Source organism: Terrapene carolina, unplaced genomic scaffold (assembly GCF_002925995.2).
Source record: "Terrapene carolina triunguis isolate 2854851 unplaced genomic scaffold, T_m_triunguis-2.0 Scaffold613, whole genome shotgun sequence".
NCBI classification, from domain to species: Eukaryota; Metazoa; Chordata; order Testudines; family Emydidae; genus Terrapene; species Terrapene triunguis.
The window spans coordinates 6,128,865-6,200,953 of NW_020664964.1; the positions used below are offsets into that span (position 1 = coordinate 6,128,865).

At 42.4% G+C, this 72,089-nt stretch overlaps 1 protein-coding gene across 1 annotated transcript; it reads right to left on the reverse strand.

The window, feature by feature from the left end:
* Positions 1-9,947: 9,947 nt before the first annotated feature.
* NDUFS6 (NADH:ubiquinone oxidoreductase subunit S6) lies at positions 9,948-45,950 on the reverse strand. Its single transcript, XM_024195101.1, has 4 exons — positions 45,762-45,950; positions 28,086-28,139; positions 12,691-12,813; positions 9,948-10,098 (listed from the first exon to the last, which is right to left on the reverse strand). The coding sequence occupies exons 1-4, from the start codon at positions 45,900-45,902 to the stop codon at positions 10,030-10,032; spliced, it is 387 nt and encodes a 128-aa protein (XP_024050869.1). The 5' UTR covers positions 45,903-45,950; the 3' UTR covers positions 9,948-10,029.
* Between the last annotated feature and the right edge of the window lie 26,139 nt (positions 45,951-72,089).

Consider the following 72,089-nt stretch of genomic DNA (forward strand, 5'->3'; position numbering starts at 1 on the left):
CTGTTCTTATCAACAATAAGATGAGACACAATATGGAAATCAGATACAAAGGAAGATGTAAGAACAAAAATGAAAAGCAAGACAAACTTAAAGGAAAAACAAGCTTAATCGAAAATGGAATATTTGAAAATCAAAATGTTTGTACAAAACTAGAACAATTGCAGCTACTCTTACAAGTTGAGTAATAGGCAAATATAAGTATATAATGTTTACTTCTGTTGTACACCAGGATCAAATCATTGTTTAGGTCTGGGATTTTTCAGTTGTAGAGGGCAGTTGGTTGCAGAGTTAGCTGTCCTGTCCCCTCAGAGGAAGCAGCCAGTATCATGATATACCATGCCCAGGAAGGATATTTCCGAAGAGTACTGCTCATCACCTCTTGTTCATATGCCTAACTTGACACTCAAGCTTGAAAACTGTAATTTTATCAATACTAAATGCAATAGGGTTCTCTATCTGCTAACTGTGAATAAAAATACTTTTTGTAAAGAGTTTGAGAGGCTCAGACAAAAGAAGCTGTAAGTGCAGAGTAATATAGTATTCTGACCTTTTATGAGATTATCAGATTCCATGAGATGGTATATAAGCTTTTCAGAATATGCTGGGGGGAACTTGTGTGGCCTGGGGTATGACTGACAAAGAAATGCAGGAGTCCTGGTAGCTAGATTTAGTATCCTAAGTCAAAGGTTAAAGTGTGAGGTATCTGGGTTAGTTTTCTCATACCTAGTACCCATTATCCCTTCCTCAATGGTGGGAGGGAAGTTTCCTAATACTTCCTTTAGGAAAAGCACATAGAGGCAAGCACCACTACAGCCATAGAAAATATTCAAGAAATAAGGTACTAATCAACATGAGGAAGGGTGGCAGAAATAGGCCTATCATTAGAGTACAGCATTCACACACAATTCTCTCTTGCCATATTCTCTGCATGGGTGTGTAGAGCCCTAATTGTGAAGGGTGAGGTTAGAACCCTGCCCAGCTTGCTTGCTTCTTTGTCAGGCTCTAGAGTGGGGTTTTGTCCCAAGCAGTATCCAACACCATGAGAATATATCACTTTTGTGAATACTGCACATGCGAAATTAAAATTAGTAATCTGAGTAGCTCAGCATCAGTATTTGACATTTGCTTTCTGTGAACCAAATTTGATCACTAAATAGTCACTGAAAGTGAACATAAATGGGGTACAATCATTACTGAAGCAAATTGATCCAGTGTTCATGAAAGTTGTGATCTACACCCAATTTTAGATCTACCCTCGGATAAGCATCTGGACAAGTTATTTAGGGTAAAAATTTCAAACGGGAGTGGCGTTTAAAGCTAGATATCTCAATCCCTATTTAGCTGCCTAAATATGCATTTACAAGTAAAGTAAACCAAAGCCAACAGGAGAGTAAGTAGGGGAAGATGACCACTTAATCTTGACAAGAGTTGGAGACTGCACACTTGAGGAAGCCTTCCTACTGCTTGAAACAGTGTGAGTGAACTTTGAGAAGATATATTCAGAGGCAAAAAGCCATTTTGTCATCCATCACTGGATGGACACAAGGGGACAGAACTCTCATAAGCTGAGGTCACTATTCTTCAAGCAAAGGGAGCTGAAGTCTCTGGAAGCTAATTATAGGGAAGAAATATGCCTAGACAAAGTAGCTTGCTGAAGTTAGGTTTTAGTCAATAGAAATCATGTTAGGTCTTGTTTTACTTAAAACCGTACATTTTCTATTCTCTCACCTGTTCTTTGTTGTTAAACTTATTTTTGTTTTATTATGAAACCATCTCAGTGCTGTGTATTAAACTGAAGAGTAAAATCCTCACCCAGTCTAACAGGCTCTGTCTCTTTGGAGGAAGCAAACTTGATAATTTCTGTGAGGGTAATATGAGGAGTGGACACAGCAAGGAACATTGTTTTGGGGAGACTCAGGGATGGAAAGGCTATTGGTGTCCTGCTGCAAGGAGTAACCAAGCTGGGGGAGGCCAGGGGGAGGCCATTGTGCTGTGAGCAGGTGGCTAGTATCAGAGCTCTAAGCCAAAGCAGCACAGTCCAAAAACCCCAGGATTATAGGGCGGGTGCTGAAAACCCCTTACTGGTCTGGGTGAACCACTCCCCTACCCCAAGTGTTAAATATCCACTGCTTCAAGCTCTTCCATGGCACCCAGAGCATAGTGAGAGATGTCCTGGTACAGGAGTAAGAATGGTTATGAGGTGATTAAGTACTTCTGAAAACTCAAGTCTTATTTTCAGGACCTCTTCTAATGTCCCTGAGCGACTGACATAAAACTGCTTTATTCTAGGTTTTTTTTTTTTTAAACCTGCAGATTCTGGTCACCCGAAGAAATAAGACAATGAAGTGACAGGCTAGCTGACTGCACATGCCTGAAGGAACACTGCCAGCAGGCCTGTCCCCTACTGATACTTCCCTCTCTTCCATCACAAGGCATCTAAATGAGCCATGCAGGCTCTGCCAGAATCCACAAATAAAGGCACAGACAAATGCACGTGAAGTCACTCATCCTACTGCTGAAAAGTGTCCCATGGGTCAAGCTCTCAGGAAGCTGAACCACAATTGATCCAGTTTCAAGTAGCCATGTTTCTCCTCACATTCCCTCTGCATTTAGGTAAGCCAGTACTAACTGCTGCAGGGAGGCATTTATAGTCACTTAAACTTGGTTATATTGGTTTAGCTTCCTCCATAACACTGGACTTTTTTCCTAAAGAATATGCCTTAGAAATTATTTCACGGAAGTTCTGTGACCTGTTATTCAGGTCGTCAGACTAGATGATCACAATGGTCCCCTCTGGCCTGGGAATCTATGAATCAAGCCAAAGAGCTACAGACCAGGTTTAAACCAATTAAAAAGTATCTAAACACACAGTTGCACCAATTTAACTAAACCAGTATAAAGCTGTGTTTTTTTAATAGACTCACCCCCACTAAGTTTCAGCTAATCAGTAGTCACTGTCAGTGCCAGACCAATACAGAGCAATGTCAATTAAATCAGAAATGTGAATAACTTAAATAATGTAAAGAACACTTTACTATATGACCAAAAAGCCACAATAGAGGAAAAAGGCTGTATTAATTTTTTAAAAAGTGACCTGGTTTAGAGGGGAAGTGAAGAAAGCTATAGGAAGTTATTAGGGCTGTCGATTAATCACAGTTAACTCATGCGATTAACTCAAAAAATATTAATCCCGATTAAAAAAATTAATTACAATTAATCAGTTTTAATTGCACTGTTAAACAATAGAATACCAATTGAAATTTATTAAATATTTTGGATGTTTTTCTACAGTTTCATATACATTGTATTCTGTGTTGTAATTGAAATCAAAGTGCATATTTCTATAACATATTTGCACTGTAAAAAGGATAAAAGAAATAGTATTTTTCAATTCAGCTCATACAAGTACTGTAGTGCAATCTCTTTGTTGTGAAAGTGCAACTTACAAATGTATATTTTTTTGTTTGTTACATAACTGCATTCAAAAACAAAACAATGTAAAACTTCAGAGCTTACAAGTCCACTCAGTCCTACTTCTTGTTCAGCCAATCACTAAGACAAACAAATTTGTTAACATTTACAGGAGATAATGCTGCCCTCTTCTTATTTACAACATCACCAGAAAGTGAGAACAGGCATTTGCATGGCACTTTTGTAGCTGGCGTTGCAAGGTATTTATGTGCCAGATATGCTAAATAATCATATGGCGCTTCATGCTTCGGCCACCATTCCAAAGGACATGCTTCCATGCTGATGACGCTCATTAAAAAAATAATGTGTTAATTAAATTTGTGACTGAACTCCTGGGGGGGAAATTGTATGTCCCCTGCTCTGTTTTACCTGCATTCTGCCATACATTTCATGTTATAGAAGTCTTGGATGATGACCCAGCACATGTTCATTTTAAGAACACTTTCACTGTAGATTTGACAAAACGCAAAGAAGGTACCAATGTGAGATTTAAACCAAGGTTTAAGAATCTGAAGTGCCTTCCAAAATCTGAGAGGAACGAGGTGTGGAGCGTGTTTTCAGAAGTCTTAAATGAGCAACACTCCAATGTGGAAACTACAGAACCCGAACCACCAAAAAAGAAAATCAACCTTCTGCTCGTGGGATCTGACTCAGATCATGAAAATGAATATGCATCGGTCTATACTGCTTGGATTGTTATTGAGTAGAACCCGTCATCAGCATGGACGCATGTCCACTGGAATGGTGGTTGACGCATGAAGGGACCTATGAATCTTTAGCGTATCTAGCACTTAAATACCTTGTGACACCAGCTACAACAGTGCCATGCGAACACCTGTTCTCACTTTCAGGTGACATTGTAAACAAGAAGTGGGCAGCATTATCTCCTGCAAACATAAACAAACTTCTTTGTTTTGGCAACTGGCTGAATAAGAAGTAGGACTGAGTGGACGTGCAGGCTCTAAAATTTTATATTATTTTATTTTTGAATGCAGTTTTTTGTACATAATTCTACATTTGTAAGTTCAACTTTCATGATAAAGAGATTGCACTACAGTACTTGTATTAGGTGAATTGAAAAATACTATTTTTTTACAGTGCAAATACTTGTAATCAAAAATAATTATAAAGTGATCACTGTACACTTTTTATTCTGTGTTGTAATTGAAATCAATAGATTAGAAAATGTAGAAAACATCAAAAAATAATTAAATGGTATTCTATTATCGTGTAACAGTGCTATTAATTGCAATTAATTTTTTAATCGCTTGACAGCCCTAGAAGTTACATATATGAAAGGGGAAGCTGATAGCTGCTGATTTATATTTATTATTAGAAATTGTAGAAAGTTGATAAGCGAGGTAAAAGGACAAGGAGAAGCCTATAACCAACACTAAGGAGTTTAAATACATTAGGAATGAAAATAATCCTGACAATGGTACTGGTCCATATTATTTCCATCTAGTAGAATTACCAATAATGATGCATAAAGGCAAGAAGTATTTAATAAATACACCTCTACCCCGCTATAATGCTGTCCTCGAGAGCCAAAAAATCTTACCACGTTAGAGGTGAAACTGCGTTATATTGAACTTGCTTTGATTCGTTAGAGTGCGCAGCCCCGCCCCCCCGGAGTGCTGCTTTACCACGTTATATCCAAATTCGTGTTATATCGGGTCGCATTATATCGGGGTAGACGTGTATTTCTATTCTGTATTTGGGAGGAAAATAGGTCATATTAGATAACACTCTTTCTATTCCAAGAGTTTTAAGAGGGGTGGCAGAGGAGCTTGTTAGACCATTATGTTCATTTTTCAGTAAGACTTGGAACACTGTTCTACTGTGGGGAAGTTCTGGAACACTGGGGAAGTTCTAGAAGACTGGAAAGAAGCTAATGTTCCAATTTTTTAAAAAGCTAAATAGGATGACCCAGGTAACTATAGGCCTGTCAGTCTGACATTGATTCCAGGCAAAATAATAGAGAGGCTGATTTAATTCTTTACTAAAAGAAGTCCTATAATATAATTAATGCAAGCCTACATAGGTTTATGGAAAATAGATCCTGTCTAACTTTTTACCAACCAAACTTGTAATTTCATTAAAAAAAAGAAGAGTGATGTAATTACTTTGATTTCTGGAAGGCATCTGACTTGGTAGCACATGGCATTTTGATTAAAAACTAGAAAGATAAAATTAATATGGCACACATTCAATGGATTAAAAACTGGCTAAATGATAGGTCTCAAAATGTAACTGTAAACAGGGACTCATCAAATGTGTGCATTTCTAATGGGGTCCTGTAGGGATCTGTTTTTAGCCCTATGCTATTTAACATTTTTATTAAGGAAATGGAAGAAAACAGAATCAGTGAAAGTTTGCAGATGACACAAATTAGGGGAGTGGTAAATAAAGAAGAGGACAGATCACTGATACAGAACAATATGGATTGCTTGGTAAACTGGGTGCAAGCAAACAATATGGCTACATATAGATGTCTATATCTAGGAACAAAACACTTACAGAATGGATGACTATCCAGGTTTGGTGGCCATGGTGAATAATCAGTTGACCATGAGCTCTGAATGCAATGCTGTGGCCTAGAGAGCTAATGCTTGGATGCACAAAGGAATCTCAAAGCAGGCAGGTTATTTTATCTCTATTTGGTACTGCTGCAACCACTGCTGGAATGCTCAGTTCTGTTACCTACAATTCAAGAAGGATGTTGATAAATTAGAGAGGTTTCAGAGAAGAGCCACAAGAATGATTACAGTATTAGAAAAGATGCCTTATAGTGATAGACACAAGGAACTCCATCTAATTAGCTTAACAAAGAGAAGGTTAGGGGATGATGATTACAGTCTGCAAATACCTACCTGGGATACAAACATTTACTAAGGGGATCTGCAATCTAGCAAAGGTACAACATAATCCCTTGGCTGAAAGCTGAAGCTAAACAAATTCAGACTGAAAAAGGTAGAAATATTTAACAATCAGAGTAATTAACCATTGGGACAATTTAACAAGGCTTGTGGGGGATTCTCCATCACTGACAACTTTTAAATCAAGATGGGATATTTTTCTAAAAGATATGCTCTAGGAATTGTTTTGGGAAAGTTCTATATCCTGTGTTAGACAGATCAGACTAGATCAGCGGTTCTCAAACTGTGGGTTGGGACCCCAAAGTGGGTCACCAATCCATTTTAATGGGGTCACCAGGGCTGGTGTTAGACTTGCTGGGGCCCAGGGCTGAAGCCCGAGCCCAAGTCCCACCTCCCAGAGCCGAAGCCCAAGCCCTTGGGCTTCAGCCCTGGATGGTGGGGCTCAGGTTACAGGCCCCCTCGCCTGGGGCTGAAGCCCTGGGACTTCAGCTTTGAATCCCCCCCCCTCGGGTCGTGTAGCTATTTTTGTTGTCAGAAAGGGGTCACAGTGCAATGAAGTTTGAGAAACCTTGGACTAGATGATCAAAATGGTCCCTTCTTGCCTCAGAATCTATCAATGTAACATTTCTCAATACACTTCCTATAAAAATCAATGATCCAGAAGAATATATAAACTCAGTGCTATTGGTGAGGGGGTAAACAAGGAGGACAGGTCACTGAGACAGCACTCCAGAGCATGTGGTAAACTGGGTGCAATTAAACATATTTTAATAAAGCCAAAGGCAAGATCACATTTAGGAACAAATGTAGGGCTTACGTAAAGGACAGGGAGAGTGGTGGCAAGAGACTACCCAGGAAAGCAGTGACTGAAAAGGATTGAGAGATTATATTTTAACCAACTAAACACAATCATCCACTGCAATACTGTAGCAAAAAGGCATATATTTTTTCTTATGCCTCTGTCTCTGCCTATGTTATTTTGAAATGCTGATATTGGTTTGTAAAAAAGATTACAAATAGCTGCTGTTGCCTGATATTAAAAAAAGTGTACAGAAAGTTAAGAATGCTTCTAAGGAGCAGTTTTAGCTAGACCCCAGATTGGGAATCAGATTAATAAATTATTTCCTGAAGAGCAATACAGGAACCAATTAAAGAGAAATGCTGTTTTACACAGTATGTCATCAAAATATAGGGTCTGGTGTCACTGACACTGGATTTAACACGAGAATATTAAAATTAGTATGTGTAGTTATATATTCTAACAGACTAATAAAGGTAATCTAATCTCATGCTTCAAGGTATAATCCAATGCCTTTCACTGGTCAGGGCCAAAAAATTGCCATATACAGTACATATACAATAAAAATCAATTTGGCATCACTTAGTCCCATTTTTCATTGACTGCCAAATGTTTGTCACAAGTCCTTAAAGAATTATTTTTAGTATACTTCTGCATAGCTACTGTGCATATAATACAATAAATGATTTGTATGTGCAGTTTATACACACCTTGTGTATGCCACAATTCTGTGGACACAGAAGTTACTGTAAAGATACTGCTTGCTGCAGAATTGTGCTTCAGAATCAAAGCTCATTTAAAATAAAGTCGAAAGCCTGAAGATAGCACTTGACATTTAAATTATTTCACATCAAGCCAGTATGCTTATCCCACAATACAGAACTGCGTCCTATGCCTTTCCATGTGCCAAAAGCCCCAGCTGCCAAATCCTACAACTTCTACAATGCAGGTGTGTAGGAGTTCAGAAATATTTACATCAAAAACAAAGTATAGGAACAGCAAGTTGAATTGAATATAAAAATAAACAGGGTTAAAGTATCAATTGTATTATTCAGTTTGTATTCAATTCAGTAAAAGTTTCCAATTTTTTAAACTTAATTTCCAGTCTGCTGCTACAGAGTGCAACAGAATTCAAGTTTACCTTTCCACTAAATATATGGGGGTTCTCTTTGATAGCTAATCTACATCTAATTTCTCCTCTGCTGTTGATGAATCTTGAAAGGTTATTCTGAGGTACTGCAATACTGTTCAGCATTACAGAAATGCTTAATAAAATAAGTTATATCTGCAAACTATTCTAAGTGTACAGGTGGAGGAAAAAAAGTTTTGAAGATTGACTCCTTCCACTCAATCTGATGAAGAAAAAGACAAAAAAATTATTGTACATATATGAATGGATAAAGTGGTGGAGTTCAATGTTCTACTTTTTGAACTTAGTCCACATAGAAACTAGAATGTAGATGGTCTGGTTCTCCATTATCCTGCACCAAATATAGTAATTTGCACCAGTGCTAAGTGGTTATAAAATCCCACTAATTTGATCTGATAGCATTTTGTACCTACTTCACAATCCTGTAAATGACTACACATGGTGCAGGATAATGGACAATCAGATCCTAAATGTCTTTTCAGCAGTTAAGATAGAAAGTGACCAAGATTTACTGGTTATCAGCATCATTAACTTTTTGAAAAAACTTTGAAAGTTTGTTTTTCATATTTATGAAGAGAATGTAAGTGTGGTCAAGCCTTTTCATTGTACTTTAGACATTTTGTGAGGTTTTCAAGATGGCTGAGAAATATAGACAATTACTATATCCTGTTCTAGTCAGCCATAACTTCTAGCTTTGAAAATGAGAAATCTCTATCCCACACAACAAAAGAGCAAATGGATTTCAATTTAGTTAGTTATTTACATCAGCAGAGAAATGGCACACAATGACCAATCTATGAACAGGAGTAATAATGAAGCCAAGAGACAAATACCTAGAATTATCAAACCTCATATCCTCTAATCTGAAACCCAGGTCTAATTCAGTCTAGAAAAGAAATTATATATATTTAACCTATCAGAAGGAAAAGGGTATCAGATTTCCATTTCTATTTGATTTCAGCATCAGTTTCGAGTCCAAGACATTTTACTAAGAGGCATCCCAGATAGCAAAAGCATAACATGGCACCAGGTCTATTCTATGAACAAATTGATATTAGAATTTCTACCTCAAAACTTCTTTACATTCATCTCTCAAAACACTCTTAGGGCTGTCTACACAGTAGGATAATGTGCACTACGGGGCTGTGATTTCTAAAGCACACTAATGTGTTGTGCATTAATTGGTCCACGTAGACCAGGGGTAGTCTATTATTTTTGTCAAGGTCCAAATTTCTTGCTCAAGGTATAGTCAAGATCCAGATTCCAGAGAAAATAATGAAAAAACCACAACAATAATATTAATATGTAAATAAAAAGATTTTGGGGTCTGTTCAAAAGCATCTGGTGATTTAGCTTTGGCCCACGGTCTTCCCATGATGTAGACCCTACTGGTGCACACTAAAAGTTCTCAAGAAAGCCTCAACATAGTACTATACACTACATTAAAGAGCACTAGGGAAACTTTACTGTGCATCAGTAGAGTCTACATGGACCAATTAACATGCAACATGTTAATGCTCTATAAAAATCACCCCCCTAACCTGCAGGGTGCATTACCTCACCATGTAGACAAGCCCTTAGTTTTTCAAGTTTTAATCTATGGAAACGCCATTTGTGCAAGATATTTTTTTAAAACAAATATAAAGGCTTTGAGTTTTTAAATTTCATTTATTGTTAATATTTTAACACAAATTCTGACAGAATTCTGCAGGGCATGAAGGTATGATCTTTCAATGGTGATGTTTCTGTTTAAACTGAAGTCCACAGTAACCACATGTTCCAGTTTTTGTATCTTTGTCCTGCAAAAAGAAAACATCTCAATAAAAAATATGACTTGCCAAGTATAATTTTAATTTACTATTGTAGATTTTAAAAATTGCACTTCATTAAATTACCTGTATATTTACCTATCTTCTTCCTAAAATGACTAACATCCTGATTCAAATATAGTTAACTTTACATTTCAATTGTGATATCTATACTGAAATTTGACTAGAAGTGGCATTGAGGGGGTCACGTTTGACTTCCATATCATGCCCAGTTTCCAAGTTATTTCTCTCCTCCTTTTAAAAATGCCAGCTCTATAAGCTCAAAGTGGGATCTGAAAATCAAGCTGTTATTTCTATCAGTATATCAACAGTAAAAGGTTTCTCAAGCCAAATTGGACCCTCTGACACCTGTGCAACTCCACAAGTTGCAAAGTTACCTCAAAAAGTAACTTCACTGGGTTTTCACAGATGTCACTGATTGGAATTTAACAAACATTGTATGTTGATTATTCAAAATAGTAGAGAGTAATTCTCTTAAGACATGTCTACACTGGGAGTTCGGACAATTGCACAGTCCTATAGTGTAGCTGACAAAGAGAAGGAAAGTTCAGAGGCTGAGTTCTGAGGGACATCCTAAAGGGGAACTTTGGAAGAAGAATAAGATTACTGTGAAAAGTCCAGGCAAATATAGCCAAGAGTTGTTAAGTAACAATATAAAAAGCATTTATAGAATCATAGGACTGGAAAGGACCTTGAGAGCTCATCTCAAAGTGCAGAAAATTGATTTGTTTGTTTGTTTTAGAGCCAAGGTACCATAGGATTAGTTTGTTTACTCAACTCAGACCACAGAACACGAGTTTGACTGATTCTGCCAGCAAGACATTTTCCTGCCATTCTCATCCTCAAAACATAAGCTACCATAAGAGCTAAGCACTTGTCACTGGCTTTCCAGCTGCTCTTCAACATCAAGTTCATTCAGGAGCAGTCTCCATTCATCTTTAGCATCTCCCACAAATGGCAAAAATCAACATCAGTGATTGTGCCACAAAAATAAGTGACAAGCAAAGACTTCAACTTGAGAAAAACATGTCAATATTCTTTTATGCAAACTAGCAATTAAATAAAAGGGACTGAAGCACTTTGCCTTGGATATTTCCTCCAGATGGATTTAACTCTCAGATCCACTATCAGATATTTCAAGTGAAGAAAAAGAGGAAAAATACAGAAACTAAAAGAATCATTAGAACCGAAGATCCAGATTACTACCCAAATATATATTTATAAAGGTGATTTGTTGCACTGAACTGAAAAGAACAGTGAGAAATTGTGAAAGTTAAGTCACAGAAGAAAAGACAACTTAATTCAGAACTGTGAATTAAAATATCTACACTTCTGTCCATTCAGCTCCACATCCATTGAGAAAGTTTTCTGTATACTCACATTAGTTTGTCCAAAGCTACACAATGGGCTGGGAATGAAAATAGCAATTTAGTTGGTAAAAGCATCTCAATCTTTCACATCATATCTAAGAGCCTTATAGACTGTGGATTCCATTATTTTGTTTCATTTATAGAATCAAACTTTTCAATTTTAAATATAATTGAGCCTTTCCATGTCTGAGTAATAAATATACTTATAAAATGAATCATACGTTTTCTTCATAAAACGTATGGAGTTTTTCCATGTTGGGAAAAATCACAACGATGCTGACATCAAATAAAATCACCAATTAAATTTAAAAAAAAGAAAAGAAAAGGGTTCTTGATGGTCATCTTAGCCAGAGACCAAGTGGACAAAGAGAATGAAGATTTTAAACTCAGATTGTGAACTCTTAATCAGGGACCATGTCTTGTGTGTGTGGTGAGCACCCAGCATGCTACCAGGCCACCAATAATCACATCCTACTTACACTTAGAAATGGTTCCTCTAAAATGACATGCATTGGCAGGGCAGCATCCCGGAAACTGTCAGTACTTATGAACAGCAAGATAGTGAGGGGAAGTTCATACTGCACACACTCTCTTAGGATATATAAAGGACTTTTGTCTTCAAAACTGTTAAACCAGCATTTTATACAAGTACTAAACTGATATGCTTTAATTTAAAAAAAAAAATTATCTAAGAAAAAACTTACTTTGAAAAATAGAGAGACTATCATGAATCTGCATAGATATTCAGGACAGAAAAGTCCCAATGAAAGTTCCTACTTTTTGTTTATAAGGCATTATTTGTTCCTAGCTGATCTTTCCCTAGCTCACTTTCCACTATGCCTTTGTTTGATCATGCCATTCCTTCCACTTCCTCTTCCCGGGATCTAATCTAAAACCTATTGATGTTAACAGAAAGATCCTGTTAATTTCAATGGATTAGAGATGAGGGTCATGTTTAGTCATTTAAGACTGTAAACTCTTCTGAGCAGAAAACCTTACCCCTATATGTTTAGCCATGCACACCTATGTTATTATAGAAATAATAAAGGTGAGAGTCACTCCCTCCTTTGAAACTCACTAAGCCAAAACATCAAAAGAGTGAGTGATTTTACCTACCATAAATAAATTAGTAAATAAAATATACTATATGTGATACAGGGGATAGCACAAAAGGAGATTAAAGTTCTGTTACCAAATTTATGTATACTTTAGGATGTCCCAGAGCTCCACCACCACCATCACATGATATCACTCGGCTTTCAACTTTATTCACAGGCTGCTCTGCTATTAAGTCAATAGCAAAGGTTTCATTTACCTGCAATAACAGAACAAGAGAAAAGATTTTTCCTGAGGTTCACTGCACTAAGGCACAAATCAGAAGATCACCATCTGAGACCCTCAGAAACCAAATTCTGCATAGTAATTTTTAAAAGAAGCATTATTAAATATTGAACAGATAACCATAGGTGATTGTTTAAGGGAACAAACTAAATACTAAATATATACTAAATATCAAGCAAAGCTTATCTAATTTCTACCAAACTATGGGTAAATTTCCTTGCTTTAATAGAACAACAGCAGTTTAAACTCCTTCATGTTAGGAAAAAGATTGGGATTTTTTAATATAGTGAACTTTGAAGTGCACAGAAACTCCTTTAACAGCATATATGTGAAACAGAAACTTTGTATTTTATAAATAGCTTATAGACATTTAAAATAATAATTACCTCAACTTGAAGCAAACAGAGTTCAAAAATAACTTTAGATCTATTCAACTGCATTAAAATATGGTCTTGTCACAACCCTATCTGTCCAGGCGTTCCCAAATCCACTGTGTATACTCTTCAAAGACTCAGCCCATTTACCTTTGATTACACACATTTCTAATTAGAGTGTGAACTCTGCTTTTATACCAAGGAACAAATTCTGCCCTCAAATCTGAACACAACATTCACTGACTTTAATAAGTTCAAATGAGCAAATATAGAATTCAACACAATTAATTCATATTTTTATACACACAGTATCTCCTGAACAGCAAACAGGATTTAACTTTGATCTCACAGACCAAATGGGAGAAAGTCTAGAAAAAATATTTGGAGAATATCTGTAAGTACTGAACACTAACTTTAACAGCTATTAAAGTACAGCTTATTGTATTAAATTAAAATAGGAACATATGGTGAAACACAAAGTTATTCTAGAAGTTTTAATTGACCCGTATTTGTCAATGAAGAATATACACATTGTTTTCCCTTTAGGGCTTGGACACAGACTAACATACCACTTTTCCCAAAAGAATAACTTTTGTTAATACATGCCTGTATGATGCTGGCCTCTACTTTACTAGAAAAGCTGGGTATTTTTAAAAAATCTGTTTTATATACACAAGAGTATAAAATATTCTGCAATGTCAATCAAAGGAAGCAGTATCTGCTATGTGCATATCTTCACAAGTATTATACAAAACATGCAATTTGATTGGTTTTGAAAAATGCAGATACTCATGGGGAATACAAGCATAAGGTAGGTAGGTTTATATCAGGTGAATCCTGAAGAGCTAAAAGTAGTTACTTTACAGTTCTGGCATAGGGCAACATGTAACAGATTCCCTGCTCCCAAATTATGTCTTCCACCCAGGATTTAAATTCTTTAATACAAGATCGGAAAATTCATGTAGCTAATCAAATCAATTATCCAGACTGAATGTTTTGGTAGCTAAAGAAGTTAATCAATAATTTCCATTTTGAACCAAGTTTTAGCATGGCCTCAAACCAAGATTTAGCTATTTACCCACAAATACACACGTGCAAAAATTAGAGATTGCATTTTAAAGTATGAAACTTTAAAACGATCAAATAATCATAAATACAGAAACTTTGCTGAGCCAGTGTCTCAGAATCTCATTGGCATTATGCATGTGTGCACAAGTTGGGTGGAACTTCAGTTAACGTGGGAGGGCTTGGGTAATTGTGAAAGTGGGCATGGAGGAAGTCCTTCCTCCTTCCATATAACAGGAGATAGGGAGCACAGAAGGAGATATGGCTCTGAAGTATAGCTGATGCAAAGGCAGGAATAGAACCCATCTCTCTGACATAGTCAATGTCCAACAATTTCCTTTGCCAAAGGAACCTCTGCCTCATGCACTACACAACTGTGCCTCATGTACTGTTCAACTTGCATGGAGCATATGGAAAAACAATAAGTGATCAAGTAATTAAGGACAGTAACATAATGCACATGCACGGGGTGGGGAGAATTAAGGTTACAAGGCTACCTTGTTTGCTGTATAAGAGTATAGCTGGAAAGATTAACAATATTGCTGGGTGGGTTAAGGGAACTACTGTTGTGGCTCCTTGTGGCATGTAGCAGTTTAGATAGTTTAGTGTCCTTTTTCCTTTGTAGAGAGGCAAAGTTTGTCTTGTAAATGGCTTGTCTAGTTTTTGTAAAGTCTATCCATGAGGAAGTTTGTGTGGAAGGTTGGTTTCTTATGAGAGTATCCAATTTTGAGAGCTCATTCCTGCTCAGCATCCTATAAGGCTACCTTGATTTCAGATTTACTACCAGTAAAGTTCCCCACTTTGCAATTTTAATATTCTTTGGCTTGGACTATGTGACGGGTTTTCCCGGGGTGCAACCTGAAACTGGGAGCCCTCTGTCCCACCAAACTGGATTCCCTCTCACCTTGTGTAGCTGTGACAAACTGCAAACCTCTGATAGGTACTGCATTTAACAAAGACATCCACAGGCAGGGACACACCCAGTTGAGTTACATGAATGCTTCTCCAAGCCACTCATGAATTAACAATAGAGAGGCTCCAGCCAATTCCCCCCAGCTCCCCAACTTTATTCCCTTGAGCTGTACCAGCCTGACCAGAATACATTTATAACTCAGTCCGTCCCTCCTCAATGTGGAAAGGACATGCAGCACCAGTTTTTGTTCCTGAGCTGAGGTTTCCCAAGCACTTCACACAAAATACACTGTTTTAGGTAAAACATAAAACAGGTTTATTAGCTACAGATAGATTTTGGGTGATTATAGATGGTAGGCATAAAGGACAGAGATGGTTACCAAAGAAAATAAAAATAAGCACACCATCTAAGTTTTATAAACTAAACAGGATTTGAATCAAGCAGTATCTCATCTCAATAGATAATACAAGCCAGTTAACAGAGCTACAATACACAGGCTGGAATTCCCCTCCAGTTCGGGAACACCTTCCCCCTTTCAGTCTTTGTCCTCTAGATGTGTTTCTAGGTGTTGAGTTGTGGGGGGAGTGAGGCCAAGTGATGATGTCACTTCCCCTCTGTTACAGTTTCCTCCAGCTTGCTGGAAAGATCTTTGCTCCTGACATGGAGGTCCGCCTCCATTGGTCAAGCATTCTCCATTGTCTACGTGCTCTCTCTGAGAAGTCTCCATTGTATACAGTTCCTAAGATAGTCATGGTGAGTGTGGATTCCCTTGAATGGGCCATTAGCTCATCTGGCTGCTCCATTGTTGTACCTGAAAGGCTGGTTGTGGGTGTTCCCAACCTCACAACATATTTCAATAACACACATAGCAAAACTTCATAACTTCACATACCATAATAGCACATACAATCCAACAGGACATTAATGTTCAACAGATCAAAACTTTGAAAATGATATCTCATAAGGCATACTTTGTCAAAACATATAATTATATGACAGTGCTGAATATGGGGGTTCCAGGATGCTATTCTGAGGCACACAGTGCCACAAATATGAGTTAGGTTAGTATGTTGTTATGAATGACTTTTATTATAATGCACTGTAATAATATTTTAAACTGACAAACATGGACAAGTAAAGCAACTGATCTCAGTTGTACTTGCCCTTGCTGGATATTTCAATCCCCCCCCCCTTTCCTAGTTTGATTGCATTAATGAATTGCTTCTTATGCTTACTACATGAATTATATGTACCTCTTAATTTACAACATTCATACTGAAAAGCCAACCAGGCACTCAGAAGGTGGGAAATGCAGAGTTCGGGTTGAAACTCTGACCTCAATCTCTTTTCCTCCCTTAAGGCAGCAGCAGAATATGGATAGTGCCCCCCCTCTCCCCTCACACACACACTCCTATTGGGCTTGTGTGTTCAGGAGGCAGAATCTAATATAGTACAGCTCATGTTCTCTCACACATGCTTCCTATATTGCACTAGCACTACTCTTGGTCAACTTGAAACTAGTATACATAGTTTGTTGTTTAATCAGCGAGACAGATATGACAATGTCCTGTAAAATACTGGACAAACCTTACTGAATTAAGTGTAAGTATTTTAGCAGACCATTGTATTGAAAATGCAAAGGTTTGTGTACTATTGCGGGATTGCATGGAACTTCTTTAGCGGGACTAATGCAATCTCTGGGAGATCTTCGGCACTTCAAAGCACTTTGGGAACAATACTTGTAAAGTGCATTTCCTAGAAAATACTTGGGTGGCAGGGGAGGGAAGGAAAATGCAAATGACCCACCTCAAATCCATCCTACTGAAGCTGTACTTTAAGCAGGAACCCATTGGCTAATGACCTCTTCACTGTCTCTTCAAAGAGCCAAACTGGATAAATGAGGGACTCTCTGAGTCATGGGTTATTCTTGTTCAGAGCAAAGGGTTTGATTAACTTAAAACCATGGTTGAAGGATTGCTCCTACCACAGCCCGTGTTGCAGTTGAGGTGATCTCTGGCAAGCTTATTAGCATGCTTGGTGGTTCTTCTATTATTTTTTCTATGCTTTCTCTGTAATGCTTTTAAGAATAAAATATGCTTGCTTAAACGCAGTGAGGTAACATAACTGGGGCAATTATACTGGGTACCACCTGAGGAGAGAAACAAGCAAACCTGCTTAGGTAGACTGTCCTTTGCTAGGAATAACACTGTGAAGGCAGGGAACTGTTCTGGCTGGAAATATCCCAATCAAAAGGGAGCAGGACACTTGTCTCCACCCAAGAGAAGTGTTGGCTGGGGAGCCTGAAGCATAGAGTGGGTGTACTTGCTGAACCACAGAGGGGGAATATAGGTGCAGTTGACCTGAACTGTGACAGTCTTTGGACTCTTTGGTATTCACACATTATTGTTTTACAACAAAATACATTTTTAGTTTGTATTAACAATTCGTCATTTTTTAAGAGAATGTTGCCCAGCCTTTGGGTGATACTGTATCTTCCTAAGAAACTGCTAAATACTGTGGACTGAAAGCCCAAGATTTTCAAAAATAGCAGCCCACAATTAGGCTTCTAAATCCATATTCAAACATATAAATAAAGCCCTGATTCAGCAAACACTTTAAATACATAGTTCTCTGAACAGGGATGGACTTAAGTGGCCTGATTTTCAAAGTAATGAGAATTCAGCAGCTCCCACTGAAAATCAGGCCACTTAAGTATCTAAATATTGATTCAGATGTCTAAAGTTAGGCTATTTTTGAAAATACTGGCTGAAAATTACAACTAAAAATGCACATTGTTCTAAAATGTAACATCTATGCCTTTTTTAGACTTTTCAATAAGCCTTTAATTCCTAAACAACAACTTTCAAGAGAGATTCTGGTGACCAAGCATGCCAGCCTTAAAGTAAAAAAAAAAAAAAAAAAATAGCATTAAGGAGTCTGCAGAAGGTTCTTAACTTTTGATCAATTATTAGGGTTTTGTTGACATTTATTATCAATTAGATGTGCAGTTGTTTGAGAGAAATCAGATTTACCTTTCTGACTGATGAGGGGGGAAAAAGGAGGTTTAAAAACATTTTAATAGATTTTAAAAGGTAAGCAGTGGTTTTACAAGTCCTTATCTTGTTTTCACTTAAGAGATACAATGAATTATCTTGCAGTATTACAGATTGCAGTGAATGATTAAGTTAGTTACTTGTTCAAATAGGTGATTTGAATTCATGGATGTTACTTGTTCATGTGATTACTAAACCCCTTTTTCTTTCCTTGTATTTTCAATTGCTTATTATTTCAATAAACCTAGTGGAGTAAGCAGATTTGTTAGCATCTATATGAAACATCCTCTCTAAAAATCTAGATAAAGTGAACCATTAAAACTACTTCATATTTAACTATATTTTAAACAATAGTTCTGAAACACTCAATGAGCCATCATGTTGCCTTAAAATTTTGGGGGAAAGAAACAGATATGCTTTGCAGGTTAGCACTCCAAGGGCTGTATTTCCAAGTTCCAGAATTTCCAGCCACTTCTGGATTAACTAAAAGCACAGGTGCTGTACCTCAAGGAAGTTATTAACAGATAATATCAGGTTACGAGGATTAATTTCCTCACTGGGCCCCTTATTACCTATCAGTTTAAGATGATGGAAAAACTTCAACTCCATTCCTGCTGTATCAAAGTATATCTTAGGGTAAGTCTACACTACCTGCCGGATCACTACGGGCAGCGATTGATTCAGCGGGGGTCGATTTATCACGTCTAGTCTAGATGCGATAAATTGACCCCCGAGCACTCTCCCGTCGACTCCTGTACTCCACCGCTGCGAGAGGCGCAGGAAGAGTCGATGGGGGAGCTGCAGCAGTCGACTCACCGCGGTGAAGACACCACGATAAGTTGATCTAAGTACGTCGACTTCAGCTACGTTATTCACGTAGCTTAGATCGATCCCCCACCTACCCATCCCAAGTGTAGACCAGGCCCAACTCTTGACTTGCCCACATCAAAATAAGTGCACCAGGAAGTAATGTTAAATATTTATAGCCAGCAAAAAAACATTTATAGTCCACAATAAAACATTAGCAATTTGCTTCTCTTCAGAGGTGGTAGCTCAGATCGGAGTAAAATTGCTGCTGTATGTCATGCATAGCTCCCCACAAAGAAAAAGCAGTCTTCCTCATTCAGCAGTTGATCTGTCATTCCTTTGAACCCAGGTCCACAGTATTGACTCATTCCACCCACACACTGAGTGGGTTCAGTTCCAAGCGCTATGTTCCACCTGGTCACAGGGCAAGAACATAACTAAGGCTGCCCAGACCTTTCAATTCTGCTAGTTGGAAAAGGGTTGCCCTGGTTAGGAATCCCCTCTTGAACTATCATCTTGGTTCTATCTTTGAACAGTCCTGTATGCTTCTGTTTGAATCCATCAGGCATCAACAGTGACAAACACAGCAAAATACCTCCTCAGTGGAAACAGCAATGCTAGAAAATAGTTCCAGGATCTCAAACTTCAAGAATGCAATGCATATTCTAGAGTTCCCTAACAAGAGCTCCCCAATACTGGCCAATTCCCAAAATTCACTGTACCAATAGTTAGATGCCAAGGCACCAGGGGATATATGCATAACCAAGAATGTATAGATACAATCATGCTGTAAGAGTACTAAACATGAAACAGAGCTTCTGTACGGATTTGATTAAATCCACTAAAGACACTTTCCATTTTCAGAAAGCATAGCTGGCATGCTTATAAATGCAATGTAGAAAAGCTGGGCTTGAAAGTCACAGACTGATTCTGCCGTTTTGGATTCTTCTCCAGTACAGTATACTGCCACTTACGCCAGAAGGGTAAATATGAATTCAAGCAAAGAAAAACTGTGTCATTATAGTATAACATACTTATCTTGAAGACAAATTAGAGGATTGGGCCTAGACAAATTACAGGATTAGGCCAAAAGAAATCTGATGAGGTTCAACAAGGAAAAGTGCAGAGTCCCATGCACTGCTACAGATTAGGGATCGAATGGCTAGGCAGCAATTCTACAGAAAAGGACCTAGGTGTTACAGTGGACGAGAGGCTGGATATGAGTCAACAGTGTGCCCTTGTTGCCAAGAAGGCTAACGGCATTTTGGGCTGTATAAGGAGGGGCATTGCCAGCAGATCGAGGGACGTGATCATTCCCCTCTATTCTGCATCGGTGAGGCCTCATCTGGAGTACTGTGTCCAGTTTTGGGCCCCACACTACAAGAAGGATGTGGAAAAATTGGAAAGAGTCCAGCACAGGGCAACAAAAATGATTAGGGGTCTGGAGCACATGACTTATGAGAAGAGGCTGAAGGAACTGAGATTGCAGAAGAGAATGAGGGGGGGATTTGATAGCTGCTTTCAACTACCTGAAGGGGGGTTCCAAAGAGAATGGAACTAGACTGTTCTCAGTGGTAGCAGATGACAGAACAAGGAGTAATGGTCTCAAGTTGCAGTGGGGGAGGTTTAGGTTGGATATTAGGAAAAACTTTTTCACTAGGAGGGTGGTGAAGCACTGGAATGGGTTACCTAGGGAGGTAGTGGAATCTCCGTCCTTAGAGGTTTTTAAGGTCAGGCTTGACAAAGCCCTGGCTGGGATGATTTAGTTGTGGATTGGTCCTGCTTTGAGCAGGGGGTTGGACTAAGTGACCTCCTGAGGTCCCTTCCAACCTTGATATTCTATGATTCTAAGATTCAGAAGGGGGGGGGGGGGAAGAGACCATTTACATATTTTAGTGCCTGTACAAAAGTGGGGATTTTAAGAAAAATTGTAATATAAGTAGGCTAAAAAATATTTATTTTAAATGGTGTCAGATTTCACCCTTCACCCAAAGAACATTTACATTCTCATTTTCATAATTAAGACGTAGACCAAGAAAGTTAAAGGTAATCCTGCTAAGATTTATTTTAAAATGGGCTTGTGTCTAATTTTGCTTTTCTAAGATGTATAAAGAAGTCCCCCAAATTTGTTTCTTTTTTTTCTTTACCCTTAAAAATATGAGGATTGTCAAGTCTGGTGTTCACTAGTTTTACCAAAAGGAATTCAGGGACGTCTGAGGGACTTGTTTTGTGAACTCCAACATCTACCTCAATGGGCAAGGGTATTTAACACAGTCATGTAATCCTGTTCATAAACTTAACAAGATCCATTTTAAAACTAGTTAGGTTGTTTGCCCCCACTAATATTAGAAGGCTGTTCAAGAACCTCACTCCTCTGTAGTAACACTGTACTTACTATAAGATATATTAATGAACTAAGGCCCCATCCTGCAAACATTCACACACACAAGTAGTCCCATTGATTTCACTTTGTGTACAGGATCAGGACCCAATACTCTAGTAGTCTAGCAAATAAGTAAGTACTTACCGGTAACTTTGCCAAATAAATAGTCTCATTGGCCTTCAATAGGACTCCTCATGGAGTTAATGTGTTTAACTGTTTTGCTGAACTGAGGCCTGACTTAATGCTGTAATTAAATTTTAAAACCCTATAAATGGCAGCACATTTTCCCTATTATTCTCAGTTATACTTAATCTGTAATATATTGTCTTAATTAGTGTCCTGAGTACTTTTCATATAAATAACGTTCATGGACTCTAGCACACACAATACTACAGATACTTTACCCATGCAGCTAAGGTTGTAGAAAAAATGTGATTATGTAATTAAGGACTATTGTAATGCATCCTCACATAGAACAGAATGAAGGTTGCACATGCATCCTTTGCTGTGATATTTCATGAATGTTTAGTGCTTACCCATGCAGCTTTAATGGTCTCAACTTGTTTTTGGTATTGAATTACTAGGAGAGAAGGGGGAAGATATTTGTTTTTAAAAAGATGTTCTACAGAAGCTTCATAATAAAGTGTTCTATAATATATAATCTTTTTTTATTCCTGTATGCCAGCTCAACAGCAACAGGGCCCAATGAAGTCTATCCACCATGATATATAATATTAAGAAGTTGTTCTATAGAAGCTTCAGGCTGTATGACTTCCAAGTTTTGCAGGTTTCCAACAAACTGCAAACAGTGCGCTGAATTACCACAATCCAACTCCCACATAACCATCTTATGCACCATATGGGATCCAGGGGAGCTTTTGTTTCCACTGTGCACTTTTCAAGATCAGTTGGAACCCTTTCTCAGCCCCTAAATTACCATACACAGTGTATGAAAGTTCTTGCTTCAGCCCTGACTCTATGGCCCCAATCCTGCATATATTTGCACACATACTTAAAGTTAAGTGCATGCTTAAGTGTCTGTGGTATCAGAGCCTAAATTGATTGGACTGTACATTGTGAATCTAACTTAGTGCACAAGCACATGCCACCAACCTTCTTCAGTGCACACTTAACAAAAAGTTACTGCACACGGTCAGAACCCAGTTTCAATTACCTAGAAAATAGTGAAATCAAAATCTATATCTGCTGAAATAAGGCTGAGACTCCTCTTCAGTGGAAACTAATTTCATGCCAAATTTCAGCTTCCAGCCTTATGTATTTAGGCAGTAGGATTGCCCAAAACATGTATTCCTTTCACACTCCCATTTTTCCCCAGAGATTATAAGGCCAGAAGGAATCACTGTGATCAACAAGGCTGACCACCATCACCACCCCACCGGCCAATATAAACACACCACAGGACTTCCCTAAATTAATTTCTGTTTGAACTAGAGTATCTCTTTTAGAAAAAGATACAGTCTTGATTTAAAGATTTCCGGTAACTACAAATCCACCACAACCATTTATAAATTGTTCAAATGGTTACTCTTACTGTAATAAATGTGCACCATATTTTTTAGTCAGAATTTGTCTAGTTTCACTTCCAATCATTGGATCTTGTTATATCTTTGTCTGCCAGAACAGAAAGCCCTTTGTCAAATTTCTTCCCCTCATGTTGGTACCTATAGACAGTGATAAAGTCATCCTTTAACCTTCTCTTTGTTAAATTAAAGAGACTGAGCATTGTTACATTAATTTAGATGGAATATATGAGCCCAAACAGTTAAAGGTGTCAATACGACCCAATCGCTGTCTAACATTAAACAGTTTTAAACCAGGTTTGGTATACAGAGACCTCAGCCTGCTTAGAACCATGGCAAACAGACCATTAAAAATCCTAACTTTTTATTAAAGATACAGAAAAGTAGGAAAACAGTCAAAGTATTTGAAATGTAAAGTATTAAAGAAGACTTTCATTTTAACATGCCCCCCCTTGTTCCCTTAGCTGGACACTTTTTAAGAAGGAAAAAAAATCCTTGTTTGACAATCTTTTAGGTGGTATTGAAAATGGTAGTAACTCTCCTTTTGGGGAAATAAGAATTTAGTAGAGATGAACTGGAGCTGTCGTTATTGCTGTTGCTGTTAAGTGCAATCCTAAGACGACAAAACAAGAAACACACACACAAAGGGAGAGAAAAAGAACCTCAAAGATAGAAGCTGCAGTTTGTCTCCCTGGTGTTGACTTTCACTTGCAACCTTACTGCTGGAGAAACACAGGCACAGCACAGTCTTATCAGCCACTCTCAGGCCTGGCAAACTCATATGAGCATCAGGCTATTTAAGGCATCACTTTTAGCTGCCTCTTGCTAGTCACAGCTTATAGCAGTGTTGTAAAATATACAGTCTTAGCAGACTAAGCCAGACTCTTTTTAGAGAGATGGGAAAAGAATAGTAAAAGAGAAGAAATCAGGTAGGGAAGGAAAAAGAAGACACTAGTGGGGTGAGGGTGAGAAAGAGTCTCACATCTCAGGTGGTATTTGGGATTTAGCCTAAGCCAGTGGAGGTAGCAATGTTATTTGGCTCCTTCTTCCTGGCCTTGTCTGGTCAGGATCTCTCTCTGGACCCTCTTCATCCTAATCACGAGTCCAAGGAGTCCAGAGGGAGGGAGGATGGCAGCCATGATGGTGAACCTCGTTCCAGTAACCAATTTTTCTCCCAAAAGCTTTCTTTAAGGACCCCAAAAGAGAATGATGGGTGGAATAGCCCATTCCCTCAACATTTTGTCCACCAATTAGGTCTAGTTTTATACACGGCAATTCAGGTTCTACACTTATCTTGTTACCAAGCATGATCTTAACACAGTCCTTGAGTCATATAATGAGACTTTTTTGTTTGGACTAATTCAGTCTGTCTCACTTTTGCACCTTTTCCCATCAATATTTGTTGTTACAGGTTATTGTGACATCTCATGAACTTTCACTCACTTATTACAATTGAGCTAACAAGTAGAGTAAATTTGTAGGTCCAATTATCACAACAGTTCTTTGAGTAATAAGGTACATTTTCCAATTCTTTCACCAATCTTGTCATGCTCAGAAAAACAGATGAAACATTCTTGCTCAACTTTACAAAACAAGTCAGTCTCTAGAGGCTAAGCCCAAGCATAGGAAGTTTTCAACCAACTCAAACAACTGAAAAGTCAGTTATAATGGAAAATGTTATGTAACACTGGTCTACAATTTTTGAGAAGTCGTCCGCTATAGAGATAAAATGTGCTATTTATTATGTATTTTGATGTGCTGAATTCAAATATGACAATTAAAACAACTGATTGGCTACTGTTTCTAAGATATTTAAGTTTTTACATTTTATGTCTATGTATATTGTGTAGATAGTAGAGTTTTAATCATAAATTGTAAACCTAGGTCTTTTCATGTGTTTATGGTTGCTTTACATGATAATATTTCACCTGTCCTGTTTATGTAACACTTTAAAAATCAGCAAAAGGGTTTATATAAATAAAATTTATTATGAAAAAAAGGCAAAAAACTATTCTGTACATAGTTTAGTCCTATTCAGTGTCTACTCGGCGCTTCTTGGCTTGTCTCTTGTATTCATTAAATGGAGCATCTCTTGTCACTGTCCAGCAATAGTCTGCAAGCATTGATGGGCTCCATTTGCCCTGATAGCGTTTCTCCATTGTTGCAATGTCCTGGCGAAATCGCTCGCCGTGCTCGTCGCTCACTGCTCCGCAGTTCGGTGGAAAAAAATCTAGATGAGAGTGCAAAAAATGTATCTTTAGTGACATGTTGCAACCAAGGCTTTTGTATGCCTTGAGGAGGTTTTCCAGCAACAACCTGTAGTTGTCTGCCTTGTTGTTTCCGAGAAAATTTATTGCCACTAACTGGAAGGCTTTCCATGCCGTCTTTTCCTTGCCACGCAGTGCATGGTCAAATGCATCATCTCGAAGAAGTTCACGAATCTGAGGACCAACAAAGACACCTTCCTTTATCTTAGCTTCACTTCACTTGGAAATTTTCCATGGAGGTACTTGAAAGCTGCTTGTGTTTTGTCAATGGCCTTGACAAAGTTCTTCATCAGACCCAGCTTGATGTGTAAGGGTGGTAACAAAATCTTTCTTGATTCAACAAGTGGTGGATGCTGAACACTTTTCCTCCCAGGCTCCAATGACTGTCGGAGTGGCCAATCTTTCTTGATGTAGTGGGAATCTCTTGCACGACTATCCCATTCGCAGAGAAAACAGCAGTACTTTGTGTATCCAGTCTGCAGACCAAGCAAGAGAGCAACAACCTTCAAATCGCCACAAAGCTGCCACTGATGTTGGTCATAGTTTATGCACCTCAAAAGTTGTTTCATGTTGTCATAGGTTTCCTTCATATGGACTGCATGACCAACTGGAATTGATGGCAAAACATTGCCATTATGCAGTAAAACAGCTTTAAGACTCATCTTCGATGAATCAATGAACAGTCTCCACTCATCTGGATCGTGAACGATGTTGAGGGCTGCCATCACACCATCGATGTTGTTGCAGGCTACAAGATCACCTTCCATGAAGAAGAATGGGACAAGAGCCTTTTGATGGTCACGGAACATGGAAACCCTAACATCACCTGCCAGGAGATTCCACTGCTATAATCTGGAGCACAACAGCTCTGCCTTACTCTTGGGTAGTTCCAAATCCCTGACAAGGTCATTCAGTTCACCTTGTGTTATGAGGTGTGGTTCAGAGGAGGAGGATGGGAGAAAATGTGGGTCCTGTGACATTGATGGTTCAGGACCAGAAGTTTCATCCTCTTCCTCTTCCTCGTCTGACTCAAGTGAGAATGAGTCTGGTGCATCAGGAACCGGCAGTCCTTCTCCGTGGGGTACTGGGCGTATAGCTGATGGAATGTTTGGATAATGCACAGTCCACTTTTTCTTCTTTGACACACCTTTCCCAACTGGAGGCACCATGCAGAAGTAACAATTGCTGGTATGAGCTGTTGGCTCTCTCCAAATCATTGGCACTGCAAAAGGCATAGATATCCTTTTCCTGTTCAACCACTGGCGAAGATTTGTTGCACAAGTCTTGCAGCATATGTGCGGGGCTCACCTCTTGTCCTGATCTCCAATTTTGCAGCCAAAATAAAGGTGATAGACTTTCTTAACCATAGTGGTTATACTGCGCTTCTGTGATGCAAACGTCACTTCACCACAAACATAGCAGAAGTTATCTGCACTGTTCACACAAGTACGAGGCATCTCTGCTCACTTTGGCTAAACAGAAATGTGTCCCTTTGCAAAATCAAACACTGACAAATAAGAGAGCACGACACTGTATGATTTCTAGAGCTGACATAGGGCAATTTGTTCAGCAGAGTGATGTAAGCTTCGTTATGATTGCATCATCCATGACTTCTAGGAATAACATGATGCGATTCATATCATGTATGACGCAATACCAGCTTCAGATTGCATCATTCATTGTTTTGCCTAAAAAGCAAGTACTGTCCAAACCCAGTCATAGATTTATTCATAGATCCAGTCAAAGATGTATTTTAGTCATTTCTGGTTTAAATTGAGATCCCTTCCCTTTATAACTCACTTATCCTCCGCCATTCCCAAGTCAAGGGTCGTATATACTGACCCAATAGCATATCTTGAAAACTAGAGCCAATCAACAATTTTAAGCGTCATTTTCATTCTCAGTGACCCAGAATTAGTAAAGTTTGACTACATTTATTTCAGAAGCATTTTGGCTGTAGAGCAGTGTAATTTTAACTAAGCAAATCGTGGTCAGTACTCTGCTATAATAGAGTACTATTATTACTCTATTTGGATCTGCTGCTGGAAAGATAAAGACAAAGTAAGCTTCCACAGAAAGATCATTCATTATTAAAGGATAGTCAAAAAGTAATATAGTACTAAAATTCTGTATGAAATGTGGTTACTCTCTCATTATGTGTTTTTACAGCACCTAGAACAATAGGGGCTTCATGTCACTGGGGACTCTAAGTGCTACCACAATTCAAATAATAAACATGTATCTAATATCTAATCGCTTGATTACTTTTACATTAATCTATGGATTTAATCCAGTTTGGCAGAATTTGATTTTCATTGAGTAGATGGAATAAAATGTATTGTTATTAACTGAAATTTAGTGACTAATATATACAAATTTTAAAAAGTTTAAGAGGAAATTCTTCAGAGTAACAATATTTGAGGGAGTAGGAGTTAGTAAATAAAATTTAAGGCTTGTCTAGTCATGGTACTATTCCAGATAACTACATATGTGGACACACTTATTCTAGAATAAGAGTGCCTTGTTCCTGTTTATCTTAGCCCAGTGGGTTAATAGCTGTTCCTGAATAACTCCACAGGTAGACAACCCCCTAGATCAAAGCTGTGGAACAGAGGAGTATATAAGCAGTCTGACATCAAAGCAAAGAAGTACACATCAGTGAGAGTCTGGAGGAGCAACTTGTTCGAAGACAGAGCAAAACAGATCTGTCATTTCTACTTTGTAACACATTTTAAAAATTGTAGACATTAAAACTATTTATTTTGATAAACCTAAATATTTAAGGCATCATTACCCAAGAAAATTAAAATCATATCCTGAAGAGTCTAGCTACTACGTGTTACCTCCTTCTGTCGAGCAACAAATCGAACCTTCCTGTAGTCATTTTCTTCATAAACCTGAAATACAAAATAAGTTGTAACTTAATTAGAAAGTAGTTACCATGACTAAGGGATATGAATATTTAAACTACAATAAAAATCTGTTGGCAGTTCAATACAAAAGTGAAATTGACTTTCTGGGCTTCAAGTTCATTGTCATCTTGAGGATGGGGATTGAGGGCGGAGTTATCACTTCCCACAAAATATTTCAAATGGGCAAATGATACAATTTAGAACATAAGAATGGCCATACTGAGTCAGACTAATGGTCCATCTAGCCTTTCTATCTTCTGAAAGCGGCCAAAGCCAGGTGCTTTAGTGGGAATGAATGCAATAGGCAATCATCGTCATCCACGCTGGCAATCAGAGGCTAGGGACACTCAGAGCATGCTGTTGTATCCCTTACCCCCTTAGCTAAAAAGACATTGATGGACCTATAATCCATCAATTTATCTAGTTCTTTTTTGAACCCCGTTATAGTTTTGGCCTTTACAACATACCCCAGCAATGAGTTCCACAGGTCCTCCTTTACTTTCTCCACACCAGTCATGATTTTATAGACCACTATCATATCCCCTTTTAGGCCTGGTCTACACTATGAGTTTAGGTCGAATTTAGCAGCGTTAAATCGAATTAAGCCTGGACACGTTCACACGGCTAAGTCCCTTTTTTCGACTTAAAGGGCCCTTTAAACCGGTTTCTTTACTCCACCTCCGACGAGGGGATTAGCGATAAAATCAGCCTTAGCGGGTCGGAATTGGTGTAGCGTGAACGGAATTCGACGTTATTGGCCTCCGGGAGCTATCCCACAGTGCTTCATTGTGATCGCTCTGGACAGCGTTCTCAACTCAGATGCACTGACCAGGTAGACAGGAAAAGCCCCGTGAACGTTTGAATTTCATTTCCTGTTTGCCCAGCGTGGAGAGCACAGGTGACCACGCAGAGCTCATCAGCACAGGTAACCGTGATGGAGTCCCAGGATCGCAAAAGAGCTCCAGCATGGACCGAACGGGAGGTATGGGATCTGCTCGCCACATGGGGAGATGAATCAGTGCTAGCTGAACTCCGTAGCAGTAAACGAAATGGCAAAATATTAGAAAAGGTCTCCAAGTCCATGAAGGACAGAGGCCATAACAGGGACGCACAGCAGAGCTTCGTGAAAATTAAGGCGCTAAGGCAAGCATACCACAAAGCCAGAAAGGCAAACGGAAGGTCCGGGGCAGAGCCACAAACATGCCGCTTCTACGCGGAGCTGCATGCGATGCTAGGGGGTGCAGCCACCACTACCCCAACCGTGTGCTTTGACTACATCAATGGAGAATCATGCAACAGGGAAGCGGGTTCGGGGTACGAGGAAGATGAGGATGAAGACAATGAAGATATCTCACAGCAAGGAAGCGAAGAAACCGGTTTCCCCAACAGCCAGGATATGTTTATCACCCTGGACCTGGAACCAGTAACCCCCGAACTCACCCAAGGCGTGCTCCCAGACCCTGAGGGCACACAAGGGACCTCTGGTGAGTGTACCTTTGTAAATATTACACATGGTTTAAAAACAAGCGTGTTTAATGATTAATTTGCCCTGCCAATCGCGGCCAGTACAGCTACTGGAAAAGTCTGTTAACATGTATGGGGATGGAGCAGAAATCCTCCAGGGACATCTCCAGAAAGCTCTCCTTCATGTACTCCCAAAGCCTTTGCAAAAGGTTTCTGGGGAGGGCTGCCTTATCCCGTCCGCCATGGTAGAACACTTTACCACGCCAGGCCAGTAGCACGTAGTCTGGAATCATTGCATAACAAAGCATGGCAGCGTATGGTCCCGGTGTTTGCTGGCATGCAGACAACATCCATTCCTTATCGCTCTTTGTTATCCTCAGGAAAGTGATATCATTCACGGTCACCTGGTTGAAATGGGGCGATTTTATTAAGGGGACATTCAGAGGTGCCCGTTCCTGCTCTGCTGAACAGAAATGTTCCCCGCTGTTAGCCACGCGGTGGGGGGGAGGGGTGAAGTGATCATCCTCGAGAATTGGGGGGGGGGCGGCGTTAGTTGGGTTTGTGCTGCATGTTAACCCGGAAACCGCAGCCCTTCCTTTTACATTGCAAACCCATTTTAAATGGCCAACCCAACGGGTGCTTGGTATGGGAAATGAGGGCACTACTGTTTGAAACCATTCCCACATGTTAAGAAGGTTAAAAAAGCCAAAAGACTGTGGCTTACCATGGCTGCCTGCAAGCCGAAATCTGTTGCCTGGCACTGCGTGAGTGATCTCTCACACCAAACCGGCAGGCCCTCAATATAAGAGGAAAAATGCGACCTTGTAACGAAAGCACATGTGCTGTGTAATGTGAACAGCAAAATTTAATGTGAAAGAGTGTACCCATTGTTCTCTAAAATGTGTCTTTTCTTAACCACCTCTCCCTTCTCCTCCACCAGCTGCAAATGTTTCTCCTTCGCAGAGGCTAGCGAAGATTAGAAGGAGAAAACGGTGGACTCGGGATGATATGTTCTCGGAGCTCCAGATGTCCTCCCACGCTGAAAGAGCACAGCAGAATGCGTGGAGACAGTCAATGACTGACTACAGAAAAGCACAATATGAATGAGAGGAGAGGTGGGGGCTGAATCGCGGGCAGAAAATGATATGTGGCGTCAGCTTGTAGACAGAAGGCAAGAGTCGATGCTCCGGCTGCTGGAGCATCAAACTGATACGCTCCAGCGTATGGTTGAGCTGCAGGAAAGGCAGCAGGAGCAGAGACCGCCGCTACAGCCCCTGTGTAACCAACAGCCCTACTCCCCAAGTCCCATTGCCTCCTCACCCAGACGCCCAAGAACACGGTCGGGGGGCCTCCGGCCACCCAGTCACTCCACCCCAGATGATTGCCCGAGTATGGAAAGGCTTGCCTTCAATAAGTGCTAAAGTTTTAAAGTTTTAAACTGCAGTGTGTCCTTTTCCTTCCCTCCTCCCCCACCCCTCCCGGGCTACCTTGGCAATTATCCCCCTAGTTGTGTGATGAATTAATAAAGATTGCATGAATAAGAAGTAACAATGACTTTATTGCCTCTGCAAGCGGTGCTCAAAGGGGGGAGGAGAGGGTGGGGTGGTTGGTTTACAGGGAAGTTGAGTGAACCGGGTGGGGGGGGGGGCGGAGGGTTCATCAAGGAGAAACAAACAGAAGTTTCACACCGTAGCCTGGCCAGTCACAAAACTCGTTTTCAAAGCTTCTCTGATGCGCACCACACCCTGCTGCACTCTTCTAACCGCCCTGGTGTCTGGCTGCGCGTAATCAGCGGCCAGGCCATTTGCCTCAACCTCCCACCCCGCCATAAATGTCTCTCCCTTACTCTCACAGATATTGTGGAGCGCACAGCAAGCAGCAATAACAATAGGGATATTCTTTTCGCTGAGGTCTGAGCGAGTCAGTAAGCTGCGCCAGCGCGCTTTTAAACGTCCAAATGCACATTCCACCACCATTCGGCACTTGCTCAGCCTGTAGTTGAACAGGTCCTGACTACTGTCCAGGCTGCCTGTGTACGGCTTCATGAGCCATGGCATTAAGGGGTAGGCTGGGTCCCCAAGGATCACGATAGGCATTTCAACATCCCCACCGGTTATTTTCTGGTCCGGGAAGAAAGTCCCTTCCTCCAGATTTCGAAACAGAGCAGAGTGCCTGAATACGCGAGCATCATGTACCTTTCCCGGCCATCCCACGTTGATGTTGGTGAAACGTCCCTTGTGATCCACCAGGGTTTGCAGCAGCATTGAAAAGTACCCCTTGCGGTTTATGTACTCGGTGGCTTGGTGCTCCGGTGACAAGATAGGGATATGGGTTCCGTCTATCGCCCCACCACAGTTTGGGAATCCCATTGCAGCAAAGCCATCCACTATGGCCTGCACGTTTCCCAGAGTCACTACCCTTGATATCACCAGGTCTCTCATTGCCCTGGCAACTTGGATCACAGCAGCCCCCACAGTAGATTTGCCCACTCCAAATTGATTCCCGACTGACCGGTAGCTGTCTGGCGTTGCAAGCTTCCACAGGGCTATCGCCACTCGCTTCTCAACTGTGAGGGCTGCTCTCATCCTGGTATTCTGGCGCTTCAGGGCAGGGGAAAGCAAGTCACAAAGTTCCATGAAAGTGCCCTTACGCATGCGAAAGTTTCGCAGCCACTGGGAATCGTCCCACACCTGCAGCACGATGCGGTCCCACCAGCCTGTGCTTGTTTCCCGGGCCCAGAATTGGCGTTCCACGGCATGAACCTGCCCCAGTAACACCATGATTTGCACATTGCTGGGGCCTGTACTTTGTGAGAGGTTTATGTCCATGTCAATTTCCTCATCAATCTCGTCGCCGCGCTGCAATCGCCTCCTCGGCTGGTCCTGGTTTTGCTTTGGCATGTCCTGGCTCTGCATATACTCCAGGACAATGCGCGTGGTGTTCATAGTGCTCATAATTGCCGCGGTGATCTGAGCGGGCTCCATGATCCCATTGGTATGGCGTCTGGTCTGAAAAAAGGCGCGAAACCAGTATCTGACGGAGGGAGGGAGGGGCGAGTGACGACATGGCGTACAGGTACAGGGAATTAAAATCAACAAAGGTGGCTGTGCATCAGGGAGAAACACAAACAACTGTCACACAGAATGGCCCCCCCCAAAGACTGAACTCAAAACCCTGGGTTTAGCAGGCCGTTGATTTCACGGAGAGAGGGGGAAGCAAATGAATACAGAACAAATCTGGTCCATCTATTTTTTACATCTTAAGCTGGCAGCCGATGGTGCAGCATGACCGATAGCCCTCGGCATCTTCTGGGTGCTTGGCAGAAAATACTCAGCGCTTGGCAGAAAATAGTGTACTAAGACTGATAGCCATCATCGTCAAGACGGTTCAATAGGACTGAGCATGTCTGCCCAGGTGCCTCTGATTGAACTGCAATATGACGATGATAGATATCAGTCTTAATACACCCACGTCTGCCAGCCCCACGTCTGCCAGCACCCAGATCGCCGATGAAGGCTACCAGTCATACTGCACCGTCTACTGCCAACAGGCAATTAGTTAGCTGCTGCTGTGTAGCAATGCAGTACCACGTCTGCCGGCACTCAGATGACATATGGTGAGGGTGAGCTGAGCGGGCTCCATGCTTGCCGTGGCATGTTGTCTGCACAGGTAACCCAGGTAAAAAGGTGCGAATCAATTGTCTGCCGTTGCTCTGATGGAGGGGGAGGGGCCTGACGACATGTACCCAGAACCCCCCGCGACACTGTTTTGTATCATTCAGGCATTGGGATCTCAACCCAGAATTCCAATGGGAGGCGGAGACTGCGGCAACTGTGGGATAGCTGCCCATAGTGCAACGCTCCGGAAGTCGATGCTAGCCTCGGTACTGTGGACGTGGTCCGCCGACTTAATGCACTCAGAGCATTTTATGTGGGGACACACACAATCGGCTGTATACAACCGATTTCTATAAAACCGGCTTCTATAAATTCGACCTAATTTTGTAGTGTAGACATACCCTTAGTCATCTCTTTTCCAAGCTGAAAAGTCCAAGTCTTTGTAATTTCTCCTCATATGGATGCTGTTCCATACCCTTAATAATTTTTGTTGCCTTTTTCTGCACCTTTTCTAATTCTAATATATCTCTTTTTGAGAGGAGGTGGCAAAAACTGAATGCAGTATTCAAGTTGTGGTCGTATCATGGATTTATATAGTGACATTATATTTTCTGTCTTATTTAGATCCCGGTGCTGAAACAAAATTTGTATCTGCAACCGATCCATAAACATGGTCCGTTCCAAGATCTCTTTTGGGAGTGGTAACAAGTAATTCAGACCATATAATTTTGTATATATAGTTGGGATTATGTTTTCCAGTATGCATTACTTTGCATTTATCAACATTGAATTTCATCTGCCATTTTGTTGCCCAGTCACCCAGTTTTGTGAAATCCCTTTGCAACTTTTTGCAGTCTGCTTTGGACTTAACTATCTTGAGTCTCATCTGCAAATTTTGCCTCCTCGCTGTCTGCCCCCTTTTCCAGATCATTTATTAATATATTGAACAGTACTGGTCCTAGTACAGATCCCTGGAAGACACCACTATTTACCTATCTCCACTGTTAAAACTGACCATTTATTCCTACCCTTTGTTTCCTATCTTTCAACCAGTTATTGATCCATGAGAGGACGTTCCCTCTTATCCCATGACTGCCTACTTTGCTTAAAAGTCTTTGGTGAGGGACTTTATCAAAGCCTTTCTGAAAGTCCTAGTACACTATATCTACTGGATTACCCTTGTCCACATGTTTGTTGACCCCCTCAAAGAATTCTAATAGATTGGTGATGCATGATTTCCCTTTACAAAAGCCATGTTGACTCCTCCCCAACATATGTTGATCTGTGTGTCTAATAATTCTGTTCTTTATTATTGTGTCAGCCAATTTACCTGGTACTGAAGTTGGGCTTACTGGCCTGTTCTGTAATTGCCAAGATCACCTCTGGAGCCTTTCTTAAACATTGGTGTACATTAGCTATCCTTCAGTCATTTGGTACTTGATTTCAATGCTGATTTCAATGACAGGTTACATACCACAGTTAGTAGTTCTGCAGTTTCATATTTCCTTCAGAACTCTTGGGTGATCATCTGGTCCTGGTGACTTATTATTATTTCAGGGTTTCAGCTGGCTACCGGCAGGCTCAGGATCTAACCGTATGTGAGGTCAGGAAGGAATTTTATCCCAGATCACACTCACAGTGACTCTAGAGGTTTCTGCCTCCTCTGCAGCACATAGAATAATAAAATCATAGACTTTAAGGTCAGAAGAAACCATTATGATCGTCTAGTCTGACCTCCTGCACAACGCAGGCCACAGAATCTCACCCACCCACCCCTGTATCAAACCCCTAACCTATGTCTGAGCTACTGAAGACCTCAAATAATGGTTTAAAGACTTCAAGGTGCAGAGAATCCTCCAGCAAGTGACCCGTACCCCACGCTTCAGAGGAAGGCGAAAAAACCCCAGGCCTCTGCCAATCTGCCTTGGACGAAAATTCCTTCCCGACCCCAAATATGACAATCAGCTAAACCCTGAGCAGGTGTGCAAGACTCACCAGCCAGACACCCAGGAAAGAATTCTCTGTAGTAACTCAGATCCCACCCCATCTAACATCCCATCACAGGCCATTGGGCATATTTAACCCTAATAGTCAAAGATCAATTAATTGCCAAAATTAGGCTATCCCATCACACCATCCCCTCCATAAATTTATCAAGCTTAGTCTTGAAGTCAGATATGTCTTTTGCCACCCCTGCTACCCTTGGAAGGCTGTTCCAGAACTTCACTCCTCTGATGGTTAGAAACCTTCATCTAATTTCAAGTCTAAACTTCCTGATGGCCAGTTTATATCCATTTGTTCTTGTGTCCACATTGGTACTGAGTTTAAATAATTCCTCTCCTTTCCTGGTATTTATCCCTCTGATATATTTAGAGAGAGCAATCATATCTCCCCTCAGCCTTCTTTTGGTTAGGCTAAACAAGCCAAGCTCTTTGAGTCTCCTTTCATAAGACAGGTTTTCCATTCCTTGGATCATCCTAGTAGCCCTTCTCTGTACCTGTTCCAGTTTGAATTCATCCTTCTTAAACATGGGAGACCAGAACTTCACACAGTATTTCAGATGAGGTCTCAACAGTGCCTTGTATAACGGTACTAACACCTCCTTATCTCTACTGGAAATACCTCGCCTGATGCATCCCAAGACTGCATTAGCTTTTTTCATTGCCATATCACATCGGTGGCTCATAGTCATCCTGTGATCAACCAATACTCCGAGGTCCTTCTCCTCCTCTGTTACTTCCAACTGATGCATCCCCAGCTTATAACAAATATTCTTGTTATTAATCCCTAAATGCATGACCTTGCACTTTTCACTATTAAATTTCATCCTATTACTATTACTCCAGTTTACAAGGTTATCCAGATCTTCCTGTATGATATCCCAGTCCTTCTCTGTATTGGCAATACCTCCCAGCTTTGTGTCATCCGCAAACTTTATTAGCACATTCTCACTTTTTGTGCCAAGGTCAGTAATAAAAAGATTAGATAAGATTGGTCCCAAAACTGATCCCTGAGGAACTCCACTACCAACCTCCCTCCAGCCTGACAGTTCACCTTTCAGTATGACCCATTGTAGTCTCCCCTTTAACCAGTTCCTTATCCACCTTTCAATTTTCATATTGATCCCCATCTTTTCCAATTTAGCTAATAATTCCCCATGTGGAACCGTATCAAATGCCTTACTGAAATCAAGGTAAATTAGATCCACCGCGTTTCCTTTGTCTAAGAAATCTGTTACCTTCTCAAAGAAGGAGATCAGGTTGGTTTGGCATGATCTACCTTTTGTAAAACCATGTTGTATTTTGTCCCAATTACCATTACCCAATTACCATGTCCTTAACTACTTTCTCCTTCAAAATTTTTTCCAAGACCTTGCATACTACAGATGTCAAACTAACAGGCCTATAGTTACCCGGATCACATTTTTTTCCTTTCTTAAAAATAGGAACTATGTTAGCAATTCTCCAGTCATACGGTACAACCCGAGTTTACAGATTCATGAAAAATTCTTGCTAATGGGCTTGCAATTTCATGTGCCAGTTCCTTTAATATTCTTGGATGAAGATTATCTGGGCCCCCCAATTTAGTCCCATTAAGCTGTTGGAGTTTGGCTTCTACCTCCATATCCTCATTCCCATTTGTCATCCTACTATTATGCCTAAGCTCCTCATTAGCCTCATTAAAGACTGAGGCAAAGTATTTGTTTAGATATTGGGCCATGCCTAGATTATCCTTAACCTCCACTCCATCCTCAGTGTTTTAGCAGTCCCACTTCTTTATTTATTTTCTTCTTCTTTATATGGCTATAGAACCTTTTACTATTGGTTTTAATTCCCTTTGCAAGGCCAAAAGCCATGTAGAGTTGGACCTTTCTCACTTTATCCCTACATGTTCTGACCTCAGTAAGGTAGCTTTCCTTGCTGATCACTCCCATCTTCCACTCCTTGTAGGCTTTCTGCTTTTTCTTAATCACCTCTCTGAGATGCTTGCTCATCCAGCTTGGTCTACAATTCCTGCCTATGAATTTTCCCCCCTTTCATGGGATGCAGGCTTCTGATAGTTTCTGCAACTTTGACTTGAAGTAATTCCAGGCCTCCTCCGCCTTTAGATCCACAAGTTCTTCAGTCCAATCCACTTCCCTAATTAAATTTCCTTAATTTTTTAAGGTTAGCCCTTTTGAAATAAAAAACACCTAGTCACAGATCTATTTTTGTTCATCCTTCCATTTAGTTTGAACTGAATTAGCTCATGATCGCTTGAACCAAGGTTGTCCCCTACAACCATTTCTTCTATGAGGTCCTCACTACTCACCAAAACCAAATCTAAAATTGTATCCCCTCTTGTTGGTTCAGCAACTACTTGGTGAAGGAATCCATCAGCTATCACATCCAGGAAAATCTGAGCCCTATTATTATTACTAGCACTTGTCCTCCAGTCTATTTCTGGGAATAGAAAGTCTCCCATGATCACACAATTCCCATTAGTATTTACTTCATTAAAAACATTAATGAGGTCTCTATCCACATCCCAATCAGACCCTGGTGGTGGTCTATAGCACACCCCAAGCACTATCCCAGGGGAGGCTCGAGTACCTTTCTTCCCCAATGTAATTTTTGCCCAGACAGACTCTGTCTTATCCATTCCATCACTTCTTATTTCTTTACAGTCTACTTCATCATTGATATACAATGCTACTCCACCACCTTTGCCTTTATTTCTGTCTTTTCTAAACAGCACATACCCTTCAATACCTGTACTCCATTCATGACTACTATTCCACCATGTTTCTGTTATCCCTATAATATCTGGTTTCACTTCCTGCACCAGTAACTCTAGTTCCTCCATTTTGTTACCTCGGCTCCTCGCATTGGTGTACAAACATCTTAATTTTTGCTGTTTGGCTTCGCTCACATTCTTTACCCGATTAGGCACAGACATTCTACCACCAGTATCACCTATTAGACTGGTATCTACACTTCCTCTTTATGTCCATTCTCCTACCCACGGCTGTATCCTTTCTTACTTTGTTTTCTTCCCTCTCAATGTTAAAATCCGGCATGGAGATTACCTGGACATCTCCCAACCATCTCCCCACAATTCTTAGTTTAAAGCTCTCTTAATCAGTTGTGCCAGCCTCCATCCTAGAAGTCTATTTTTCTCCCTACTCAGGTGAAGTCCATCCCAAGAGAACAGTCCTCTGTCCATGAATGCCTCCCAGTGGCCATACATCCCAAAGCCCTCCTTATACCACCACTGCCTGAGCCATCTGTTGATCATCATAATCTTGTCACACCTTTGTTGCCCTTCTCTAGGAACAGACAGAATCCCACTGAAGATCACCTCGGCCTCGACTTCCTTAAGTGTCTTCCCCAGCCTGGCCTAGTCTCTCTTGATACGTTCCAGTGAGAATCTAGCTGTATCATTTGTTCCCACATGAAGGACAATCAGTGGATTCTTTCCCGCTCCCGTTAGGATCCTCGTCAGCCTCAGGTCCACATCCCATATCTTAGCACCCAGCAGACAGCACACCCTTCTGTTCTCTGGATCAGCTCTGGTTACAGGCCTGTCTATTCTTCTCAGTAAGGAGTCCCCAATCATGTAGACCTGCCTTTTCCTGGTGATGGTGTGATTCTCCGGTCTATCCCGTTCCCTCTGGCTGCAAGTCCTCTCGATTCCTATTCTCCCTTGCACTCCTCTGCAACCCATCCTGTATCCTTCTGGGACTCATATTTGGTGTTATCATCTCCATTGACTCTTCCCCTCTTACTATCGGACTATGCTCTTCTCTTCTTCCTTGCCCTCTCACCTTCAGTGACCACCTGCTGTGCCCCTTCTTCATTTTCCAACTCCACAAACCTGTTCCTGAGCTCTATTTCTCCTTCACTAGCCCGTCTTTTCCTCTGCCTGGTTCTCTTAGTCACACGCCTCCACTGTCCACTTTCCTCACCCAGCAGTCTCCCCTCAGAGTTCTTTGGTCCTGCTTCCATCTACAAGTCTGAGCTTTTCCCTTCAGCCTCCTCATGTCTTTGCTCCATCATCTGCTCGAACCCCCTTCTAAACTCAACCAGAGTTTCCAGCTGCATCTCCAATCCTTAGTATCTTTTCTTCCATCAGCTCTATCAGGCGGCACTTCATGCAGACAAAACTCTTTTCAGGTACCCCCTCCAGGATCATGTACATGCCACAGCTTCCACATCCAGTCATCTTCATTGTCTTCCACTGCTTGGGTCACTACCACTGCTGCCTCTGTATCTGTCATAGCCTTCCCACCTAAATCCTGTAAGTCCGGGAAACACAAACCAAACCACCACCACCCACAGCAAAACAAACCCCCAATGAGTATCAAAACACTGCCAGAACACCACACACTCCCTTCACTAGCCTGTCTGTTCCTCTGCCTGCCTCTCTGAGTCTCCCCTTGCAAACTCCCACTCAAACTCCCCTGTTTACAGCTCTGTGTGCTGGCTCCTGTGCCGCTGCAGCTGTTTGACTGGCTGGCTACCTTTATAGGACCCGTAATCAGAGAAGCCCCCTAACCAGGGCTCAGCTTCTCTCCCAGCACACTGTATGGGTCACTTGTCAGGATTATCAGAACATCATCATTTCCCTACTATTCTGGAGGCCTCCGGTCCTGGTATGCCTTGGTCCCTCCTATTTTCTGCCTCTGGCACATAATAGCCTAGTCTCCTGTGAGCTGTAATACTTTGGTCTAATGTTGGTTGTTGGGTTTAGTGTGCTGGATGGTGTTGGTGGCCTGCAGCGTAAAGGAGGTCAAATTAGATGATCTAATGGTCTCTTCTGGCCTTAAAACTCTATGACATTCCCCAAATAATCAACTATTTTAAAATTAACTAGTTGTTTCTATAGTTAATACTACTCTCCAATTCTTTACTCTGCCCTACAAAAGTACCTGTGAAGTACTGTATGTATCTCACTGTATCATCACCTCTAGATATTAGATAAATTTTGCTTTGCAAGTACCTTTTGAGGGACAACCAAAGCACTCAATTCTGCCTCTCTTTCTGGCTGCTACAGTGAGGGGAAGGAAATGGAAACACTAAGCACAAGCCTGAGCTCTGACCAATCATTCTGGCAGAAGGGGCTCTGGGGGGAACAAGTAGCTGTGATACTGCTGTCTGCTCCCAGAACACCCATTGTCAAATTGACTACAGTCTGAGCAGGGATGAAAACTAAATCTCCCATTAAGACGGCTCCTCCTACACAGAGAGCAGAGAGAAAAAGTGGCACAAAGGTTAAGGCTTGTGATCACAATGCCAATCTTAGCCTTGCTTTTCCCCTTCAAATTCAGTTTCCATTTAAATCTACACAATGTTACCACTTTGTTGTAGACTTTAAGATTAATTTTTATTATAAAGTCTTCAAACCAGGGACTGGTCTCTGAGATTTCCTGTCAGAGTAGAAAACTCCCTCAGTCAGTGACTCTCTTGTGTTGGCCAGTGGAGAATCTCCTTTCTGCCCTACAGCCATCCCCAGTACTGGGTTTACAATGGCGCCATCGTGCCGGGCCCATACTTTGAAGGGGCTCATAATGACTACATGGGTACCCACGAACGGTTAATCCGGCCCTAACCACAGTCTGGCAATGTGAAGAGTCAGCGACTTCCCAGCGCCCGCTGAAAATGCTCAGCAGTCCAGGGAGCACAGCGCACAGGTGCAACAGGGACTCAGTATTGCAAGGTATGCTGGAAGCTGTAGTTCACACACTGCTGCATTCCACCGGGGCCCTTGGACCTGTGCCACCAGCGTTGTCTGTGGCCCCCAGGAGCAGTGTAAAGGCTAATGTAGTACCCATCTTTAAAATAGGAAAGGAGGAGGATCCGGGGAACTACAGGCCAGCCAGCCTCACCTCAGTCCCTGGAAAAATCATGAAGCAGGTCCTCAAGGAATCAATTCTGAAGCACTTTGAGAGGAAAGTGATCAGGAACAGTCAGCATGGATTCACCAAGGGAAAGTCATGTCTGACTAACCTAATTGCCTTCTATGAGAAGATAACTGGCTCTGTGGATGAGGGGAAAGCAGTGGACATCTTATTCCTTGACTTTAGCAAAACTTTTGATACAGTCTCCTACAGTATTCTTGCCAGCAAGTCAAAGAAATATGGGCTGGATGAATGGACTATAACGTGGACAGAAAGCTGGCTAGTTCGTTGGGTTCAACGGGTAGTGATCAATGGCTCCATGTCTAGTTGGCAGCTGGTATCAAGCGGAGTGGCCCAAGGGTCGGTCCTGGGGCCGGTTTTGTTCAATATCTTCATTAATGATCTGGAGGATGGCATGGACTGCACCCTCAGCAAGTTTGCAGACGACACTAAACTGGGAGGAGTGGTAGATACGCTGGAGGGTAGGGATAGGATACAGAGGGACTAGACAAATTAGAGGATTGGGTCAAAAGAAATCTGCTGAGTTTCAACAATTTGAGAGTCCTGCACTTAGGACGGAAGAATCCCATACACTGCTAAAGACTAGGGACCAAATTGCTAGGCAGCAGTTCTGCAGAAAAGGATGTAGGGGTTACAGTGGACGAGAAGCTGGATATGAGTCAACAGTGTGCCCTTGTTGCCAAGAAAGCTAACGGCATTTTGGGCTGTGTAAGTAGGGGCATTGCCAGCAGATCGAAGGACGTGATCATTCCCCTCTATTCGACATTGGTGAGGCCTCATCTGGAGTACTGTGTCCAGTTTTGGGCCCCACACTACAAGAAGGATGTGGAAAAATTGGAAAGAGTCCAGCGGAGGGCAACAAAAATGATTAGGGGGCTGGAGCACATGACTTATGAGGAGAGGCTGAGGGAACTGGGATTGTTTAGTCTCCAGAAGAGAAGAATGAGGGGGGATTTGATAGCTGCTTTCAACTATCTGAAAGGGGGTTCCAAAGTGGATGGATCTAGACTGTTCGCAGTGGTACTAGATGACAGAACAAGGAGTAACCGTCTCAAGTTGCAGTGGGGGAGGTTTAGGTTGGATATTAGGAAAAACTTTTTCACTAGGAGGGTGGTGTAGCACTGGAATGGGTTACCTAGAGAGGTGGTAGAATGGTCAGGCTTGACAAACCCCAGGCTGGGATGATTTCGTTGGGGTTGGTCCTGCTTTTAGCAGGGGGCTGGAGTAGATGACCTCCTTAGGTCCCTTCCAACCCTGATATTCTATGATTATATGACAGCGGCGCTGGCTGCCACGCCCCCAGCCAGTGGGAACGCCCGGAAACTTCTCCCTGCACTCCAGGGAAGGGAGGTCGTAGAGCACGGTTTAGGGGAAAGGGACAAGTCCGGGCCCAATGGGGGAGCTGGTAGTGACTGGGGGGCGGGGGGGGGCGCAGAGTGTTAGGAGAAGCGGGGTGTGAAGGGGGACAGAGAGGAGAGTCTGGGTTGACGGTGGGGGTTGGCGGGGGGGGGACAGTAGGAGGGAAGGAGGGAGGCAACAGCCCTGGGGTGAAAGTGGGGGATAGGCAGGTGGGCAGTTATACTCCTGGGGGAATTCTGCACCAAAAAATTAAACATTGTGTACAATATTTTAAAATTCTGCATATTTTATTTGTCAAAACAAAATATAATCACGCCAGTTTCAAATATTTCAATTATTATGCCTAACAAGAGACACAAAAAAATTCCCCCAGGAGTAGAGTTAAAGAAACTCCTGTTTCTCTGCCCTACCACCCACAGCGCCCAGCCATGCCCCCGCCCCCAGCCCAGACACTCATACCCCCTCCTCATCCACAGCCCAGCTATGAGGTGCCCCCTATCCCAGACACCCACACCCCCTCAGAGCCCAGCTGCAGAGCTCCCCCTGCCCAGACACTCGCATGCACCCCCATCCCTCAGAGCCCAGCTGTGGGCCTCCCCACGGCCCAGATACCCACATCCCCTCCTTACCCAGAGCCCAGCTGGGGGCCTTCCCAGCCCAGGCACTCCCTACTGCCCAGAGCCCAACTGCAAGTGCCCAAAGCCCAACTACAAGCGCCCCTCCTCCCTCCCCCCCCCGCACCCAGAAACTTGCACCCCTCACCCTCCAGAGCCCAGGGGATCCAGAGGAAGAAACAGCCTGATACTGGGTCCCAGGCTTGTGTGGAATTTCCTGCATGCCACCTCCTTTCTTCAGGCAGCACGCGAGGAACTGGAGCTATCAAGAACCCCCCTGCTCCTCCTCTCTCCTTCCTCCCCCTGCAGTGTATAGTTCAGAAGCCCCTTGTGGCCACCAGCAGCTCTGCAGCCCATATCTGTGGGAGAAAAAGGAAATTCTGCACAAACAACATTAATTTCTGCGCAAATTCTGCATGGGCAGTGGTGCAGAATTACCCCAGGAGTATATTGGCAGTAGCAGGGAGATTGAGGAGAGCCCTTGTGTGAAGGTCGGATTTAGTTGTGCGTGTGGAGGGAAACAGTAGGACGGATGGAGGGGGAAGAGCCCAGGTGTGAATGTTGGGGGAGGGGCTTGAGCCTGGATTGTGGTAGCTTTGGTGATAAAGCGTGTGTGTCTCAGTGGCCCTTTCTCCCTGCAAAAGATGGGCACCAGCAATTTTCCTCCCCACTCTCCACCCCAGTAACTTTACTGTTTCACTTGAAGTCATGAGGGATGGTGAGGCAAAGGGAGAAACAGCCTAAAGAAACTAACGTTTAAAAAAGTTTTGTAAATATTATTGTACCAAAGTAGAAAATACAGCTTTCAAAAAATATATTTTTAAAACATAATTTTGGGTGGAGGAGGTGGAGAAATGCAGATGCAATTCCACTGAGTGGGCTTAATATGGCTCAGAAATATGCTAATTAAGCATGTGTGTTCAGGCCCCAAGCAGGCCCTGAGTGTTTTAACAAAAAAGAAAAAATTAACAAACAACCCCATCCCACATAAATAAACCAAATTCAAGAGTATTCTGGGTATATTGATGTTAGCCCAGTTTGTTCTCTATGGGCTGAGTGGAGGTATCAATCAAGTGTGGCTTCAAATATCTTATTTTGCTTTTGAATAAATGTTTTCATCCCCATCCCAGCAGTACTGGGTTTACTATAGGGCCAATGGCGCCAGGTCTACATTCAGAAGGGGCCCATAATGACTAGATGGGGGCCCGCGAATATGTTTGGTGCCAGGCCCACAAAAGGTTAATCCAGCCCCGGCCATTCCCCATTCTGCCCACCCCAACACAGTATTCCACTCTCCCCAGAAGTGTTCCCGTCCATCCATTCTCCTGTTACCTCCCCAAAATCTGCCACCCAGGTCCTTAGCAAACAATCCAGCTGGGGATCGTCATATGCGACTGCACTCTCACCACGTAATCCTCACATAGCAGCCCACTCAGCCACACCTACGGATATTCCACATACAAATCGAACACTTGCAGTAGTTATCTTGAGTTCTGTGACACTCCTCAGCTGGTGAATCAGAGACAGGAGGCAATTACTAGAGTTAGGGGGAAACCATACAGAGAAGGGGAGACATACTGTGAAGGCTGTAGTCTCAGTCACCAATCCACAGATGAATTACTACTAAGGGCCTGTAGAGAAAGTAAGGGAGGGATATGGAGGGGACCCATGGGGGCATTTCTGGGGAGGGGAAATACTGTGAGGGGCTGTAAAAAGCATGGCAGTGAAAGTGCAATCTCAGGGCTGCTCTACGCTACCACAGTAAATAGATCTAACTTACGCAACTTCAGTTACGTGACTACACTGCATTGTTGACGGGAGAGCGTCTCCCGTCCAGGCCATTTCTACACTACGGGGAGAGACTGACCTAAATTATGCAAATTCAGCTACATGAATAACATAGCTGAAGTCGACATACTTAGATCTACTTACTACGGGGTCCACTCTCCTATCGACTCCCCTTGCGCTTCTTGTTCAGGTGGAGTACAGAAGTCGATGGGATCTTCACTAGACCTGCTAAATCGACCACCGATGCATCAATCTCCCGGTAAGCGTAGACAAGCCCTCAGGGAGATGGAGTACACAAATGGATTTATTTAGTGCGTCTTCACCAGACCCACTAAATCAATACTCACTGCATTGATTGCAACACTGTTGATCTACTAGTAAGTTTAAACATGACCTCAGCTAGTGAATTACATCCGTCAGCTGAGGGGCCTGCTAAAGAGGACAGCACACAGCTCCATTGATAAAAGCTAATCTTAGTGCAAGTGCAAGTATTATTGCAATAGGGAATGGCTAGTGTGGAAAACCGATTTGAACACTCCAGCAAAAAAGACCTAATCACATATTTGTACTGTGCACAAGCGCAGCAGCGCCCTGATCCGACTGGGGACTCTGGCTACCACAACACACCAGGTTAAAAGGAAGCTGAAGGAGCAGCGGAGTGACACCCCGCAACACATGCATTAAAGACACAGGAAACCCAGATTGGAGAGCAACTCCGGAGCCGGCAAACAGCTCCCAGCCCCGAGAACCCCCCTAGCTTTTGCGCCGCGGCCGGAAACGCGTAACTCGGGGGCACTCACCGGCCCCACCCGGGGCGGCTCAGCTCGGGGGAAGCCAGCAGCCCAGCCCGGCACAGCAACGTTACCTGTCCCGTGTGCGTCACGCTCTCGCCGCTCTCGGACACGCGCGCGCCGTAGCCTCTCCGGGGGGGTGTGGCCGCCCCTCGAACTGGAGCGAGGCGCCTTAGCAACAACAATCCGCGGAAGGTCGAGTAGGGCGCTGCCATTTTGACTCAACCACGTGATCGAGCAACCTGGTGCTGCGGCTGTACATGCGCAACACGCTTTGCCCCGGAGGAAGTGCAGTGGCGCACGTGACACCGCAGCATGAGACCCGCCCCCGCCTCGTGTGGGCCGTGCGGCGGCGGCGCAGTCGCGGACTCGCTTTGGTTGGGGCGTAGAGCTCGGCTCAGCTCGTGACCCCTCCGAGCCCGAGTCGCGCTCCTTGGTTCCCGCTGCAGCTGCTTCGCCGCCGGCGAGCGAAGGTCGGTGGCTCAGACGGGGGGTGGCGCCGTTGCGGGGGGTCTGGCCCGGGGTCGCCAGTTTCCCATCAGCGAGCGGGGCCCAGCTGTATCTGGGTCATGGCAGGGCCGGGGTCAAGGGGCTTCCCCCTTCCCCCCGCCCATTGAGCCGGGCCGGAACGGCCCTGGTGCGTGCTTGGGCCCGTTACCCGCGGCCGGCCGGGCATGCTGGTGGCCGGTGGGGTGAGGGCGCGGGGTGGGGTCGCTAGGGCCCTACCTGGGCCGCCGGGCGAAAGGCCCCTCACTCGTCTCTTCTGCCGCAGGTGTGACAACATGGCGGCTTTGCTCGTGAAGACCCTACTGGCGGCTGCCGCCACCCCGCTGTGTTACCTGCGGCACTGCGCGGCCCCGCGCCTGCCCTTCTCTTCCCTGGGCTTCGGACACTTCCTACCGACCGCGCCAGCGTTGGCCGCCAAGCAGCGCGGCCTGGTAGGTCAGCCACTGCTTGCAAGCAGCCAGCTTCCAGTCGTACCGACTGTTATGGGGATGAAAACAAAAGGTGTAATCAAAAGGCGCTGTAAGGACTGTTTTATTGTTCGCAGACGTGGACGATTATTTGTGTACTGTAAAACTCATCCCAGACACAAGCAACGACTGGCATAATTTCAGGTTTTTAATGCAAGTAAAACACCTGTTCTCTGAAAATATCCCTCAAAAGACTAGTAAGCTTCCGAAGGAAAATACTAAACTAATTCTGCATATGAAATGGTGATCACTGTAAAGATTGCATATAGTACCAAGATACACATGAATGGCTACTGAGCTGTCAAGTATCAGGGGGTGGATTTCTCACTATCTGGTAGATTGATCTGTTCCCATAACAGCTATGGCCCCTAATCAGAAAAAGTGGTGTAAAAATGAACAATAAAACTTGTTTAAACTTACATTTGCTTTGAGTTTCATGTATTTTTAATTCTTATTTTTGGAATGATGACTTTTCAAAATGTAACAAATTTCATATAAGATGCTCAATAATAAAATAGAAAAAAATCTCAAGTGATGGTGTTTTCCTACTTTCTCTAGTAAGTGTGGAGGTAATCACTAAAGTGTTGGTAAATGAATATAATTTTTCCACTATGTAAGGGAGAGAGCAATAGTGGAGCTAAGTTTTCACTGTCTGTAAAGTTGTAAGGTATTTAATGCTCATTACAGTTCAGAATCAAGATAAAATAATTATAGTAATTTGAAGTGGTACAGCCTGTAGAAATGCAATAACAATGATACTTGTGCAACAATTTCTTGTTGCTAGATCATAAATGCTATCAATCAAAAGCCTAATTAAAAAAACTAAACAGGTATAAACATAGTGTTTTACTTTGTTGTGTGATTTTTGTCAATCCCTATAACTTATATACACACAGTATTGGCATAACTGTCAGAGGTTTGACTTACTTTTTACTAATATATTTATGCTGGTGTAACCCTTAGTGTAAAGACATCTTAACCAGTATAAAAACCCAGGGTTGTGAGTTCAATCCTTGAGGGGGCCATTGAGGGCTCTGGGGCAAAAATCTGTCTGTGGATTGGCCCTGCTTTTTGCAGGGGGTTGGACTAGATGACCTCCTGAGGTCCCTTCCAACCCTGATATTCAAGAAATGTGCTTTGGGGTGGGACAGCATTCTACTACTTTAACTACAACTGGTATTGTTAGAGCAGTAAAACGTTTGTGCATGGACAAGGTCTTAGTTTACTACTGCCAGCCAAGTTAACATATGAGTATGCAGATTTTCACCCACCAAAGATGTCAGTTGCTCACCATTAATAGCCAATGGTGGGTTTGTTTTTCTAAAAATCAGTATTAATTATATATGCATCCATATAGTGAATATGAACTTTATGAACATAAGAACGGGCATACTGGGTCAGACCAAAGGTCCATCTAGCCCAATATCCTGTTGTCCGACAGTGGCCATTGCCAGGTGCCCCACAGGGAATGAACAGAGCAGGTAATCATCAAGTGATCCATTCCCTGACACTCATTCCCAGCTTCTGGCAAACAGAGGCTAGGGACACCATCCCTGCCCATCCTGGCAAATAGCCATTGATGGCCCTATCCTCCATGAACTTATCTAGTTCTTTTTTGAACCCCGTTATAGACTTGGCCTTCACAACATCCTCTGGCAAGGAGTTCCACAGATTGACTCTTAACTATCTTGAGTAGTTTTGTATCATCTGCAAATTTTGGCACCTGTTTACTGCTTTTTCCAGATAATTTATGAAGATGTTGAATAGCACTGGTCCCTGGGACACCATTATTTACATCTCTTCATTCTGAAAACTGACAGTTTATTCCTACCCGTTGTTTCCTATCTTTTAACCAGTTACCAATCCATGAGAGGACCTTCCCTCTTATCCCACGATAGCTTACTTTAAGAGCCTTTGGTGAGGGACCTTGTCAAAGGCTTTCTGAAAATCTAATTACGCTACATAAGAATGGCCGTACTGGGTCAAACCAAAGGTCCATCCAGCCCAGTATCCTGTCTACCGACAGTGGCCAATGCCAGGTGCCCCAGAGGGAGTGAACCTAACAGGTAATGATCAAATGATCTCTCTCCTGCTGTCCATCACCACCCTCTGACAAACAGAGGCTATGGACACCATTCCTTACCCATCCTGGCTAATAGCCATTAATGGACTTAACCTCCATGAATTTATCCAGTTCTCCTTTAAATGCTGTTATAGTCCTAGCCTTCACAACCTTCTCAGGCAAGGAGTTCCACAAGTTGACTGTGCGCTGTGTGAAGAAGAACTTGCTTTTATTTGTTTTAAACCGGCTGCCCATTAATTTCATTTGGTGGCCCCTAGTTCTTATATCATGGGAACAAGTAAATAACTTTTCCTTTTTCACTTTTTCCACATCACTCATGATTTTATATTCCTCTATCATATCCCCCCTTAGTCTCCTCTTTTCCAAGCTGAAAAGTCCTAGTCTCTTTAATCTCTTCTCATATGGGACCCGTTCCAAACCTCTAATCATTTTAGTTGCCCTTCTCTGAACCTTTTCTAATGCCAGTATATCTTTTTTGAGATGAGACCACATCTGTACACAGTATTCAAGATGTGGGCATACAATGGATTTATATAAGGGCAATAAGATATTCTCCGTCTTATTCTCTATCCCCTTTTTAATGATTCCTAACAGTGCATTTGCTTTTTTGACTGCCGCTGCACACTGCGTGGATGCCTTCAGAGAACTATCCACGATGACTCCAAGATCTTTTTCCTGATTAGTTGTAGCTAAATTAGCCACCATCATATTGTATGTATAGTTGGGGTTTTTTTTCCCCAATATGTGCATTACTTTACATTTATCTACATTAAATTTCATTTGCCATTTTGTTGCCCAATCCACTGGATCCCCCTTGTCCACATGCTAGTTGACCCTGTCAAACAATTCTAGTAGATTGGTGAGGCAAAAACCATGTTGACTCTTCCCCAACAAATTGTGTTCATCTATGTTTAATATCTTTATTAATGATCTGGAGGATGGTGTGGACTGCACTCTCAGCAAGTTTGCAGATGACACTAAACTGGGAGGCGTGGTAGATACACTAGAGGGTAGGGATCGGATACAGAGGGACCTAGACAAATTAGAGGATTGGGCCAAAAAAAAACCTCATGAGGTTCAACAAGGACAAGTGCAGAGTCCTGCACTTAGGACGGAAGAATCCCTTGCACTGCTACAGACTAGGGACCGAATGGCTAGGTAGCAGTTCTGCAGAAAAGGACTTAGGGGTCACAGTGGACGAGAAGCTGGATATGAGTCAACAGTGTGCTCTTATTGCCAAGAAGGCTAACGGCATTTTGGGCTGTATAAGTAGGGACATTGCCAGCAGATCGAGGAACGTGATCATTCCCCTTTATTCGACATTGGTGAGGCCTCATCTGGAGTACTGTGTCCAGTTTTGGGCCCCACACTACAAGAAGGATGTGGAAAAATTGGAAAGAGTCCAGCAGAGGACAACAAAAATGATTAGGGATTTGGAGCACATGACTTATGAGGAGGGGCTGAGGGAACTGGGATTGTTTAGTCTGCAGAAGAGAAGAATGAGGGGGGATTTGATAGCTGCTTTCAACTACCTGAGGGGGGGTTCCAAAGAGGATGGAGCTCGGCTGTTCTCAGTGGTGGCAAATGACAGATCAAGGAGCAATGGTCTAAAGTTGCAACGGGGGAGGTCTAGGCTGGATTTTAGGAAACACTTTCACTAGGAGGGTGGTGAAGCACTGGAATGGGTTATCTAGGGAGGTGGTGGAGTCTCCTTCCTTGGAGGTTTTTAAGGTCAGGCTTGACAAAGCCCTGGCTGGGATGATTTAGTTGGGAATTAGTCCTGCTTTGAGCAGGGGGTTGGACTAGATGACCTCCTGAGGTCCCTTCCAACCCTGATGTTCTATGATTCTATGTGTCTGACAATTTTGTTTTTTACTATAGTTTCAACCAGTTTGCCTGGTATTGAAGTCAGGCTTACCGGCCTGTAATTGCCGGGATCACCTCTGGAGGCCTTTTAAAAAATTGGCATCATATTAGCTATCCTCCACTCGTTTGGTACAGAAGCTGATTTAAATGACATTTAGTAGTCCTGCAATTTTACATTTGAGTTCCTTCAGAACTCTTGGGTGAATACCATCTGGTCCTGGTGACTTATTACTCTTTAGTTTATCAATGTGTTCCAAAACCTTGTCTAATGACATCTCCATCTGGGACAGTTCCTCAGATTTGTCACCTAAAAAGAATGGCTCAGGTTTGGGAATCTCCCTCAGCCATGAAGACTGATGCAAAGAATTCATTTAGTTTCTCCACCATGGCCTTATCGTTCTTGAGTGCTCCTTTAGCATCTTGATCATCCTATGGCCCCACTAGTTGTTTAGCAGGCTTCCTGCTTCTGATGTACTTAACAAAAATTGGTTTCAGAGTAGCAGCCATGTTAGTCTGTATCCACAAAAAGAACAGGAGTACTTGTGGCACCTTAGAGACTAACAAATTTATTTGAGCATAAGCTTTCGTGGGCCCACGAAAGCTTATGCTCAAATAAATTTGTTAGTCTCTAAGGTGCCACAAGTACTCCTGTTTTGTTTTTTTTTTAATTAACTATTACTTTTTGAGTCTTTGGCTAGCTGTTCTTCAAATTCTTTTTTGGCCTTCCTAATTATATTTTTACACTTCATTTGCCAGAGTTTATGCGCCTTTCTATTTTCCTCACTAGTATTTAACTTCCACTTTTTAAAGGAAGGCTTTTTGCCACTCACTGCTTTTACTTTTGTTTAGCAACGCTGGCACTTTTTTTGTTCTCTGTTTTTTAATTTGAGAGATACATTTAAGTTGAACGTCTATTATGGTGTCTTTAAAAAGTTTCCATGCCACTTTTAAGGGTTCCACTCTTGGCACCGGACCTTTTAATTTCTGTTTAACTAACTTCCTCATTTTTGTGTTGTCCCGCTTTCTGAAATTAAATGCTACAGTGTTGGGCTGCTGTAGTGTTTTCCCTGCCACAGGGATGTTAAATTTAATTATATTATGGTCACTATTACCAAGCAGTCCAGCTATATTCACTTCTTGGACCAGATCCTGTGCTCCACTTAGGACTAAATCAAGAGTTGCCTTTCCTCTTGTTTGTTCAGGACTAGCTGCTCCAAGAAGCAGTCATTTAAGGTGTCAAGAAACTTTATCTCTGCATCCTGTCCTGAGGTGACGTACCCAGTACAATAGGTACGATAGTCAATAGGTACAATCAATGGCGATAGATAAAATTCCCCAATATTATTGAGCTTTTTATTTTTATAGCCTTTCTAATCTTCCTGAGCATTTCACAGTCACTATCACCATCCTGGTCAGGTGGTTGGTAATATATCTCTACTGCTATATTCTGATTATTAGAGCTTGGAATTACTATCCATTGAGATTCTATGGTATAGTTTGGTTCATTTAAGATTTTTACTTCATTTGATTCTACGCTTTCTTTCATATATAGTGCCACTCCCCTGTGACCTGTTCTGTCCTTCGATAATATTTTGTACCTTGGTGGTACTGTGTCCCATTGATTATCCTCATTCCACCAAGTTTCTGTTATGCCTATTATATCAATATCCTCATTTAATTCGAGGCACTCTAGTTCACCCATCTTCTAGCATTTGTATATAAACACTTTAAAAACTTGTCACTTTTTTGCTGTCTGCCATTACATGATGTAATTGAATGAGATTCTTTTTTTGTTTGACTGTTTCTCATCAGATCCTACCCATATTATATCATCTTCCATTCGCTCCTCCTTACTAGGTCATAGAGAATCTCCATTAATAGATCCTCCCATAAAAGCAATGTTCCCTCTTTTTTTTACATCCATGTGCGAAATTAATTTGATGTGCACCAATATTGAGCTGATGTGGAGCGGAGATAGGGCCGAGGGGTTTGGAGTGTAGGAGGGGGCTCAGGGCTGGGGCAGAGGGTTGAGGTGCTAGGGGTGCGGGCTCTGGGGTGGGGCAGGGGATGAGGTGTTTGGGGGCTGCAACGAGGACTCCCCCCAACCCTCTCGCTGCAGCAGCGCCGGGGGAGAGGCGCCTCTCTCCGCCTGCGCAGCCCTTGATAGCCTGCCACGCAGCTTAGAGAGAACTTATCCCCTAAGGGATGTCTCTGTCCGCACCATGAGTTCTTCCACATCTGTCGGCTTTCCCCCAGCTCTTAGTTTAAAAACTACTGTACAACCTTTTTAATTTTAAATGCCAGCAATTTGGTTCCATTTTGGTTTAGGTGGAGCCCATCCTTCCTATATAGGCTTCCCCTTTCCCAAAAGTTTCCCCAGTTCCTAATAAATCTTAAACCCCCTCCTCCCTACACTATTGTTTCATCCACACATTGAGACCCTGCAGTTCTGCTTGTCTTAAGTGGCCATGCGCGTGGAACTGGAAGCTTTTCAGAGGAATACTACCATGGAGGTCCTGGACTTAAATCTCTTACCTGGCAGCCTAAATTTGGCCTCCAGGACCTCTCTCCTATCCTTCCCTATGTCATTGGTACCTACATATACCACAACGATGGCTCCTCCCCAGGACTTACATTTATCTAGATGTCTCAAGAGCTCTGCAACCTTCGCACCAGGCAGGCAAGTCAACATACGGTTCTTCTGGTAATCGTAAACCTAGCTATATATGTTTCTAATGATTGAAACCCCCATAACTATACCCTATCTCTTCCTAATAACTGGAGTTCCCTCCCCCGGAAAAGTATCCTCAATGCGAGAGGATATAACGACATTGCCTGGAAGAGGAGGGTCCCAACTAGGGGATCATTTCCCTCAGCTCCAGTTGGATGTTCTCCTTCCCTGAGACTTTCATTCTCCTCAACAGCAGAAAGGCGGTCAGACCAGGGGTTGGACCGTTCTACTGTGTCCCGGAAAGTCTCATCTATGTACCTCTCTGTCTTCCTTAGCTCCTCCAGTTCAGCCACTCTGGTCTCCAAAGCCTGTACGCAATCCCTGAGGGCCAGGAGCTCCTTGCACCAAATGCACACACGTCACCTGCCCATATTAGGATCCACATTATTTGCAGTGGGTTTCTATAATGATGTGATCCCTTATACATAGTGTATGGGGAAACTGGCTATAACCTCTCTTTTTCAAGTTTTTTTTAACACTCTCCATTATAAAAGATTCTTGACTTTTTTTTTTTTTTTTTTTTTTTTTTTAACACCCTCCTTTTTTAAAAGTTTTTTTCTTTTTTTTTTTTTTTTTGAATAGTTGCAACACCACCAGTGATTCCAGCAATCCTTTGAAATTTGACAGTACTGATAACTTTGGAGTCCAGGTTGTGCATTTTGCTGGTTGTCTGTAAATCTATTCAAATTTAGCCCAGTTATATGGTGAAAATTGCTAATACCTGACTGGTTTCACAAAACATACTTTTTTGCATGCCCAAAACTCTGAAGTTCTTAAAGACTTTTTTTGCATGCAACCTTTTCCATTGCCTCATAATTGTTCCATAGAGAGCTGAACCTCAGACAGAACAGATAAAATTGAAACAGCAGTGGATGTGGGGGGCCACACAACATGGAGTGGGGTGACTGTGAAATATATCTGTTGAGTTATGAATTTCATTGTTTTCTGAACACTACTTGTACTTGTACTTATTGTGAATTAGATCATTTTGTAGCAGGAACTTGACATGTAGAAAAGGTGTGACCAAGCAAACAAGGGGCCAACAGCATCAAATGATCCTGATCTGCTTGAACAATGAGGTTTCTTCCAGCATTGTCTTTGTATTTGAATGGCTCACCTCTAACAATCTGTTTTGGGGAATAGGAGGGAGGGCCTGGAATTCCTACACAGAAATCTTGGATGGGAGAGCTTTCTTCATCTGAAAAAAGAGGGACAAGAGACTGTTTAAAAAGCGTGCTTCTCCAAGCCAATGAAACTTTCATTGGCAGAACCAGACAACCCAGAAGAAGCTGGACCAAACTAGAGACTTATAAAAAGGGCTGAGATCAGACTGAGGGAAGATTGCTTTCAGGAGTAAATTGTAACTCTTGGGCTTTTTAAGAGTAAAGGATGGGTTTAAGAAATTCCTTTAAGCCTGTGGCTGTTCTGTGATGTGGTCCCTGAAGGGTATTACTAGGAAAAATAGCTCACACAGCCAGATGACCTCTGGGAGAAATGTGTTGAAGCAACTGGGGAGTTCAGGAGGGCTGAGGCACTGGTCTTGGGATCTAGGTGCCTGGCTTTGGGTCCCACTGCCAAGAGGGGTGCCAGGCATGGGGTCTGCACCTGTGGAATACACCTGAGTGACCCAGAGCTAGAAACAGTGATCAATTGCTACCCAGACCCACAGGAGTTAACAGCGTATGGAATTCAGTGGTTGGATTGCCTCAGAACAGGCTGGGTTCTGTTCAGACAGTGGGACTGGACCAGTTTGTGATGGGAAACAGAACCTTGGGGTTAGGTATGATGTGTGGGACAGAGTTTGTTACCCACCACTATCACTGCGCTGGCCCACAGAGGATAACCATCTCCAGCTACTAAAGTCAATCCTTTAGCTTAAGTGATGCAAATCTACTGTGCTGAAGGATTTAAACCTTGCTGCTGCTGTGTGATTGGGGTTGTTACAGTTGTACATAGAACATTTTTGTCTTTTCTCCCTTTAAAAAGAAGTGCTAGGAAATTACAGAAACAAAAGAAAATTCGGGTTGCAAAAGTTAGGAAAGGCCAGCTTTGATGTTGCCCCTGCATCCTTAATTCTGCCACTTCTGCATATGCTTCATGATAGTTTTTAATCATGTGAACAAATACTATTTTTTCCACAGAACCCCTGCCACTGAATGCAATGAGCAAAATGGGTGGTGCTCTGGAAGTAGATTAAGGTTGTACAGTGACTTAAGCTGTTGTCTGTAGGATCCCTGTCACATTTGCTGTAGAAGTTGGAATATGTATACAGAATGAGAGAGGGGATGACATAGAATTGCTTTGTGATTAAAGCAGTTGAATGCCACCCAGGAGGACTTAGTTTTATTTCTGCCTCTGCCACAATTTCTTGTGTGATGCTGAGCAGGTCACTTAAACTAAAATGTTTGCTGGTGGCCACTAATTGTGTATTCCTTATTTTCTGGTTGACCAATGTGGGATATTAGGACCTGAAGTGCAGAACTCTAAAAAGCGTAATTGAAGTAAATAGGCAATGTGGATGCTCAACCATTTTGGTAGTAAAATAGTATATTCTGGAGGATTGAGTATAGGCCTGGAAAACAGGAGGTTCTGGGTTCTAATCCTAGTTCTGTCATTGTGTGACCTTGAGAATCACTTTGTCTTTCTGTCTCAATTTTTCCATCTGTGAAATGGGGGTAGTAATACTGGTCTCCCCAGGGTGATGTTATAATCAATGTCTGTACAGAGTTTGAATATAAATAGGTAAGTGCTCTGAAAAATCAGGCTCTAGTCGTGTCTCATTTGAGTGCAATCATTAAGGTGTCCAAAATTAGTGGGGACTGTTGCATATATTGGCCTTAATCTCACTGTGCTTCAGTTCCCATCTGTAAAATGGGGAGGTAGAAAGATGGAGTAGTCATTAGTGTAGTAGCCTGGGTCTCAGGAGCTTTGGATTCAAGTCCCTGCTCTACCACAGATTGTGAGACCTTGGGCAAGTCACTTAGGCCCAGATCCTCAAAGGTAAATCAATGGAGCTTAGGAACCTAAATATCCCAGGGCCTTAGTCTCAGTTCCCCGTCTGTAGAATGGGGATAACAGTACTTCGGTACCACTGAGGGATGGTGACAGCCACCGAGAACTTGCATGAGCTTACTTTCTTTTTACTGTTACCTTTAAGCAATATTTTTTTTATATTTAGTTATTTAAGTTTTGGCCACAGGTTGTGTGTATCTGTCCATAGTGGTACCTTCCACTTGCAATGGAAATAATATTTTCTTTTTGAATGACATCTTAAAATTCATGATAAATTAATGTTAAAAACTTAAAGGATTAGTTAGCATTGGCAGTGGCAAACTTTGTTCTGTGCTCTTGTGAAATTTCAAAGGAGTGGACCACAGATCACTGAAGAAAATTATCAAAACACTTACTAATTATTATTCATTGCATTATGGTACCACCTCAGCTGAGATTGGGGCCTTTGACACTGTACAAACAATAAAAGACAGTCCCAGCCCTAAAGAGCTGACAATCTAAATAAACAATACAGACAAAGTGCTAAAGGGGAAGAGGGAGACAAGCTGAGTGAAAAGAACGATGGTCAGGAAACAGCATAGTTCCATGATTTTTGTTGGTTTTGTGTTGGTGGACTTTTTTCTCATTTTGGGGGTGTGTGGTGGCAGGTGGGCTTTTGTTGGGAGGGGATTAGCTAAAAGACACAAAGGAAGGTGTGACGTTGTGCAGTCTATATGGTTTCATAAAAACATGATAATAAGTGAATATAATGTAACTGGGATAGTTTTATAAAAATCTGATAAGTGACCATAATGCAAATGGGATATGCTTCGTGCAAAAGGTCTCTTGTAAGGTATCATTACAAAGCTTATAATCTACCGAGTATGATCATCTGATTTGTATAAATGTACCACTCTTGTATCTAAAACTAGAAATATAAAACATAACTCTGAGGGCCTATTGTAATTATGTAAAGTGTGGGCCATTAATGATGGTTTGGAATCTTGATGTCTCCCATTAACAAGGACCATTGTCTGCAGATGACTGTGTTTACCTGTGAGTCTTCCTGTATATGTGTGTGCTGGCAAGTGAGTAATGAAGTCTTGCAGTGACATGTGATCATATCACCTGAACTGAAATCCATCTTTAACCTGGTGCTTTTCCAGTGAGGGGGGGGTGAAAACCCAGAGGGACAAAGAGTTCCCGCCTTATGCAAAAGATATATAAAGGGGTGGAAGAGAACAGAGAGGGAGAGGAGCCATCATGGAGAAGCCCCTAGATAACACCTAAGCTGGAACAAAAGCTGTACCAGGGGAAAGAATTGTGCCCAGGCCTGGAAGGTGTCCAGTCTGAGAAAAACTTACTGAAGCATCTCTGAGGGTGAGATTATCTGTATTTAGTTTAATTAGGCATAGATTTGCGCATTTTATTTTATTTTGCTTGTGACTTACTTTGTTCTGTCTGTTACTACTTGAAACCACTTAAATCCTACTGTCTGTATTTAATAAAATCACTTTTTATTTAGTAATTTACTCAGAGTATGTATTAATACCTGGGGGAGCAAACAACTGTGCATATCTCTCTATCAGTGTTATAGAGGGCGAACAATTTATGAGTTTGCCCTGCATAAACTTTATGCAGGGTAAAACGGATTTATCTGGGTTTAGACCCCATTGGGAGTTGGGCATCTGAGTGCTAAAGACAAGCACACTCCTGTGAGCTGTTTTTGGGTAACCTTGCAGCTTTGGGACAAGTGATTCAGACCCTTGGTCTGTGTTAGAGCCAGACAGGAGTGTCTGACTCAGCAAGACGGGGTGCTGGAGTCCTGAACTGGCAGGGAAAACAGAAGCAGGGGTAGTCTTGGCACATCGGGTGGCAGCTCCCAAGGGGGTTTCTGTGATCCAACCCGTCACAGAAGGGATAAAAGGTTGGGAAAGTGGGAAAGGAAAAAACATGGAGATTAGATGGAGTGAGGCTGAAATGAAGAGACTGTAGGAGAGAACTGGATCATACATCCAATCAGCATAGGGGAGAGACTGTCCAGAGTAAAAACTGAAAAAAAGCAATCAAGCTCTGATAATGGCATCAGCAACTAAGGTCCCTGCTGTAGCTGTTTGTCTGCTCCTGCTGACTGTTTCTTGGTGCCCCCTTCCCACAGTTTCTCCCTGTTCCCCAAAGCTCACATGGCTGGACATGGTGTGTTTCCCCTGCACAGTTAAAAATGTAAGAATGGCCATACTGGTTCAGACCAATGGTCCATCTAGCCCAGTATCCTGTCTTCTGATGGCCAGTGCCAGGTGCCTCAGAGGGAATGAACAGAACAGGTAATCATCAAGTGATCCATCCCCTGCCACCCATTCCCAGCTTTTGGCAAACAGAGCTAGGGACACTTCAGAGCATGGTTTTGTACCCTTCTCCATCCTTGCTAATAGCCATTGATGGACCTATCCTCCATGAACTTATCTAGTTCTTTTTTGAATGCTATTATAGTCTTGGCCTTCAGAACATCCTCTGGCAAAGAGTTACACAGGTTGACTGTGTGTTGTGTGAAGAAATACTTCCTTTTGTTTATTTTAAACCTGCTGCCTATTAATTTCATTTAGTGACCACTCATTCTTGTGTTATGAGAAGCAGTGAATAACACTTCCTTATTAACTTTCTCAACACCATTCAAGTTCTGAAAATAATTTATATTTATCAATGAAGGAAGATTTATTTATTTTTACACTACTGTTTTAGAGGAAGATTTTTTTTTTCAAGGTCCTGATATACAACAAGTGGATATGTAACTAGGTCAACTAGAGGGAGAATCTTGGACCTCATGTATACTAATGAATGTCAGGCTTAAACTGTTGTAGAGTGTATAGGAATCATGGCACTGGTTGTTGAAATAAGGACAATTGTTCTTTAATGACAGCCGAGGGGAAAAATCTGTATGAACTCTACTAGTTGGGGAGCCATGTCTGACTGGATCAGTGAGGTATATACTAAGGTTAGCTAACCAACAGATGGCTGTTTTCAGATGCTGACCTCGCCAGAGTAAATTTCTCATGCGTTGCTAAAATAACAGCTTTCTTTGTTCTCGTTTTTTCAATATTTTACCATATTACTAACATTGTCAAAAGGGAAAGCATAGACATCAGAGAAAACAAACGTTAATATGCATTACATATGCATTATAAAATATATAATTCCTGTATTTGCAGACAGACACACTGGATGATTTTAAAGGATTTTTCCATCTCTAATTTCTTTGATTCTGTCGCTATTGCAACGAAAATTAGAAATTGAAGCACTTGTTTTACAAATAAGAAAAGTAAAAAAAAAAAACAAACAAAAATAAAAAAAAATCTTTACTCTTTGAAAGACAGAAAAAGAGTACTTCAGTGTGCGAATACAATCATACTGACTCAGATCAATGGTTCATCTAGTCCAGTATCATGTCTTCTGACATTGGCCCATGTCAGGTGGTTCAAAGGGACTGAACAGAACAGGGCGATTATCAAGTGATCCATCCCCTGTCGTAACGCTTCACAGTCTCTTTTGGACTGAACTATCTTGAGTAATTTTGTATCATCTGCAAACTTTGCCACCTCATTCTTCACCCCTTTCTCCAGATAATTTATGAATATGTTGAACAGCACTGGTCCCAATATAGATCCTTGGGGGACATCGCTATTTACCTCTCTCCATTCTGAAAACTAGCCATTTATTTCTGCCCTTTGTTTCCTATTTTCTAACCAGTTATTGATCCGTGAGAGGACTCTTCCTTTGCATCAGAGCCTTTGCCCCCCCCCCCCCGCATCTGCACACCAGTGAGACCCTATCTGTACTCCTGGTTCCCTCCCCCCTTTCTTGGGTTCTCAGGTGGTCACCATGCTCCCCTGCCACCACATCATTCTGGTGCCCTGCTTGGGCTGCTGACCCGTTATGGGGAGCCCAGGTAGGCAGCTAGGGCATTGAGGGGGTGGGTGGGGAGCCAGGGAGGCAGCAGGGGTCAGAGGTGCCAAAATACAAGTTCGCCCAGGACACTTTTCCCTAAGGCCAGCCCTGACTGTCAGCATCAATACACTCAACTGAGGTGCCTTCTACTCCTCAGGCCTTCCTGGCCGCAAGGGGCCCTCTTTGTTTTTCCCTACCTGACTTTCCTCTACTGCAGCCAGCTCCAGTATTTACTCAACTGATACAGACTCCTTTGAAGTATTAAACTATGGCTACACTAGCTGTTAAGGGGCATTTCAAACTGTTAGCTAACTCAATTTCAAAAAGTACTTTTTCTTGTCATCTAGATGGACATTTTGTTTGTGTTTCAAGGTTTACTTCACAATTTTAACAGCTAGAGATTTTAGTGGTTTTTAAATGAAAGCTGAAATTTTGGAGAACAAGAAGGTTTGCAAGAGGTGCCATATACCATCCCAGTTCAAGTTCTGGGCATGTTGGTGTCCTTATCAATGACCAGATCATTGTCCCATAGGGGTATGATGACATCTGCAAAGGTCAGGGAAGAGAATGCTGTCACTGGAACTCATAAATCAGAGACCAAATGACTATGCCACAAAAGTCATATCCTACTCCAAGCAAAGCAATACCTGATGATGTACCACAACTCTCTTTTCAACCCAGTGCATGATGTTTTGGTGTATAATCCAAATTAAGAGTCTGAAGGTGGAATCCTGTCATGCTTATGTGAAAAACTATAACAACAAAAGAGTTGAACTTGGATCTATAAATTAAAGGTCAATAGAGATAGTTATGGAGAGGACATTGGTGCGTCGGTATTGTCCCATGACATAGCCTCATCTACAGCTGATTATATCATTTAATTTTAAGGTGACAAAATTGTGGCAAAGACAGCTATCAGAGAGAAAAAATCACACTCTTCTTGCCAGGCACATATCAAAAAACCCTCTTAACTATAGCTCCTATCAATGCATCCAGAAGTAACCTAGACTCTAACAACACACCCAAATTTCACACCTGCATTACAAATGGCAGTCACATTCCTGCAGTCAGGAACACTGATATAAATTCCACCAAATCTCCCAACTACTTCCCAAACTCTGCCACCATTCTCTGTTTTGTCTGAATTATTGCTGAGTGAAATGTTTTTGAAGAATAGTTTATTCATTTGGAGTAATTTTTATTCACTGGAAAATGCAGTTTCAGTCAATCCAAAACTATTTGCAAATTCGTGTTGAGTACACTGAATAGTTTTGACCAAACCCAAACCCCTGAAATGTTTTGGTACTGTCAAAAATAAACATTTCATTTTGACCGAAACCTCAACATTTTTCATTTCAATTTTGGGCAGTTTGCCAAAATCAAAGGAGGACTAGATTCACAAAATGCTGGGATGGGGGCCTCCCTTATAACCTTTACCCTAGCACTCACACTGTATGTGAGAAACCCAAGTTCAGTTTCTTCTCTGCCTGATGCACAGAATTAGGGTCTCCCACATTGTAAAAGAGTGCCCTAGCCCCCCAGGGTGTGGGTTATTTTGGTATGGGTCTTTCTCAATCATTCCTGTTGCAGCTGTTTCACTTTATTTATAAATAATTAAATAGCCATTGCAGCAGGGAGAACTTGTGTCTGCTGTGATAATTAGGCCTACAAATTTACCCCAATTGTGAGCTCAACTGTAAAAAGTGAGTATAAATACATAAGATGTCACAATAATCTATAAAACAAGTGTTGATGGGGAAAAGTGCAAAAGTGAGACACGCTGAATTAGACCGAACAAAAGGGCCTCTGATATAACTCAAGATCTGTATTAAGATCATGCTTGGTCAACAAGAAATATATGGAACCGGAAATTAAAGAATCAAAATTGTGTCAAAAATTAAGCAAAATAATGAGGTAAAAATAATTGGACAAAATAATGAGGGGATGGGCTATTCTAACCACCATTCCCTTTTGGGATCCTTAAAGAAAGAAACTTTGGGAAATAAAATTGGCTATTGGAGTGAGCCTTGCCATCATGGCTGCCAGTCCCACAGGCCTTCATCCTAATCCTAATCATTGTCCTGATCAGACCAGGCCAAAGAGAGAGACCCAGGGGACACTGCCATTTCCACCTCCCCTGACTAAATTCCAAATACCACCTGGGATATGAGACTTTGTCTTCTCTTCCATGCCTTGTTTGTTCTTTTCCTTACCTACCTTATTTATACTCTTTCCTATCCTCCTCCTTTTTCATTCTGTCTAATTAGAGTCTGGTTTAGCTGGTCAAGACTGCATATTTTGCAACACTGCTGTAAGCCTGTGACCAGAAAGGCAACTAAAAGCCATGCCCTAAACAGTGTGATGCTCGTACAAGTTTGCCAGATCTTGAGTGGCTGATTAGACCATGTGTTGTGCCTGTATTTTTCCAGCATTAAGGTTGCAAGTGACAGTCAACACCCGAGACCCAGCAAAGAGGGAGGGTCTCAGAGCCCAAGCTCCAGCTGGAGACCATATGTCTACACTGCTATTTTTAACCCTGCAGCCTGAGCCCCAGGAGCCCGAGTCAATTGTCCTAGGCTCTGAGACTCAGTGATGTGGGTTTTTCTTTGCAGTCTAGATATACCCTTAGTCTAACCCGACTCCCACCCCATGATGAGGTAGGATTATGTATACGTAGACCATCCCTAACAGAAATCTGTCTAACCTGTTCTTAAAAACCTCCAATGACAGGGATTCCACAATCTCCCCAGGTAAGTTGGTCCAGTGCTTAACTATTCTTGTGCTTAACTTTCCCAGCTTCTAATCGTGCTGCAAACTAAGTCAATTAATACTTCTTCTGTTCTCATTAGACATAGAGAACAATTGATCCCTGTCCTTATAACAAACTTTTACATATTTGAAGACTGTTATCATGTCCCCTTCTCTTCTCTAGCCTAAACATGCCCGTTCTTCCAACCTTTCCTCATAGGTCATGTTTTCTAAACCTCTTATTTTTGTCACTTTCCTCTAGACTTTCTGCAATTTGTTCACATCTTTTGTAATCAAAATACCAAATGAATTGTAGCCTGTGTCTTCTCGCTAGCCCTTCTATCAGTGTCATATACACATTGAGAAGGACAGATCACAATATTGACCCATATGGTACCCCACAGGACACAGCACTTTGGCCAGAGGAGCAATTGCACATAAATACCCTTTTGGTTTTCTCAGAAAGCTAACTCAGCCATTCAAGAGCAGGTCCATATATGCGTTAACAGAATCTCATTATTAAGACTAAGATTATGTCATGGAGGTCACGTAATCTGTGATTTCCAGAGACCTCCATGAGATTTTCCACTTCAGCCCAGGAGTGGCGGGGCTGGAGCTCGCAGCCATCAGACCCAGAGCTCCAAGCCACAGTGGGCGGACCCTGCAGCTCCCAGGCACCATGGGGGGGAGGGGAGGACCCTGCAGCTCCCAGTTGCTGTGGGTGGTGAAAGGACACTGCAGCTCGCAGGAGCCAGCCCCGGAGCTCTGAGCCAGCCCCACAGCTCCCAGCCACCATGGACTGCAGGGAGCCCCCGCAGCTCCAAGCCACCATGATCGGCGGGGGGACCCTACATTTCCAAGCCACCATGGGTGCCTGGGGGATCCCAGAGCTGCAGCAGCAGTGGGGTGTTGGACCCCCCCACACACACACATACTCCATTGTGTCACAGCTATTTTTAGTAAAAGGCAGGGACAGGTCACAGGTTTCCATGAATTTTTGATTATTGCCCATGACCTGACCCTAACTTTTACTAAAATTACCCATGACAAAATCTTAGCTTTACTCATTATCAACTGTATTAAAGTCTATTCCTAGAAGGTGATCATCAACTAACACAACCAGTGCAGTTTTTGCCCCATATCCAACCATTTAATCCAACTGTGCTATTGCCAACAAAACAGTTGAAAATCAAAAGATTGATTTAAAAATCATGAAAACTTAAAAAATACATTTTGGGTTCTTTTTGTCTTCTGGTATTTGAGCCATCAGGTGTCATATTTTCAAGATCTCTGCCACCAGGAGGCTATAAGACTTTTTCCGTTAAAATGGAAGTTTAGAATCTCACATAATTAACTCCATGAGCTCGGGATTAAGAAAATATTACAAGACTCACAATAAAATCACAAGAGTTGGCAACACTACAGTGTTGACCAGGGTCAAGGAAATCTGAGGATGCAAATAAATAAATAAATACCAGAATTGCCCTGACACAAACTTCTCAATGACCAAAATGGGAGATAAGATATTAGTTCATAGTTGCCTGTTAGCCATACCAAGAGTGAGTTTCTTGAGCATTGGACACACTGGTTTCTTTAAGAGCCTTGGCAACCTGACAATACTACTGGGAAATGATACTTTCAGCAAACAATGAGCACACTAATTTCCTGCCCACCAGGAAGAGAATGATCCAACTCTTAGACACACAAAGCCATTCCATAACCTCAGTGAGGGGTACTGACTGAAGATAATTCCCAGTTGCTATTACCTGCTCCAGTGGGACAGAGTTAAGGTTGTATACCTTTACTCTTTATTTCCTGGTTTGCAGAGGTTTGAGAGCTGGAAGAGTACAAGTTGTCACCAGGCAACCTTAAGTCTGTGTTAGTAAAGGTGTTTAATAACAGAGAATTGATGTTATATAATGTTAGTTTTTTTAAATCAGTATATCATGAGGTTCCAAATCAAGCATCTTACAAAAGTCTAAGTATGTTTCATCTACACCATTACCTTTATCAACCAAATAAGTAATCTCCAAAAATGAAATCAGATTAATTTGACATGACCTTTTCCCCATAAAACCACGTTGACTGGGATTAATTATATTTCCATTGTTTAATTCTTTACTGACTGAATCCCTTGTCAGTTTTTCCATGGTTTTCGCCAAGATTGATGTCTAATTGGCCTATAGCTACCCAGGTCATCCCGCTTGCCATTTTTTAATATTGGCAAAATGTTAGCACTCTTCGAGTCTTCTGGACTTTCTATGTTATTCCAAGATTTATTAAAAATTAACACCATGGGGCCAAATATCTCTTTAGCCAACTCTTTTAGGACTCTTGGGTACAGGTTGTCTGAGCTAGCTGATTTAAAAAGTTTTGTCCCTAATAGTTATTGTTGAACATCCTCCCTAGTTACTAATGGACTGGAAAGTAGTTCATCATCCTCATGCAATATGAATACCTCATCTTACTCAGGGATTGGTCAGTGGCCTTAGTGGCTTTTTTAGAAACTGTAGAGTGATACTCTATATGTTTTTCCTGTTCAAATCGTCTAAATTATTATATGTATAAAAGGCATTGTCTTCACTAGGAAAAAAGTGCACTTTTATCAAATGTTAGCTAATACATGTTAAAATCCTAGTGAAGCCAATGCAAGTTGTAGTTTTAACATGTTAGCTCATTGGTGTAAGCTCCAGACCCCTGCCTAATGTTGACTCACTGCCAGCTAACGCATGTTAAAGTACAAATTGGCCTGTCTATGCCAGGGTTTTATGTGTGTTGGGTAATACACTATGCTGCTAGTAAAATGTACGGCATAACCAACCAAAAACTGACTATCATACATTGGCATAAACTTGCATGAATTTGGACACTGAAATCTATTAATATTTCAAATGAAATATTGTACAACAAACTACTTGAGTTTAAGAGATTTTTAATTTCAGTTATGCACTAATGATCTGATCCAATGTTCACTGAAGTCAGTGGAAAGAATCCCATAGACTTCAATAGGTTTTGAATCAGACCTTAAGAACCTGATCTGATCCCTTCCCTCTGACCACACAGGGGTATGAGGACCTAAATTCAACATGTGCACTCTCTGCACTCCTTGCAGAGCAAGTACTCTATAGTAGCTGTCTCCCCAGCAGTCCAGATGAGAGAGGAGTTGAGATGTGTGTGTGTGTGTGTGTGTGTGTGTGTACTGCAACTGTGCAGTTGCACTAAAGATCCAAATTTTTGGAGACAGGATTTCCTTCCCTACACTGATCCCTTCCACAGGGCCCGTTTACAAAGACGGTATATGGGTCCAGGATTTAGCTCCAAGTACAAAATAATTCTGGCAATATTACACAAGCATGAATTGCCCTGTGAGGATAAAAGATAAATGATTTGCTTTGTAGGACATTTTGGGCAAATTTACTTTACTCATAATAAACAATCAATTTTTTAGTAAATTCTTAACAGTTTTTCTGTGTGCGTATGAAAGATTTGACCAGACTCACCAATCTTCTTTTTTTAATAAACCAGCATAAAGTAGAATTTATTTACATAATGCAATGATCCATGAAGGTTACCATAACATCAAGGTACCATATTAACCGCTTGAATGGAATTCATTAGAAATTAACTACCACTTAAATTAATTTTCCCACATTCACAAAGCTGTAATGGCGGAAAAAGGAACCGTCCATCAGCATGTACTGACAGGGGAGCTGTCACTGCTTTTATTTATAGGTGAATACATTAACCCATGAAGCAGCCTTTCTATACCAAATTCTGAGCCTCTTTATTCATAAACTGCTTCTTCTGATGACTTTTCTATTAATAAGTAATCCAGCTTCAGTTAAACAGGAACTTATCCTGCCTTAACACACTCACTAGTGGCTAAATTTTGAGACCTTTATCATTTTGTCTCACAAGTGTAAGAAAAGAAATTGCTCATAAAACCCCTCCAAATATCATAGTGTATTTAATTTTCAGGGATTAATATTGGTATCAGTAGCCTTATTAACGCTAAACACAGTAGCATTGATAATTTTTCAATTTACTCTCTTGATTGGTTTTGCCAATAAAATAATGAGAAAGAATTCTGTTCTATTCTGCTAGATTCACAAAAGGACGTAGGTACCTAACTTCTCTCTTAAGCACCTAAATCCCAAAATCAGGTCCCATTGGGATTCACAAAGCCCTGCTCAGCTGCCCCCTGACCCACGTAGATGCCTAAACTTACTAGGTGCCTAAATTTTTGCATTAAAAGTTCCCTCAGTGCCTATGTTTCTGCTTCTGAGCATGTGCACTGCAGCCCTACACCAGGTGTCTGGACACCTCAGTCCCAGAGCTATTCATGAACTGGGGAAAGATAGACATTCCAGTGCATAACTTGCTGTTGGATCCAATCTGGTAAGAGTGCTCAGAGTTTGCCTACAGGATTGGGCCACTACAGCTGAGTTTACACAAAATGGTGGGGGCCTGGGAAGGAGCAGAAGCTCCCTTGTAACTTTTAGCTCAATGGTTAGGATACTCACTTGGGATGAGGGAGACCCCTGTTTCAAGTCATCCATTCTCCACCAGCGGGGGAAAAGGGATTTGAATAGGAATCTGCCATTTCTCAGATGAGATACCTAAACACTGGGCTTTGAGATATTCTGAAGTGGGGCTCCCTCAGTCCCTCCTGTTGAAGCTGTTCCACTGTGGATAGATAATGTAAAATTAATTGGTGCAGGGGGACTGGACCCTGGGTCTCCTATTGAGTGCTTTAACCACCAGGCTACAGGGTCATTCTCCTGTTTGGCATTCCCCCTCTCTTTCTCTCAGGATTGTGGGAACTTCTGAGGGTGAGGCTGTGTTTGTTATGTGTTGTGTGCACTACCTGGGCTTCTGGTAGTCTCTGTTTTGTTATTTGTTGTTTCTGTATTTTAGGGATGTTGGTTCCACCCCTGTCAAGGCTAAATCCCCACTCTGTCACTCCGAGTGCAGAAGTGGGGGCCCACAAGGATTTAAAAAATTAATACTTGCCACTCCAGGCTTGGTAAACGCTGCCACCACCCAAATGCAATAAAACCCCCTTTGAACCTAGGAAGGCACACTTGGGAATTCCTCCCTCTGGGGTACCCTCAAGCCCTTTCACACACCACAACCCCGCCACACACCCCGGGGAAGAGCTGAGAAAGAAAACAAAGAAAATTAGCTGTAACTACCAGCTAATCAAACAACATATTGACAAACCTCTTAGGACACCAAAAATCCAATCCTGTTCTTAAAAAAGGTAAATTTTATTAAAAACAAAATGAAAGAACATATATCTAGAACTTAGGCTCTTGCTAGATTTTAAAAGATCAATTCCAAAAATCAAGCACCCAAAATAGCTTTCTTGGGGGTTCAGCTTAAAGGTTGCAAGCAAACAAAAGCATCTGAGGTTAGCACAGAGGAGTTCACAAGCCAATAAGAAATAAAAGAAGTAACTCTAATCGTGTCTTTTTAGACATTCCCTAATTTTACTTACATATCTGAAGCTCCAGAGAAGTAGATTCGAGGTATGAATTGATAATATATAATCATACCTAGCTTAAAGCTGGTTACAGCATTACTGCTCCATGTCCTTGCAGCCCAGAGAACAACAGACAAAGGGAAAGTTTCTTTCCCAATTTTAAAAAGTTCTACCTTCCCATTGGCTCTTTTGGTCAGGTGCCCACTCCTTTTCTTTTACCTGTAGGCTTGTTAACCCTTTACAGGTAAAGCAAGCAGAGAACAGACCAAGAGGGATTTTACAGCTAACTGGCTGGCTGGGTGTCCATCAAAGGGAGCTACTCCCCCCCACTCATGTATCACAACCCCCCCCCATTCCCTTGAGGGATTGGGGGGTTTCTCCATGGGGTTCACTTCAGATGAGTTGAATGGTTTGATCCACAAGCACGGGATTCGGTGTGTGCCACCTGTCTCCTGCACTGTGGAGGATGTGTTATGGAGTGTCGGTAAGCTTGTTGGCTGTGCGAATATAAAATCTGCCTCTCAAATGAGCAAATCTATAGTGATTTTCCTGGCCCAGGAGCAGTTTGTGAATTTTTTGGCACAGGAGGGACTCTGGGGCAAGGAGTCTTTCGGTCAAGTTTTTTCCCTGTTTACTGCTACTATTAAAGTATTGTTTCCAATGTCTCCTTTTCTTTCACAGTGAGATGTTAGTGTCTGATCTCTCCCATTATGGGAAGGTAGCTGAGATGCAAGAACCTGGATGTGAGATATGTTATGTCATTCCAGTGCAGAGCTTATGTGGTTCTAAGTAACCCTAAACAGCCCTTGAACCTAGTTTTAAAGCAACACATAGATGGGGTGGATTATACAGTGTTTGCTACCTCTGAAAACATGAAATGTTTCCTGTGTGATGATCCTTTTTATTTGAGGGGTTCCTGCCCATGCACTGCTGGCTTGGGGGCCCCTGGTAAGAATGAGGGACCTTGGGATAGCAAGGAGGGGTCTGTGACATCAAGGGACCAGCAGGAAACAGAACCTGCATCTGCACTGCCAGATTCTATCTCCTACCCTTGCCGTATGTGGTCTGCCATTGTCCAGACAGCAGCCTCCTCAGAGGAACCCTCTGTTGTGACCCCATCACTTGTGCCTGGACAGAAGCCAATCCTGGAGGTTGGGAAGCATCTTCTTGCAGATGAAGCAGATACAGGTTCTAGAGATGTGGTGAAGAACAGACCGATGAGACCGACTATTTCTAAAAGGGCTATGACTTTGGGCCCCTGAGCTGCTGGCAGTGGCTGAGCATGGAGTGCCCTTAGAAGGAGGGTAGCATTGCATTGGGTGGTAAGCTTGGAGCTCCCAGTGGGGTACTGTCTTCCCCTGCCATGGTAAGTCCTCAAGCTTCCGATCCTGCATGCTGCAATGATTACACTGGGTCCCAGCCTGGAGCTGCTTCCCCTACCACTTTAGGGAAAATAGATAGGCCAGCTGTTCCCACTGACTCTCTCTCCTTTGTGAATGAGGAGAATGTTACAGTGGCGGCTCAATGTTCTTCTGAGCTGGTGGAGTCTGAGGGAGATGAAGAGGATGACGATGATCTCCCTGACTCCTCACTGGCTCCTGATGTCCCAGCCAGTCTGCTATATAGGAAGGTTAGGCACAGAGTGCGGGAGATGAGTGACTTTTTGGGTAGCACTAAAGGGAAGTGGGGAGTTGAGGTTGAGGCCTATTTCTCTGATGTACAGCGCTTTGTTCACTCAGCTGCCCTTGTCTTGAGAGTTACCTCTGCTAATCGTAGGAAACATTTCCATCACAAAAGGTGAGGAAGCATGTGAGGATTGTTCAAGTTATATAGGCCTCCCCATGGCTCCTTTTGTCCAAGGTACTTCCTCTTCCCATTTTTTCTCTCTGCTGCTTGGCTCTCTCTCCTCATCTCTGTGGTGCTGCTCAATTATGGCTCTCAAACTATTAATGGATGCTGGGATGGTCACAGAAGGGCACAACTCTTTGAATTTCTCAGACAAAAACAGGCTGATGTTGCCCCTTTGCAGGAGATGCACTCAGACCCTGATAGTCAGGGAAACTGGTTGAAGGAATAGGAAGGGGAAGCTTTCTTGAGCCATGGCTCCAATGTCACTGCTGGGGTAGCTGTTGTCTTTTCCCCGGGGTGCAGGGGCACAGATCCTTTCTGTGAAGGAGATTGTGCAGGGCTGGCTCTTCCAGGTGGAGACATGTATTGGCATTATGTTCTTACTGTGTGTGCCCCTATTCTGGGGTGAGATTGTATCTCCTTTCTGCAAACACTTGCCCATGCCATGCTTGACAGTGACCCTGATACTATTATTGTCCTGGGATTTCAATTGCACTGTAGTTTATGTCTTAGACAGGAACCACAAGGAACCACACCCTCAGTCAGCCAGGGAACTGTGTTGTCTCCAGCAGAACTTTGGGCTAATAGATGTTTGGAGGTCCTCTCACCCCACCGTTAGGCAGTACTCTCGGCTGAAGACTACTCCCAACCAGTTGTCAGGGGCTAGACTGGATTGCTTTTATACCATGAAGGCTGGTGTCAGGGGCGGCTCTATGTTTTTTGCCGCCCCAAGCACGGCAGTCAGGTGGCCTTTGGCGGCATGCCTGCGGGTGGTCCGCTGGTCACGCGGATTCGGCGGCATTTCTGCAGGTGATCTGCCAGTCCCGCGCCTTCGGCGTACCCGCCACCGAATTGCCGCCAAAGCCACAGGACTGGCGGACCTCCCGCAGGCATGCCACCGAAGGCTGCCTGACTGCCACCCTCACGGCGACCGGCACACCGCCCCCCGCTTGCTGCGCTGGTGCCTGGAGCCGCCCCTGGCTGGTGTGAATGTGTTTGTTCAGTCTTCCATGTCTCCCACGCACTTGTCTGATCATCATTATGTCTCTGTCAATGTGTCTCTCCCGCTTCCTGCCTGAGCTTCCCACTGGTGCTTTAATACCAAATTATTCCAGGACTTGAATTTCAGCCAGATGTTTGCTGTGTTTTGGGAGCATTGGCTGCTGCACAAGTCCCTGCATGAGTCCCTGAGACAATGGTGGGATGTCCAGATCCAACTGTTCTGGCAGTATAACCAGGCTGCTACATTGTCCTTGCATCAGGCCTGAGTGCCCTGGAACAAGACATCTTAGGCATTCATGGCAACCTTGATGTGGGAAACCCATTGCAGATTCATTAACTTAACTGAGAAGTACTGGCTCCTCAGGAGCTTGTTGGAAGAGAAGGTGCAAGGAGCCCTGGTTCAGGTCCAGTTTACTCAACTACATGAAACTGACGGTCCCACAAGGTTCTTTTTTCAGGTTGGAAAAAAAGTTTATGGACTGGGAGCACATTTTTTGCCTACGGCTGCCGGATGGTCATCTGACAGCTGACGCTGCTGTGATCCAGAAAGCAGCTGTTTCTTTTTACAGTACTCTGTACTCGCTTGAAGCCTGAGATGTGCTGGCAAGGGAGGACCTGCACCAGGGGTTACCCTGGCTGACTGGTGAGGACCAGTGGTGCCTGGATGCCCCACTGTCACTGCAGAAACTTTCTGTTGCTGACCAGCAGCTCTCCACAGGCCAGGCCCACGTA

What these genes read in the sequence shown, in the direction of transcription:
- NDUFS6 (XM_024195101.1), bottom strand. Translation starts at nt 45,902, where the DNA reads ATGGCAGCGCCCTACTCGACCTTCCGCGGATTGTTGTTGCTAAGGCGC. An exon ending in GCGTGACGCACACGGGACAG is followed by an intron (nt 28,140 to 45,761) that starts GTAACGTTGCTG and finishes TTTGTATTTCAG; the next exon opens with GTTTATGAAGAAAATGACTA. An exon ending in CTAAAGTATACATAAATTTG is followed by an intron (nt 10,099 to 12,690) that starts GTAACAGAACTT and finishes TTCTTTTTGCAG; the next exon opens with GACAAAGATACAAAAACTGG.